Source organism: Eublepharis macularius, chromosome 16 (genome assembly GCF_028583425.1).
Source record: "Eublepharis macularius isolate TG4126 chromosome 16, MPM_Emac_v1.0, whole genome shotgun sequence".
NCBI classification, from domain to species: domain Eukaryota; kingdom Metazoa; phylum Chordata; class Lepidosauria; order Squamata; family Eublepharidae; genus Eublepharis; species Eublepharis macularius.
Genome location: NC_072805.1, coordinates 49,425,071 through 49,486,178, shown reverse-complemented (window position 1 = coordinate 49,486,178; position 61,108 = coordinate 49,425,071). Strand labels below are relative to the sequence as shown.

The 61,108-nt window shown below is 45.9% G+C and overlaps 1 long non-coding RNA gene across 1 annotated transcript; it reads left to right on the top strand.

The window, feature by feature from the left end:
• Positions 1–1,068: 1,068 nt before the first annotated feature.
• On the top strand, positions 1,069–17,775 carry LOC129344099 (uncharacterized). The gene is made up of 4 exons (XR_008598363.1): positions 1,069–1,150; positions 3,046–3,165; positions 14,911–15,025; positions 16,436–17,775. It is a non-coding gene; the product is annotated as an uncharacterized LOC129344099 (long non-coding RNA).
• Positions 17,776–61,108: the final 43,333 nt, after the last annotated feature.

Below are 61,108 nucleotides of genomic sequence, written 5' to 3'. Positions count from 1 at the left end.
TCAGTGTGTCCTTGCACACTAAAACTGTCCCTCCTACAATCCTGCCTGCAACAAGTTTGTAGTATGTCCAAAGCTCCTGTGTGTGTGGGGGGGAGATTTGCAGCCTGGCAGAACTGAGGGAAGGACACTAACCACTGTACAACACTACCTTTCTGTTATGCCATGGGTGGAAAAGTTTTTTTGCATGCAGAATGCTAGTAGAACTGTGAGAGAATTTTCAACGTTTCCTTGGACAATAACCACTATACAACCCTGCCTCTTCATTAAGCCATGAGTGGAGGGAGAATTTATTAATGCAATAAGTTTTTATTATGTCCAAAGCCCCTGTGGGGGGGGGCGATTTGCAGCCTGGCAGAACTGAGGAATGGACACTAACTACTGTACCACACTGCCTCTCTGTCATGCCTTGAGTGGGAGAAGTCTTTTTGCAATGCTCTTTTTCATGCAGAATGCTAGTAGAGCAGTGAGAAAATGTTCAGTGTGTCCTATGACACTAACCACTATACCACCCTGCCTGTCCTCCATTGTCCCCGCCCCAACCTTGTCAGGTAGGTTAGGCTGAGATGGTGTGGCTGGCCCAGGAATTCCGCTTGGGAGTCCCAGATCCTAGCCTGACATGCTATTTAATGCCTCTTTGGAGTGTAAAGAAACATGATCAAAATGATGGACGTGACAGGGCTCCTTCAAAACATAGCAAATCTATTCCAGCATTCCCCCTTCCAGGGGAGGAAGGCACAGCACATACTCACACCCTCCACAGGCTTCTGAAAGTTTTTTCTAGGGTAAAATTGGGCTTGTCTAAAAATGCCAGCGATGATCTCTGGAAGTTGAGGGCAGCAGTTCCTTCAGTCTTTTGAAACAGGGCTGTGGCAAGAAGCTAAAGAGCTTTCCCAGCCCCGCACCGCACTAAACTGTCCCTTTAATTCCTGAAGCAGCAGCTGCACGTGGTTTGAGCTTTTCTCTCTCCCTGCTAGTTGGTGGGCTTAGCAGGCCCCGCCCACATCTGGAGGCAGTTTGGTTCCTCTCAGGCTCCGTAGGAGAGGAGAGGCGGGGCCTGGGCTTTCTCTGGGACGTTTGTCTCCCTGCCTTAGAGCCGTTTGCCTTTTGAATGCGGTTTGAATTGCTGGGCTACATGTGAGCCTGTCTGGAGGTAGGAGCTCAAGCACAGGGTGTGCAGGGGCAGGGCTGGAGAGGGCAGGGGTCACTTGGGACCAGGAAGAGGGGCAATGGCAGACGGATCAGTGCTGGCTCTGCAGGCTTGGGGCATCTGAAAACTCACCCCCTGGCATGGGAAGCTTTTCTCCTGCCTTTGCCTCTCTCTCATCTGGAGTGGCTACAACAGGATGGGCACTGCTCTCTCGGCAGGCTTTGGGCATCTGAAAGCTCAGCCTCCCCCTGGCATGAGAAGCTGCTCCTTACATTTCTCATAGTAAGAGGGAGAAAGGCATGTTAAGATCCTCATGCCTGCTTTCTCCTGCTCAGTTTCTCTTTTTGTGGGGCTTTACATTGTAATGTTTTCATAATCTAATACTAACTGTGTCCAATGGAGGGGGGGTGTCTCCTATTGCAGGCTGGTTTTTGCTGAAAATTGAAAAGGGGCTGATTTAAGTACATGTTCAGAGGTTGCCATGTGCACAGATTGTAATGGCTTTGTTTATTATATCTCCTAGCCACCCCCACCCCAGGTCCTTTTCCTTTGAAAAAACCTTTTGTTGTGCAGCCAAGATCTTTATTTCTGAACCAGAGGAAAATAGTGTTGGAAACTTATCATGCGGCATGGCATGGTGGCAACTCACCTCCTTGCATTTTTCTCAGGAATGAATCTCTCCCTCCCTCCCTCCCTCCCTCCCTCTCTCTCGGCACCTCCCCATACCTCATACCGGCAGTTTCAAAGGTATTAATTTTGAAGCCAGAGACAGGCCCCCTGCAAAGAGTCTTTCGTTTTCTACACAACTCTATTCCTTTGCCTTCTTTTGTCTCCCCACTCTCACAGTCTCAGATGCCATTTCTACATGTACCTTTTTAAGCAGATTGTCCCATTTCGCTTACATTGGCAGAGAATCTATAGGAGGATATGACTCTGTCTTTAAAGGTCCTGCTTATTTTAAAATAAGCTTTACACTTGAGATCATTCCGAAGGCATTGGGGGAACATGTGAATATCACATGGGGTCACAATATTTAATAGTAAAGTGGCCGAGCCATGCGGGTAGCTTTGAGATCAGCCTGTGACTGTCCTCATGCACAGTCAACTCCTCATGCACAGTCAACTAGCCTGCAGTCCTTGTACAGCAATCCTTATAGCTTTATTTCATTTATACCCTGCCTTCCTCCCCAAGGTGTTCTCGTTGACTCTTGTTTTATCCTCACAGCAACCCTGTGAGGCAGGTTAAGCTGAGAGTGTGCCAGGCCCAAAGTCATTCAGAAAGCTTCCATGGTAGAGAGAAGATTCAAACTTGGGTCTCTCAGATCCTGTAAACGCTCTACCCCACTGGGTCTCCCGTTCTCCTGGCTTTCCACAAACTGTACGAAAGTGAATTATCTAGGAGGAGGGTTTTTCTGTGGCTATGAAGGCTGTAATGTACCCAAACGGTTCTGAGAGATACTTTGGAAAAAGGATAGGGACCGTAGACTAAAGTGCTATCCCTTGCTCTCTCTCAGAGTTGAATGGGTGTTATAAGGGATGACAGGGAAAGCAAGGAAGCCGGGAGGCATAGAAAAGAATGTCTGTTCCTTCCCTTTTTAGTTTTAAGGTCATTTCTAGAGCCTTGGTGCTACTAAGGTCCAGTCTTTACTCTCAATCCCTCCACCCTCGAGTGAGGTCAAGATCTGGGCGGGACAGGCCATTTGTCTCCTATTTCCACCTCCTCCCCAGTTTCTCTTGCTAGATAATTGAAAGGATGCTGGAGTTACTCAGTCTCTCAAGAACAGGCCTTTCTCCGTGAAATACAGATGATGTTCTTCTTTCTGTTTCCACTTTTTTGCTTGGAAGTGAACTTTGAAACTGTCTACTGCCACATAAATATTTTCATTTTAAAACTTCCAGATGGATCAGAAGAAAGAAGCTCTTGCTGTACAAGAAAAGCCTGACCTTGAAAAGAAGAGAAGAGAAGGGAAGCGGAAGCCTTGCTTCAAAGCATGGCTTTAACTCCTGCTGCTCCTACGGGTAAGAATTACAATGAACACATATCCCATAAACGTCCCTCACCCATGCACAAGTGAACCTTGAAAGTTGGGTTGTTAATTCATGCTTATTTGATATTTGTTCATAATTGATTCAACTTATCCAGCATAACTTTTCAGAATGTACTTCTAAGTTGTGCTTTAAATTTGCAGTAGATGAAATGCAGATTGTACCGTTGATCTGTAATGTTTGTTTTATTTGAGTTATCGTGTGCTCGTTTTCATGCAGAATGCTCGTAGAACAGGGAGAAAATTTTCAGTGTATCCTTGGACACTAAGCACTATAACCACTAGCCAGTTTACGACACTGCCTCTCTGTTATGCCATGAGCAGGAGAAGCCTTTTTGCAATGCTCTTTTTCATGCAGAATGCTAGTAGAGCAGTGAGAGCATGTTCAGTGTGTCCTTGGACACTATCCGTTATACCACCCAGCCTCTTCATTAAGCCATGAGTGGAGGGACCGTTTGTTAATGCTGCTTTTTTTGAATGGTCATAGATGCAGTTAGCCGTGTTAGTCTGTGGTGGCAAAATCAAAAAGAGTCCAGTAGCACCTTTAAGACTAATCAATTTTATTGTGGCATAAGCTACAATATACCTGACACCTGACGAAGAAAACTTGATATTCGAAAGCTTATGCTACAATAAAATTGGTTAGTCTTAAAGGTGCTACTGGACTCTTTTTGATTTTGCTTTTCTTGAAGAATGCCTGAACAGCATTGAGAAGTTCCCATGTGTCTTTACACACCAAAACTGTCCCTCCTACAATCCTGCCTGTAATTTTGTGTGTGTGTGGGGGGGGAGACTGGCAGCCTTGCAGAAATGAGGGAAGGACAGTAACCACTTGCAACACTGCCTCTCTGTTATGCCGTGAGTGGGGAAAGACTTTTTGCAGCACTCTTTTTCATGCAGAATCCTAGGACAACAGTGAGATAGTTTTCAGTGTGTACTTGGACACTAACCACTGTACCATCCTGCCCCTTCATTAATCTATGACTGGAGGGAGCATTTAATTATGCTTCTCTTGGAGAATTCTAGAGCAACAGTGAGTTAAGTTTCAGTTTGTCTTTGGACACTAACCATTATACCACCTGGACTTTTCATTAAGCCATGAGTGGAGGGAGCGTTTATTGATGCTGCTTTTCTTACTGAATGCTAGAACATCAGTGAGTTAAGTTTCCGTGTGTCCTTGCACGCTAAAACTGTCCCTCCTACAATCCTGCCTGCAATAAGTTTTTAGTGCATCCACTTCCCCTATTGGTGGTGGTGGGGGGAGATTTGTAGCCTGGCAGTACTGAGGGAAGGGCACTAACCACTGTACCACACTGCCTCTCTGTTATGCCATGAGTGGGAGAAGCCTTTTTGCAATGCTTCTTTTTCAAGCAGAATGCTGGTAGAGCAGTGAGAATATGTTCAGTGTGTCCTTGGGCACTAACCACTATACCGCCCTGCCTCTTCTTTAAGCCATGAGTGGAGGGAGGATTTATTAATGCTGCTTTTCTTGCAGATTGCTAGAGCAGCAGCGAGTTAACTTTAAGTTCACCGACGTTCAAGATCTTTTTCCACCTGCAGCACCTCTAGTGTCATCTATCTCCTGATATGTGACTGCGACCAATTTTATGTTGGCTGCACCACATGCCCCCTGCGATTACGCATCCAGGAACATACCTCTAGATGTAGAGCTCAGAATATGGCATAACAGGGGCAGTGTGGCTCATTGGTTAGTGTCCTTTCCTCAGTTCTGCAAGGGTGTGAATCTCTGCGGCCCCACACAGGGGCTTTGGACATGCTGAAAACTTACTGCAGGCAGGATTGTGGGAGGGACAGTGAGGGAAGGACACTAACCACTGTACCACACTGCCTGTCTCTTATGCCATGAGCGGGAGAAGCCTTTTTGCAATGCTTCTTTTTCATGCTGAATGCTAGTAGAGCAGTGAGAGACAGTTTTAGTGTGCAGGGGCACACTGAAACTTATCTCACTGCTGCTCTAGCAATCTGTAAGAGAGGCAGCATTAATCAGTGCTCCCTCCACTCATGAGTATGCCTTTGGACACCCTCCGAACTTATTGCAGGCCCAACTTTGTGAAGAGGCAGGGTGGTATATTGGTTAGTGTCCAAGGAGACACTGAACACTCTCTCACTGCTCTACTAGCATTCTGCATTAGTGTCTGTCCTGGGACACTAATATACCACACTTCTTCTTCATGCAGCCATGAGTGGAGGGAGCATTTACTAATGCTGCTTTTCTTCATCCCCTACTGGATGGGTAATTGCAGCCTGGCAGGACTGAGGAAGGACACCAACCACTGTACTACACTGCCTCTCTGTCATGCTATGAGCAGGAGAAGTCTATTTGGAAAGCTTTTTCATTAAGAATGCTAGTAGAAAAGTGAGAAATTTTGAAAGTGTCCTTGAACACCAACCATTATACCACCCTGCCTCTTCATTAAGCCATAAATGGAGGAAGCATTTATTAGTGTTGCTTTTCTTGCAGAATGTTAGAGCAGCAGTGAGTTAAGGTTCTGTGTGTTCTTGCGCACTAAAACTGTCCCTCCTACAATCCTGCCTGCAACAAGTTCTGAGTATATTCAAAGCCACTGTGTGTGGGGGGGCGGGCAGAGATTTACACCCTTGCAGAACTGAGGGAAGGACACTAACCAATGTAGCGCACTGGCTCTCTGTTATGCTATGCGTGGAAGAAGCCCTTTTGCAATGCTTCCTTTTCATGCAGAATGCTAGTAGAACAGTGAGAATTTTCAGCGTGTCCTTGGGCACTAACCACTAGACCACCCTGCCTCGTCTTTAAGCCATGAGTGGAGGGAGCATTTATAAATGCTGCTTTTCTTTCAGAATGCTAGAGCAGCAGTGAGTTAAGGTTCCTTGTGTCCTTGCAAACTAAAACTTTCCCCCCTAAAATCCTGCCTTCAGTATGTTTTTAGTGTGTGCAAATCCCCTATGTGTGTGGGGGGGGGGGATAATTGCAGCCTGGCAGGACTGAGGGAAGGACACTAACCACTGTAGCACAGTGCCTCTCTGTTACACCACGCGTGGGGGAAGCCCTTTTGCAGTGATCTTTTTCATGCTGAATGCTAGTAGAGCAGTGAGAAAATTTTGAATGCGTCTTTGGACGCTAACCATTATACAAACCTGCCTCCTCATTAAGCCATGAGTGGAGGGAGCGTTTATTGATGCTGCTTTTCTTCCAGAATGCTAGAACAGCAGAGAGTTAAGTTCCCGTGTGTCCTTGCACACTAAAACTGTCCCTCCTACAATCCTGCCTGCAACAAGTTTGTAGTATGTCCACTTCCCCTATTGGTGGTGGTGGGGGGCGATTTGTAGCCTGGCAGTACTGAGGGAAGGACACTAACCACTGTACCACACTGCCTCTCTGTTATGCCATGAGTGGGAGAAGCCTTTGTGCAATGTTCTTTTTCAAGCAGAATGCTGGTAGAACAGTGAGAATTTTCAGTGTGTCCTTGGACACTAACCACTATACCGCCCTGCCTCTTCTTTAAGCCATGAGTGGAGGGAGCATTTATAAATGCTGCTTTTTTGGCAGATTGTTAGAGCAGCAGTGAGTAAAGTTTAAGTTCACCAATGTTCTAGAATTCTGCAAGAAAAGCAGCATTAATAAATGCTCCCTCCACTCAGGGCTCCATGAAGAGGCAGTGTGGTATAGTGGTTAGTGTCCAAGGTGACACTGAACATTTTCTCACTGCTCTACTAGCATTCTGCATGAAAAAGAGCATCGCAAAAAGGCTTTTCGCGCTCAGGGCATAACAGAGAGGCAGTGTAGTACAGTGGTTAGTGTCCTTCCCTCAGTTCTGCCACGGTGCAATTCTCTCCCCCTCCATAGGGGCTTTGGAGATACTCACTGCAGCTCTAGCATTCTGCAAGCAAAGTAGTATTAATAAATGCTCACTCTACTGATGGCTTGGTGAAGAGGCAGGGTGGTATAATGGTTAGTGTCCAAGGACAGAGTGAAAATTTTCTCACTCCTCTACTAGCTTTCTGCATGAAAAAGAACATTGCAAAAAGGCTTCTCCTGCTCATAGTATAACAGGGGCAGTGTGGTTCATTGGTTAGTGTCCTTTCCTCAGTTCTGCAAGGGTGTGAATCTCTACGGCCCCACACAGGGGCTTTGGATATACTGAAAACTTACTGCAGGCAGGATTGTAGGAGGGACAGTGAGGGAAGGACACTAACCACTGTACCACACTGCCTCTCTCTCATGCCATGAGCGGGAGAAGCCTTTTTGCAATGCTTCTTTTTCATGCTGAATGCTAGTAGAGCCGTGAGAGACAGTTTTAGTGTGCAGGGGCACACTGAAACTTATCTCACTGCTGCTCTAGCAATCTGTAAGAGAGGCAGCATTAATTAATGCTCCCTCCACTCATGAGTATGCCTTTGGACACCCTCCGAACTTATTGCAGGCAAAACTTTGTGAAAAGGCAGGGTGGTATATTGGTTAGTGTCCAAGGAGACACTGAACACTCTCTCACTGCTCTACTAGCATTCTGCATTAGTGTCTGTCCTGGGACACTAATATACCACACTTCTTCTTCACGCAGGCATGAGTGGAGGGAGCATTTACTAATGCTGCTTTTCTTCATCCCCTACTGGATGGGTAATTGCAGCCTGGCAGGACTGAGGAAGGACACTAACCACTGTACTACACTGCCTCTCTGTCATGCTATGAGCAGGAGAAGTCTATTTGGAAAGCTTTTTCATTAAGAATGCTAGTAGAGGGGGGCGTGGCGTCGCTGACTCCGGGATGGACGCGTGCTGAAAGATCTCCGCTCCTCCCAGCCCCCAATTCTCCATATAAAGCTACACAACATTACTTTTGATTGCTATATTATGAAAAATAACAACGCTAAGAAGAGAAAGAACATAGTGAAAGCAGCTAAAAACTTACAGCCGCTTTTTTCGGCGCCTAAGGAGAGAATGCAGAGCGAGGAAGTAAAAATGGAGAGATCCAAAATGGCGGACGGACTACCTTCTCATGCGAGCGAAAAGGTACACAATGCTAATATAACCCTAGATCCTCAGCTCAATAAACTAAAGAATGAAATCCTAGAACAAATCGCTAAACTGATTGCCCCACTAACGGCACAACTGGCTGAAATAAAAGTGGACTTGCAAGCAACAAGTCTAAAAGCAGATAAAGCTTTAGATGCAAGTTCCTCGACACAGAGAGAAGTGAGCTTACTGCGTGAGGCTTTTGAAAACCAGCAAGAAAGACTGATTAACCTAGAAGTTAATATGAGACAGAATCACTTGAAGCTGAGGGGAATTGATGAACTTTTGTTACCAAAGGAAGATTTAATACCTGTAATCTCAAGATGGCTTGTAAAGCATCTGGAACTAGAAGAAGGGGTAAACACCCTAATTACAAAAGCCTACCGAATCGGAACTCCTAAGCAATATAAGAACAGACCTGTGCCAAGAGACATAATCATAGAGATACCTGATCAAAAAATAAAGATGAAAACAGCTAAAATATCAGGCTCAATATTGTTCAATGGAACCCCAGTGCAAATATATACTGATTTACCGAGAGAAGCATTATTAATAAGGAAAGAACTGAAACCTATCACAGACGCGCTGAGGAAAGCTAACATCAGATATAAGTGGATAAATCATGTCAAGATATTAGTGATTTTGAACGGGAAACATCATGTTGCTACGAACTTAAGGAATGGAACAGAACTCTTGAATAACATCGGCGTGGAGATACCCATGGAGACAAGCAAGCAAAATCAGAAGAGAAAATCGACGGACATGTTTTCTCCACAGAAGGGAAGTAAGATCCCGATAAGAAATGCCTAGCAGTCCTTGGAGGACAAGAACTTTTAATTGAATTAATCAGCTATTGTTGTGTCTTATATATTATAATTAAGACAAATGGAGATTGGGGGTGGGGGGGGAGAGGGAGGGCTTCAACACAGCTCCGTGGTATTAGAACTTTTCATTTGGAAAATTACTTTCCAAAACTGTGGCGTGCAGTCAACGACCCAGTTTGAAAGTTCTACGAAATAGCTGGTAGCATGTAACTTGATTGTTAAAAGATTATTGAGTTAAGAGAGTTTATAAAGATATTTGATATCCTAGGGGTAAAGGGAGGGGAGGGTGGGGGAGATTTAGGGATTTAAGCTTATTAATAACACAAATCTCAAGAACTAGGGGAAGGAAGGGAAAGGTTGTATAGTTTAGTATAGTACAGGAGGTAACAAGTTTATAAGGAAGCTCACAAAATTCATATATTTACTTAATTATATCTTTAAAAAAAATAAAATTAATAAAAAAAAATTAAAAAAAATATTAAAATAGGGAAAACCATAAGGAAAAACTTCAGAAAAACAAAACAAAACAAATAAACAAAAAAAAATACCCATAGTTAGGATATAGGGATTAGTTATGTGTTTGTGAAAGAAGAGAGTGGAATTAAAATAGAGTGCTAAATTGTATGTCTTTTACTGTTTGATATTATTGTAGTAGATTGGTACTTGTGTTATATAAGAGAAGCAGTATTATATATACCAAATCATGGCTTCTAAATTTAAAATGACCACTCTAAATGTAAGAGGTTTGGGAAATCCTATAAAGCGGAGAAGAGTTATTTCATTGTTGGCCAAAACTAAATCTCAGGTAATTTTTCTACAGGAAACTCATGCTAAAAATAATGATACAGATATTTTAAAGGCAAGCTGGATTCATTCACAATACTATGCAGCAGGTAACTCCAAATCGAGGGGGGTGGCAATACTATTTACAAAGGATCTTCTATTTCAACATAAAAAAACCCTCAAAGATCCTAAAGGAAGATTCATCTTTGTTAAAGGTTTAATTCAAGAACAAATCTACACCTTCGCATCCATTTATGCCCCTAATAATCAACAATTAAATTTCATTGAAGAAACACTAGGAAAACTGGAGAAATTTCAGGAAGGTCATCTCATAGTAGGGGGGGACCTAAACTACATAATGGATTACAAATGGGACAGATCACACTTTGAGAAAAGAACCACTCAAAAAGATAGAAAGACAAAGTTGCCACCCATCTTACAAAGACACAACCTTATTGACATATGGAGACATCTACATGTAGGGGGAAAGGATTATACTTATTACTCTCAAAGGCACAACTCATATACTAGGATTGACTTTATTTTAGTCTCTGATTCAATGCTTGAGCAAGCGATTGATTCCCAAATAGGATCGTGTCTAATCTCTGATCACTCTTGGGTCAATGTTTTAATAGCTTCAGAAATACCAAAACAGTGCTCCAAACAATGGTGTTTACCGAAACATTTACTTTATAATCACCAAGCAGCTAAAGAAATAGAAAGAATCCTAGAAAGAGCCATAGCTGATAATAACTCTGAAGAAATAAAGGCTAATATACTCTGGGATACGATTAAGACAGTATCAAGAGGACATATTATAGCGCTTTCAGCGAATATAAACAAAGAAAAATTAAAATATAGACAGGATTTAGCAGAATCCATTAAAAGTTTGGAGGAAGAACATAAAATGACAGGGAGCAAAAAAACGTACCAAACATTAACTGCCCAACGTAAAATTTTAGAAACGCTTGACAGTAACAGTGTACATAGAAGTTTAATTAAGTCTAAGCAAAGATATTGGTTTAATACCCCAAAAGCCCTAAGAACTCTATCGAATAAAATAAAACAAAAAAATTTGAAAAATAACATTCACCTACTCCAAGACGAAAACAAAGTAAATCGCCATGATTCCAAATCAATTTTGCAAGTATTTAGAGAATTTTACACGAATTTGTATTCATCAATAAACCCCAAACAAACTAAGATTATGGATTTTCTACACTCACTTAAAAATGTAAAGAAATTGGAAGAGAACCATAGATTAATTTTAGAAAAACCTATCTCCTTACAGGAAACCCTAGAAGCAATTAAGTTAGCCAGAAATAACAAAGCCACGGGACCTGATGGATACCCATCAGAGTTCTATAAAAAATATGCTACATTGCTAGCTCAATATCTAACTAATACTTGCAATTTAGTTTTGGATGAATGTAAATTACCCCCTACCTGGAATATGGCCGATATAGTAGTTATACATAAACAAGGAAAAGACCCAACAAAAGCTGATTCATATAGACCAATATCACTTCTCAATCATGATTATAAATTATTTACATCTATATTGGTCCGACGTTTAAACTCATTCATAAGCAATTATATCCATAATAATCAGGCAGGTTTTATACCCAAAAGAGAAATTACAGACAATATTTATAAAACTTTAAATTTGATTGAGTATTGCAAAAATAACAGGACTGAAGCATTGTTTCTTTCTTTAGATATCCAAAAAGCATTTGATTCGGTTGAGAAAAAATACTTATGTAGCACCCTTCAATTTCTAGGCTTTGGTGAGAAATTCCTAAACACTATTGGAGCAATATATTCGCAACCTACAGCTAATATTAGACTTAATGGTCTACATTCAGAAAAAATTGTAATTAATAGAGGCACTAGACAGGGCTGTCCGCTATCTCCCATGCTCTTTGCTATAGCTTTGGAACTCTTCGCAGTAGCTTTAAGGGAAAATGAAAATATACTTGGAATCCCTATTAAAGATAGTTCCTTTAAAATCTCACTTTTCGCTGATGACATGCTAATTTATTTAACTAACCCAACAACCTCAATGACATATCTCCACCCCTTGTTAACTGAATTTGGTGCTATATCTGGCCTGATTGTTAATCAATCAAAATCACAAATCCTTCCTATCAATCTCTCTAAAAGTACTGAAAACATAATTTGTAAACAGTATAAATATCAATGGGCCTCAAATCATTTAACTTACCTCGGCATTAATATTACTTCCAAATTAAACGACCTTATCAAATTGAATCACCAAAGAATAGCTAACCAAATTAAAGCAGAAATCGTCAATTGGAATAAACTAAAACTTAGCTGGTTCGATAGATTTCATCTAATAAAATCATTTATATTACCTAAGTTTCTTTTCGTTTTCAGAGCAATCCCAATAACAATTCCCATAACGCTAATTACTCAATGGCAAACAATGATCAATAGTTTCTTATGGCAAAACAAACACCCAAGAATTTCTTATTCCACATTGAGACGAAAATCTAGAGACGGAGGTTTTAATTACCCAGATCTCAATTTATACCAAGCAGCAATTAGACTTCTAAACTTACTCCAACTCATCTCTGTGGAAACTACAGCAGAATGGATTACCCTTTTCAATACTCAATTGGACAAATCCTCCTTCAATGATTTAATATGGAACAAACAAATAAATAGACCCAAAAGCATTAACAAAAATACGTTTTTATTAGCAATTTTGCAGACATGGGACAAATTTAAAGCTAAACTTATTCCAGAAAAATCCAGATTCTCCTCATTTGTTAGTCTTGGTTCCCTCCAGGTCAAGAATCAGATTTCATAAATATATTTCAACAGGCTAAGATGACAAGATTAATTGATATAGCTACAAATTCAGGCCTGATGGAGAAATCAGAAATAGAAGACAAATTAATGCAAAAACTGTTATGGTTTAGATACTTACAGATTAAAAATATGATGGAACAAATAGGCATAAAATCAATAATGAAAACTCCCCTGACGGAATTTGAAATGATAATACGATCTTATACAGTTCAAAAAAAAGGAATGATCTCCATACTTTACACTACATTACTGAACACACTGAACAAAAAGCAAATTCTTTGCCAATCCAGCTGGGCCAAAGATTGTAATATAGATCAATCTCTTGAGACATGGAATAAGATTTGGACTTCAACTATATTTAGATCAAACGTTACCCTAACTAAGCTGCAAACATTTAAGATTATTCACAGGTGGTATTTTACGCCTAAGAGACTATCCTATATATATCCATCAGCTTCCCCAAAATGCTGGAAAAACTGTGGAGAGACGGGCACGTTTGCCCATTGTTGGTGGGGCTGCCCTTTTATTAAAAGCTATTGGGAGAAAGTGACTGAATCAATCAGAACAATTACAGGATATGAAGTCCCTTTGGATCCCAAAATCATTTTTTTAGATCAATGGGATGACTTAGCTATACCTATGATTAGAAAAGAATTGTTTGCAACCCTTTTCGTAGTAGCAAAGAATGAGATAGCGTTGGTCTGGAAGAAAGATCATGCACCCTCTGTAGATTCATGGCTTGAAAAAGTGTGGAATCACTTCATAATGGAAAAAACCCATAATGACCTTTACATAGCTGAACAGTTTCCTGTGAATTCCAAGTTCATGGAAAAATGGCTTCCATTCTTTGAATATGTTGATAAAAATAATATCCAGCCTAGATCAAAAATACTTCAATTACTCTCTCTAGAACCTTTACATTATAGCTTATATGTTTTGTTGAACTATATAGCTCTTAACTGTATGTACTTAACTCCCTCCTGTATCACAATAGTTCTGTACTGGTTAATGTTTTGATTTATATGTGTACGTTTGTATGTTGTAATGGTTTATCTGCAATAAAAGTTTAAAAAATCAAAAAAAAAAAAGAATGCTAGTAGAAAAGTGAGAAATTTTGAAAGTGTCCTTGAACACCAACCATTATACCACCCTGCCTCTTCATTAAGCCATAAATGGAGGAAGCATTTATTAGTGTTGCTTTTCTTGCAGAATGTTAGAGCAGCAGTGAGTTAAGGTTCTGTGTGTTCTTGCGCACTAAAACTGTCCCTCCTACAATCCTGCCTGCAACAAGTTCTGAGTATATTCAAAGCCACTGTGTGTGGGGGGGCGGGCAGAGATTTACACCCTTGCAGAACTGAGGGAAGGACACTAACCAATGTAGCGCACTGGCTCTCTGTTATGCTATGCGTGGAAGAAGCCCTTTTGCAATGCTTCCTTTTCATGCAGAATGCTAGTAGAACAGTGAGAATTTTCAGCGTGTCCTTGGGCACTAACCACTAGACCACCCTGCCTCGTCTTTAAGCCATGAGTGGAGGGAGCATTTATAAATGCTGCTTTTCTTTCAGAATGCTAGAGCAGCAGTGAGTTAAGGTTCCTTGTGTCCTTGCAAACTAAAACTTTCCCCCCTAAAATCCTGCCTTCAGTATGTTTTTAGTGTGTGCAAATCCCCTATGTGTGTGTGGGGGGGGGGATAATTGCAGCCTGGCAGGACTGAGGGAAGGACACTAACCACTGTACTACACTGCCTCTCTGTTATGCCATGAGCAGGAAAATTCTTTTTGTAATGCTCTTTTTCATGCAGAACACTGAGAATATTTTCAATGTGTCCTTGGACGCTAACCATTATATCAAGCTGCCTCCTCATTCAGCCATTAATGGAGGAAGAATTTCTTAGTGCTGCTTTTCTTCCAGAATGCTAGAACAGCAGAGAGTTTAAGTTTCAGTGTGTCCTTGCACACTAAAACTGTCCCTCCTACAATCCTGCCTGCAACAAGTTTTTAGTATGTCCAAAGCTCCTGTGTGTGTGTGGGGGGGGAAGATTTGCAGCCTGGCAGAACTGAGGGAAAGACACTAACAACTGTACAACACTACCTTGCTGTTATGCCATGGGTGGAAATTGTCCCCACACCAACCTTGTCAGGTAGGTTAGGTTTTCGCGAATCACAGTTCTCGTCAGATGCATCTAACATGGCTGGATCTATTTTTACTCAGGAGAGAGATTGAAACTATCTGCTGCCACATAAATATTTTCATTTTAAAACTTGCAGATGGATCAGAGGAAAGAAGCTCTTGCTGTACAAGAAAAGCCTGACCTTGAAAAGAAGAGAAGGGAAGCAGAAGCCTTGCTTCAAAGCATGGCTTTAACTCCTGCTGCTCCTATGGGTAAGAATAACAATACACACACATCCCGTAGATGTCCCTCCCCCGTGCACAAGTGTACCTTGAAAGTTCATGCTTGTATTTGTTATTTGTTCATAATTGCTGCAACTTATCCCACATAACTTTTCAGAATGTACTGCTATGTTGGAGTTTAAATTTGCAATAGATTAATAACAGATTGTGCAGTTGATGCATAATGTTTGTTTTATTTGAGTTATCATCTGGTCAGTGTTTAAAGGTTTATCTATGGAAAACTTCATGCACTTCAGTATTACATGTGTTAAGCAAATAAAAGCAGGAATCTTTAAGGTAAAATTGCAAGAGAATCTCATGGTTAGCAGCTAACTGTTGCCATTCTTTTTCTTTACTAAGCGTCTTCTAGACAAGTAATTGAATACCTTAAAAGGGTAATCGAGCAGATGTAACCTAGACGTAGGAACGCTTCAGTTCTTCCTGAACTGAAAATATATTTTAGCTGAAATTTAGACATTAATGTTCTGTATGCTATAAGGCATCGAAGGTAATATTTCCAAAACACCTGGAGTAACTTTTGCATTGACATACAGTTAAGCTCCTGAAAATTCAGACTGTTTCTTGCCAAGGCCTATAGCCAGCCTTATTTTTAAAGGGGGAGTCGCCCAAGAGGGGCATCACAGAATTGTGAGTGACTCCCTAAAGGCTTGTTTCAGGTGGATGGATACCTGCGTTGGTCTGTAGCAGAAGAGCAAGATGTGGGAACTTGTGAGTCTTTTTCTGATTTTTCAGGCTTGGCCAACTTTTTAACTACCCAAAATAAAGGTGTGCCTTAAAGTGGACAACGAAAAAGACAACTTACTTTACTGCTTTAAGAAAATAATAATACCAGACAGAGGGTACCATAATTAGAAGACTGGTGAAGAGTAAACAGCATAAAGAGAATTCAACAGTTACATCTTTTACTAAAAATAAAGCTGAATTGTTCTTGATCATGAGATCCTTTATTGGCATGTAAAAAAATTTAAATACAGAGACTCCATACAAAATGAAATTAAAATACAGATAAGAGCAGGGCAACAGTGCAGCAAAAGCAGTGCAGAATATCACTTGTCTGGGCGTATAGCCATGGCACTGTAGAGGAACTTAGGTACCATTTCCGTTATTTTCCCATCTGGATTATCAAGCAGGAACCGAATATTAAAATCATCAGAAAACTCTGAAAGTTGCGCTAATAAAGGATGTAGAAGATCCCGGTGTAGGATCTTCTGATTGAACATGAGAAAGGCTTCTGTTTTTCTCAGAAGCTTGCACACAATGTGGTATCTTTTTTAGTTATAAAAAGATAAATACGAAACACTCTTTGGTGTTTGATCGCGATCCTGGTCTAGTATAGGTATAAGCAAGTTTTGTTTTCTTTCCTTGAAACTTCTCTGTCAGGATCCTGCAGGTGAGAAGAGGACTGTGTACGGCAGTGCATCTTCTTTGTGTCACCAGCTTGTTTGACACCAGAGCGTGTGGCATTTGAAGTCTGAACTCAGCTACCCCCTGGAAACCGTGCCGTGAGATGTTTTCCACTCACCCCAATCCATTTTTTCAGCTACAGGAGGGTTGAAAGGACGCACGTTATGTAGTCCTTTTCATTGTTTCCAAGCCTACCAATTCTCGATACACTTCACTAAATTTTGCATTGGGCACCATTTCCAAGGAGCAAGGCAGCATGTAGACACTGTAAAGAAATAAAATGTTTCGTAGAGTGCCAGTGTAGTGTGGTGCTCAGAATATTGAGGAAGGCCCTGTGAAAGCAGGCTTAAATTTCTGCCCTGGCTGGCCTTGGACTCTCTCAGCCTAACCTTCCTCACAGGGATGTTTAGGTGACTAAAATATATTGTGCTTCCCTGCATTCCTTGGCCTTATGCTCACATATCAGTACATTTATGTAGTACTCTATGTTTAATTACAATTCTCAGAAACCCAAAATTTCTGTGACGCCCTGACATCTACAACCTGACAAAGACTTCTGTTTTGTTTTTAAGAAATATAATAAATCATAGAGTGCCAGTGTAGTGCAGTGGTCAGAATACTGAGGAAGAATCTGGGAAAACAGGCTTAAATTCCTGCTCTGCCCTGGCTGATCTTGGACAGATCCCACTCTCTCGGCCTAACTTACCTCACAGGAATGATGTGATGATAAAAATATACTGTACTTCCCTGCATTTCCTGGCCTTACGCTAACATGTTTGTACATACGTGGTGCTCTTGTCATGTTGCTGTTCTCTGTTTTTTGTAAAATCTGTTCAATTGAATTCTAAGAATCAGCTTTCCTCTTTAAAGAGTGAGCTGGCCTTGACACGAAATGTGAACGAGTATGGAACGAGTATGTGAACAAGTCTCGCTACTGGCCTCAAACCCAGACTTTGCACGCTGGGTTTATAGTGGTCTTTCAGAGCACTAATTGAGTGATGTTGGCCTTTAAAACCAGGTTTCTCCTTGAGAAACAAGCATGTCTTGATAACGGTCAGCGGGATTGATTTGATGAAGAAAGCGCTTATTAAACGCTAAACATTTTGGCTTTAACTTAATCTCTTTCTCCACATAGAAACCACATCTGAGGGTGTGATATGCTCCAGAGCGACAGCAGCCTCGTCGTGTGATGCAGATTAGTCCAAGGCTTCACTTTATGCTTTCCACCGGCACAACATCTCCCGAGTGAAACAGGCGCAAGTAGCGTATAATGTGGATGGTGATCCTTCAGGCATTTCATCCTTGTCATTAGGACATCGAGCTCTAGTTACAGGGAGAAATTTAATGATGTTACTGTGCCACCGCAAATAAAACATACTCTCTATTGACACTCATGCTTCCTGTGTCCTTGACAGCAATGTCATGTGCAGAGATTGAGGAACACGCCACTTCTTTACCTCCTGGAAGGAAACTCTTCAGATCTTTTCTCTTCCTGTGGTAAAGAAGCACCAGCGCAAGAGAACGTATCCTATGGTGAAAGAAAGCCAGTTTGGTGTAGCGGTTAAGAGGGCACGACTCTAATCTGGAGAACTGGGTTGGATTTTCCCACTTCTCCACTTGAAGCCAGTCGGGTGACTTTGGGTCAGTCAGTTAACAGGCACTCTCTCAGCCCAATCCACCTCATAGGGTGATCATTGTGGGGATAAAGATAGCGTACTTTGTAAACCATTCCGAGTGGGCGATAAGGCATCCTAAAGGCAGTATATAAATCAAATGTTATTATTAAAGGGGACTGTACTTATGCAGGCAATGCTGAAGCACAATGCCAAGAAGATTCCAAACATAGAAGGCTGAGCTCGGTAAACTTTTCCGCTCTGAGAGCAAGGCTGAGCTGATCAGCAAACTACAAATCTTGGGCCTGCATTCAGTTCCTGCCACTGTTCAAGATCCCTCGATCAAAGTGGAAAGAGGAAGGGTGTTAAAGACCACAATGACTAGGCAGTATCCATTTAAATCTTATCTGCAATTGTGAGCATCGTAACATAATTACTGAATAGTTTAAAAAACCAAATCCTGCTTTAGAATCCTACTTGACTTAGGGCGACCCCTTGTAGGGTTTTTGTGGCAAGAGGCTAACGGAGGCGGCTTGCCATCTCCTCCCTCTGTAACTCTGGTCTCCCATCCGATGACTTAACAAGATCAGCCCTGCTGAAGAGTTGATATCTGACAAGATCAGATCTCAGAAGATAAACAGGGCTGACCTTATTTAGTCATGGGATAGGAAACCTCTTGTACTACATAAGTTTCAGAATTGACAGCAGTCCACTTTGGGTTCAGTAGATTGAAAGGATAGTGAGCGAACTAAAGATGACCGAGTGAAAAGCCTGCACTTCTCAAGCACCGCCACATCGGATTCGGTATTTATGCCAAACATTTCTCCTCAGATAGCATCCAAAGGAATGTATTCTCCACTTCTAGCCTCCTTTTTATTCTCAAACATACCCTGTTGATGAGGTGGCCTGCTAGAGGGTGGCCAGAGGTCAACTAGCGAGCTTCTGGACAAAGCATGGATGCAAATCCTGGTTTTTCAGATTCTACTTCAACCACTGGCTTTTCTGAAAGGGATCGTTAAACCACCACGGTCAAGTGTTTTTGCCGCTGCTCCCTTAAAAAGCAGACTGTGCTGTGTATAATTGTCAAAGTAACCTGTGGGAAAGTGACTCTGAAAGAGGATCTGCAAGACATAAAATTATCTCCTAAGCAAACAGGCCTCTAGTCTTAAAAAATGAGAAATCTCTACAAGGAAGCTTCACAGAGAGAAAACAAATCGGAAACCAAAGGTAGATCCCTATTGATACCACTATTGAGAGAGAACAGTATCAATACAATTAAATATTGAAGGAAAAAATTTTAGAGCCAATATTGTAAAACATACTTCACCTACGGATGAAAAGTTCTGTCAGTTCAAAAGGATTTTCTGCTTTGCAGCCAGGACCTACAAAATAACCCCCATGTGTGTGATCTGCATGGCAATTCAGAAAAAACAGAAGCATAAAGACAAAAGCGGAAAAAGTCGACACTGGTAAGGAGCTCCGGCTCGTTTTCGATTCTATGCACCACACCGTTCTGTAACGATTCAAACTCCGGCAGCTGTCCAATCTGTACCGCAAAGGTCGACTGTGAGAGGAGCTGCAGGGCCAGTCTCTTACGGAGGATAGACAGTTGTGCCTGTTCGACTGGGGAGAGAGTCTGGGAGTGGCTCCGCTGTGTTCCGCAAAGGACCTAGCCCACTGATGTCCTGGTCGCAGTAGGGAGTTGAAAGCTAGCTCTTCATCTCTAAGGGTGCCCAAGATGATCGTAACCGGAAGCAGGAGCAAGATGAGTTCAGAACGGCTAATCAACAAGTCACTCTTGTTGATTAGAGGGGGGACACAGGAAAGTAGCTGCAGCCCACCCACAGGAAACCTGAGCATAACCAAAAATCCAGGAAAGGGACATCCCGTAAATCATCCCCAGACCATTACGAAAAGACAAACACTGAAGACGAGACCCTGTCTGCATCTCACCCTAGGTATGGAACTCTTTTAAATTCTAAACTACAGCCCCACGCCTCCTCCAAAGACTGGATAGAACCCTATATCAAACCCTCAATGCCGGGCAGGGAGGGGAGGGGAGGAACTCTCACTCCCTCGCTCGCCCGCCCTAAGGGCGGCTCATTCGCTGTTTGGAGACATCCAGCCAAGGGACATCACGTAAATCATCCCCAGACCATTACGAAAAAGACAAAAACTGAATACGGAACACTGTCTGCATCTCACCCTAGGTATAGAAGTCTTTTAAACTCTAAACCACAGCCCCACCCCTCCTCCAAAGACTGGATAGAACCCTATATCAAACCCTCAATGCCGGGCAGGGAGGGGAGGGGATATGCTCTCACTCCCTCGCTTGCCCACCCTCAATCGACTCGTTCTCTGTTTGGAGACATCCAGCCGAGGGACATCACGTAAATCATCCCCAGACCATTACGAAAAAGACAAACACTGAATACAGAACCCTGTCTGCATCTCACCCTTGGTATAGAACACTTCCAAACTCTAAACTCCAGCCACACCCCTCCTCCAAAGACTGGATAGAACCCTATATCAAACGCTCAATGCCGGGCAGGGAGGTAATGGGAGGAACTCTAACTCCCTCGCTCGCCCGCCCTCAGGGCGACTCGTTCTCTGTTTGGAGACATCCAGCAAAGGGACATCCCGTAAATCATCCCCAGACCATTACGAAAAAGACAAACACTGAATACGGAACCCTGTCTGCATCTCACACTAGGTATAGAACTCTTTTAAACTCTAAACTACAGCCTTACCCCTCCTCCTAAGACTGGATAGAACCCTATATCAAACGCTCAATGTTGGGCAGGGAGGTAATGGGAGGAACTCTAACTCCCTCGCTCACCCGCCCTAAGGGCGACTCGTTCGCTGTTTGGAGACATCCAGCCAAGGGACATCACGTAAATCATCCCCAGACCATTACGAAAAAGACAAAAACTGAATAGGGAACCCTGTCTGCATCTCACCCTAGGTATGGAACTCTTTTAAATTCTAAACTACAGCCCCACGCCTCCTCCAAAGACTGGATAGAACCCTATATCAAACCCTCAATGCCGGGCAGGGAGGGGAGGGGAGGAACTCTCACTCCCTCGCTCGCCCACCCTAAGGGCGATTCGTTCACTGTTTGGAGACATCCAGCCAAGTGACATCCCGTAAATCATCCCCAGACCATTACGAAAAAGACAAACACTGAATACAGAACCCTGTCTGCATCTCACCCTAGGTATAGAACTATTTTAAACTCTAATCTACATCCTTACCCCTCCTCCGAAGACTGGATAGAACCCTATATCAAACCCTCAATGCCGGGCAGGGAGGGGAGGGGATATGCTCTCACTCCCTCGCTTGCCCGCCCTCAGGCGACTCTTTCTCTGTTTGGAGACATCCAGCCAAGGGACATCCCGTAAATCATCCCCAGAACATTACGAAAAAGACAAAAACTGAATACAGAACCCTGTCTGCATCTCACCCTTGGTATAGAACACTTCCAAACTCTAAACTCCAGCCACACCCCTCCTCCAAAGACTGGATAGAACCCTATATCAAACGCTCAATGCCGGGCAGGGAGGTAATGGGAGGAACTCTAACTCCCTCGCTCGCCCGCCCTCAGGGCGACTCGTTCTCTGTTTGGAGACATCCAGCAAAGGGACATCCCGTAAATCATCCCCAGACCATTACGAAAAAGACAAACACTGAATACGGAACCCTGTCTGCATCTCACCCTAGGTATAGAACTCTTTTAAACTCCAAACTACAGCCCCACGCCTCCTCCAAAGACTGGATAGAACCCTATATCAAACCCTCAATGCCGGGCAGGGAGGGGAGGGGATGAACTCTCACTCCCTCGCTCGCCCACCCTAAGGGCGACTCGTTCGCTGTTTGGAGACATCCAGCCAAGGGACATCCCGTAAATCATCCCCAGAACATTACGAAAAAGACAAACACTGAATACGGAACCCTGTCTGCATCTCACCTTAGGTATAGAATTCTTCCAAACTCGAAACTACAGCCCCACCTTTTCTCCAAAGACAGGATAGAACCCTATATCAAACTCTCAATGCCGGGCAGGGAGGTAATTGGAGAAACTCTAATTCCCTCGCTCGCTCGCCCTCTGGGTGATTCGTTCTCCATTTGGAGACATCCAGCAAAGGGACATCCCGTAAATCATCCCCAGACCATTACGAAAAAGACAAACACTGAATACAGAACCCTCTCTGCATCTCACCCTAGGTATAGAACTCTTTTAAACTCTAATCTACATCCTTACCCCTCCTCCGAAGACTGGATAGAACCCTTTATCAAACCCTAAATGCTGGGCAGAGAGGTAATGGGAGGAACTCTAACTCCCTCGCTCGCCCACCCTAAGGGCGGCTCATTCGCTGTTTGGAGACATCCAGCCAAGGGACATCACATAAATCATCCCCAGACCCTAACCCTAACCCTAACCCTAACCCTAACCCTAACCCTAACCCTAACCCTAACCCTAACCCTAACCCTAACCCTAACCCTAACCCTAACCCTAACCCTAACCCTAACCCTAACCCTAACCCTAACCCTAACCCTAACCCTAACCCTAACCCTAACCCTAACCCTAACCCTAACCCTAACCCTAACCCTAACCCTAACCCTAACCCTAACCCTAACCCTAACCCTAACCCTAACCCTAACCCTCGCTCGTTCGCCCTCTGGGTGATTCGCTCTCCATTGGAGACATCCATCAACGGGACATCCCGTAAATTATCCCCAGACCATTACGAAAAAGACAAACACTGAATACAGAACCCTGTCTGCATCTCACCCTAGGTATAGAACTCTTTTAAACTCTAATCTACATCCTTACCCCTCCTCCGAAGACTGGATAGAACCCTTTATCAAACCCTAAATGCTGGGCAGGGAGGTAATGGGAGGAACTCTAACTCCCTCGCTCGCCCACCCTAAGGGCGGCTCATTCGCTGTTTGGAGACATCCAGCCAAGGGACATCACGTAAATCATCCCCAGACCATTACGAAAAAGACAAAAACTGAATACGGAACACTGTCTGCATCTCACCCTAGGTATAGAACTCTTTTAAACTCTAAACCACAACCCCACCCCTCCTCCAAAGACTGGATAGAAGCCTATATCAAACCCTCAATGCCGGGCAGGGAGGGGAGGGGATATGCTCTCACTCCCTCGCTTGCCCGCCCTCAGTCGACTCGTTCTCTGTTTGGAGACATCCAGCCGAGGGACATCACGTAAATCATCCCCAGACCATTACGAAAAAGACAAACACTGAATACAGAACCCTGTCTGCATCTCACCCTAGGTATAGAACACTTCCAAACTCTAAACTCCAGCCACACCCCTCCTCCAAAGACTGGATAGAACCCTATATCAAACGCTCAATGCCGGGCAGGGAGGTAATGGGAGGAACTCTCACTCCCTCGCTCGCCCACCCTCAGGGCGATTTGTTCTCCGTTTGGAGACATTCAGCAAAGGGACATCCCGTAAATCATCCCCAGACCATTACGAAAAAGACAAAAACTGAATACGGAACCCTGTTTGCATCTCACCCTAGGTATAGAACTCTTTAAAACTCTAAACTACAGCCTTACCCCTCCTCCGAAGACTGGATAGAACCCTATATCAAACCCTCAATGCCGGGCAGGGAGGTAATGGGAGAATCTCTAATTCCCTCGCTCGCTCGCCCTCTGGGTGCTTCGTTCTCCATTTGGAGACATCCAGCAAAGGGACATCCCGTAAATCATCCCCAGACCATTACGAAAAAGACAAACACTGAATACAGAACCCTGTCTGCATCTCGCCCTAGGTATAGAATTCTTTTAAACTCTAATCTACATCCTTACCCCTCCTCCGAAGACTGGATAGAACCCTTATCAAACCCTAAATGCTGGGCAGGGAGGTAATGGGAGGAACTCTAACTCCCTCGCTCGCCCACCCTAAGGGCGGCTCGTTCGCTGTTTGGAGACATCCAGCCAAGGGACATCACGTAAATCATCCCCAGACCATTACGAAAAAGACAAAAACTGAATACGGAACACTGTCTGCATCTCACCCTAGGTATAGAACTCTTTTAAACTCTAAACTACAGCCCCACCCCTCCTCCAAAGACTGGATAGAACCCTATATCAAACCCTCAATGCCGGGCAGGGAGGGGAGGGGATATGCTCTCACTCCCTCGCTTGCCCGCCCTCAGGCAACTCGTTCTCTGTTTGGAGACATCCAGCCGAGGGACATCACGTAAATCATCCCCAGACCATTACGAAAAAGATAAACACTGAATACAGAACCCTGTCTGCATCTCACCCTTGGTATAGAACACTTCCAAACTCTAAACTACAGCCCCACGCCTCCTCCAAAGACTGGATAGAACCCTATATCAAACCCTCAATGCCGGGCAGGGAGGGGAGGGGAGGAACTCTCACTCCCTCGCTCGCCCACCCTAAGGGCGACTCGTTCGCTGTTTGGAGACATCCAGCCAAGGGACATCCCGAAAATCATCCCCAGAACATTACGAAAAAAACAAACACTGAATACGGAACCCTGTCTGCATCTCACCTTAGGTATAGAACTCTTCCAAACTCGAAACTACAGCCCCACCCCTTCTCCAAAGACAGGATAGAACCCTATATCAAACCCTCAATGCCGGGAAGGAAGGGGAGGGGAGGAACTCTCCCCCCCTTGCTCGCCCACCCTCAGGGCAACTCGTTCTCTGTTTGGAGACATCCAGCCGAGGGACATCACGTAAATCATCCCCAGACCGTTACGAAAAAGACAAAAACTGAATACAGAACCCTGTCTGCATCTCACCCTAGATATAGAACACTTCCAAACTCTAAACTCCAGCCACACCCCTCCTCCAAAGACTGGATAGAACCCTATATCAAACTCTCAATGCCGGGCAGGGAGGGGAGGGGACGAGCTCTCACTCCCTCGCTCGCCCACCCTCAGGGCGATTTGTTCTCCGATTGGAGACATTCAGCAAAGGGACATCCCGTAAATCATCCCCAGACCATTACGAAAAAGACAAAAACTGAATACGGAACCCTGTTTGCATCTCACCCTAGGTATAGAACTCTTTAAAACTCTAAATTACAGCCTTAACCCTCCTCCGAAGACTGGATAGAACCCTATATCAAACCCTCAATGCCGGGCAGGGAGGGGAGGGGATATGCTCTCACTCCCTCGCTTGCCCGCCCTCAGTCGACTCGTTCTCTGTTTGGAGACATCCAGCCGAGGGACATCACGTAAATCATCCCCAGACCATTACGAAAAAGACAAACACTGAATACAGAACCCTGTCTGCATCTCTCCCTAGGTATAGAACTCTTTAAAACTCTAAACTACAGCCTTACCCCTCCTCCGAAGACTGGATAGAACCCTATATCAAACCCTCAATGCCGGGCAGGGAGGTAATGGGAGAAACTCTAATTCCCTCGCTCGCTCGCCCTCTGGGTGATTCGTTCTCCATTTGGAGACATCCAGGAAAGGGACATCCCGTAAATCATCCCCAGACCATTACGAAAAAGACAAACACTGAATACAGAACCCTGTCTGCATCTCACCCTAGGTATAGAACTCTTTTAAACTCTAATCTACATCCTTACCCCTCCTCCGAAGACTGGATAGAACCCTTTATCAAACCCTAAATGCTGGGCAGGGAGGTAATGGGAGGAACTCTAACTCCCTCGCTCGCCCACCCTAAGGGCGGCTCATTCGCTGTTTAGAGACATCCAGCCAAGGGACATCACGTAAATCATCCCCAGACCATTACGAAAAAGACAAAAACTAAATACGGAACACTGTCTGCATCTCACCCTAGGTATAGAACTCTTTTAAACTCTAAACCACAGCCCCACCCCTCCTCCAAAGACTGGATAGAAGCCTATATCAAACCCTCAATGCCGGGCAGGGAGGGGAGGGGATATGCTCTCACTCCCTCGCTTGCCCACCCTCAATCAACTCGTTCTCTGTTTGGAGACATCCAGCTGAGGGACATCACGTAAATCATCCCCAGACCATTACGAAAAAGACAAACACTGAATACAGAACCCTGTCTGCATCTCACCCTTGGTATAGAACACTTCCAAACTCTAAACTCCAGCCACACCCCTCCTCCAAAGACTGGATAGAACCCTATATCAAACGCTCAATGCCGGGCAGGGAGGTAATGGGAGGAACTCTAACTCCCTCGCTCGCCCGCCGTCAGGGCGACTCGTTCTCTGTTTGGAGACATCCAGCAAAGGGACATCCCGTAAATCATCCCCAGACCATTACGAAAAAGACAAACACTGAATACAGAACCCTGTCTGCATCTCACACTAGGTATAGAACTCTTTTAAACTCTAAACTACAGCCTTACCCCTCCTCCGAAGACTGGATAGAACCCTATATCAAATGCTCAATGCTGGGCAGGGAGGTAATGGGAGGAACTCTAACTCCCTCACTCACCCGCCCTAAGGGCGACTCGTTCGCTGTTTGGAGACATCCAGCCAAGGGACATCACGTAAATCATCCCCAGACCATTACGAAAAAGACAAAAACTGAATACGGAACCCTGTCTGCATCTCACCCTAGGTATAGAACTCTTTTAAACTCTAAACTACAGCCCCACGCCTCCTCCAAAGACTGGATAGAACCCTATATCAAACCCTCAATGCCGGGCAGGGAGGGGAGGGGATATGCTCTCACTCCCTCGCTTGCCCACCCTCAGTCGACTCGTTCTCTGTTTGGAGACATCCAGCCGAGGGACATCACGTAAATCATCCCCAGACCATTACGAAAAAGACAAACACTGAATACGGAACCCTGTCTGCATCTCACACTAGGTATAGAACTCTTTTAAACTCTAAACTACAGCCTTACCCCTCCTCCTAAGACTGGATAGAACCCTATATCAAACGCTCAATGTTGGGCAGGGAGGTAATGGGAGGAACTCTAACTCCCTCGCTCGCCCGCCCTCAGGGCGACTCGTTCTCTGTTTGGAGACATCCAGCAAAGGGACATCCCGTAAATCATCCCCAGACCATTACGAAAAAGACAAACACTGAATACAGAACCCTGTCTGCATCTCACCCTAGGTATAGAACACTTCCAAACTCTAAACTCCAGCCACACCCCTCCTCCAAAGACTGGATAGAACCCTATATCAAACGCTCAATGCCGGGCAGGGAGGTAATGGGAGGAACTCTCACTCCCTCGCTCGCCCACCCTCAGGGCGATTTGTTCTCCGTTTGGAGACATTCAGCAAAGGGACATCCCGTAAATCATCCCCAGACCATTACGAAAAAGACAAAAACTGAATACGGAACCCTGTTTGCATCTCACCCTAGGTATAGAACTCTTTAAAACTCTAAACTACAGCCTTACCCCTCCTCCGAAGACTGGATAGAACCCTATATCAAACCCTCAATGCCGGGCAGGGAGGGGAGGGGATATGCTCTCACTCCCTCGCTTGCCCGCCCTCAGGCAACTCGTTCTCTGTTTGGAGACATCCAGCCGAGGGACATCACGTAAATCATCCCCAGACCATTACGAAAAAGATAAACACTGAATACAGAACCCTGTCTGCATCTCACCCTTGGTATAGAACACTTCCAAACTCTAAACTACAGCCCCACGCCTCCTCCAAAGACTGGATAGAACCCTATATCAAACCCTCAATGCCGGGCAGGGAGGGGAGGGGAGGAACTCTCACTCCCTCGCTCGCCCACCCTAAGGGCGACTCGTTCGCTGTTTGGAGACATCCAGCCAAGGGACATCCCGAAAATCATCCCCAGAACATTACGAAAAAGACAAACACTGAATACGGAACCCTGTCTGCATCTCACCTTAGGTATAGAACTCTTCCAAACTCGAAACTACAGCCCCACCCCTTCTCCAAAGACAGGATAGAACCCTATATCAAACCCTCAATGCCGGGAAGGAAGGGGAGGGGAGGAACTCTCCCCCCCTTGCTCGCCCACCCTCAGGGCGACTCGTTCTCTGTTTGGAGACATCCAGCCGAGGGACATCACGTAAATCATCCCCAGACCGTTACGAAAAAGACAAAAACTGAATACAGAACCCTGTCTGCATCTCACCCTAGATATAGAACACTTCCAAACTCTAAACTCCAGCCACACCCCTCCTCCAAAGACTGGATAGAACCCTATATCAAACTCTCAATGCCGGGCAGGGAGGGGAGGGGACGAGCTCTCACTCCCTCGCTTGCCCACCCTCAGTCGACTCGTTCTCTGTTTGGAGACATCCAGCCGAGGGACATCACGTAAATCATCCCCAGACCCTAACCCTAACCCTAACCCTAACCCTAACCCTAACCCTAACCCTAACCCTAACCCTAACCCTAACCCTAACCCTAACCCTAACCCTAACCCTAACCCTAACCCTAACCCTAACCCTAACCCTAACCCTAACCCTAACCCTAACCCTAACCCTAACCCTAACCCTAACCCTAACCCTAACCCTAACCCTAACCCTAACCCTAACCCTAACCCTAACCCTAACCCTAACCCTAAATCTTTATTTTCCTAAAAAAAAAAATCTTTATTTTCCTAACCCTAACCCTAACCCTAACCCTAACCCCACCCACCTTGAATAGCAGACGTGCGATCAAGGAGCTCTCACTTCCTGGTTTGGATTTTCGCTTTTTTTACCTATTATATCTCTTGGAAAAATTTCAATTTTGGTCAGACTTTGTTCCTAAGGGTACCCCCATCAGGGGGTCCGAATATGGAGGCCCCCCCTCCTGGGGGGGACCCCCAAATTGAGATCGAATTTTTGCCTATAGAAGACAATGGAGACAATGGAGACCATGCTTCCCAGCATGGCCTACAAGAAAAAGGCTTCCAACTTCATCTGCTGCCATCCGCTTTGGGAGTCGTGCCTTCGGACGTCACAGACAGTAAGGATGTTCGAGGGCCCCTGGGGAATATAGACCAGACCCCCAGTTTGGGTTTTGACCCCTCCCAGAAGACCCCTGCCGCTTTAAAGGAGGATTCCTTTTCCCTATTGCTTTCAATGGAACAAGCAACAGGAGAGGCCGCTGTAACCTTAGAGGGGTCTGGGGATGACCTGGCCCTGGACGTGGTGGCTGAGAGTTTGAATGACACCTTTACTCCTGAGGAGACCCGGAGCATTCGGAAACCCGTTGCACGTGGCCCTACTCTTGAGGAGACCTTTTCTTCTAAGAACGCCCTGGACTCTGGGAAGGCTGTTACACGTGTACTTACTCGTGAGGAGACCTTTCCTCCTATGCAAGGCCTGAATGTGGGGGAGACTGTTACATGTGTCCTTACTCGCGAGGAGACCTCTGCGCCTAAGCAAAACTTGAATGCTGGGGGGGCCGTTACACTTGCCCTTACTCACGAGGAGACCTTCACTCCTATTCAAATCCTGAATGCTGGGGAGACCGTTACACGTGTCCTTACTCGCGAGGAGACCTCTGCTCCTATGCAAAAATTGAATGCTGGGGAAGCTGTTACACCTGTCCTTACTCATGAGGAGACCTCTGCTCCTAAGCAAGACCTGAATATTGGGGAGGCTGTTACACGTCTCCTTACTCACGAGGAGACCTTTGCTCCTATGCAAATCCTGAATGCTAGGGAGGTGCTTACACGTGTCCTTACTCACGAGGAGACCTTTACTCCTATGCAAATCCTGAATGCTGGGAAGGCTGTTACACGTGTCCTTACTCACGAGGAGACCTTTGCTCCTACGAAAACCCTGAATGCTGGGAAGGCTGTTACACATGTACTTACTCATGAGGAGACCTTTATAACTCAGGAGGCCCAGAAGACTGAGAACTTTATTACACAGGTCCTTACTCCCGAGGAGACCTCTACTCCCATTCCTCATTCTGACACACCAGTGTGTTGTGATGTGATGGACCCGCTTGCTGACCCAGATGTTGACACGGCTGAACCAGATATGCAATCTATTAAAAGCCGAGATAGACTTCCGATAACAGCTGCTGTGCAAATGGAGAAACAAGGACAGGCCCTTAAACAGACAGGGGGCCCCTCCCACAGCACCAAATTTCAGGAAGACATACGGCGGTCAAGACTCTGCCCCGACCAAGGGAGTGAAGTTGAATTTATTCTTACCTCTGACTCCGACCTTGATCTTAGCCGTGTTTCCCGGGTTGACTCTATTGATGTCGCTGTTATCCAATGCCAAAGAGCAGCTTATAAACAATCGAAGGATTCCTTTGTCCTGGGAAAGGGGGATGATTTTTCTCAGCGGCGTATGGACCGTTATCTTGACGAGGTGATGGATTTAGCTAAGTCCCCTATAGCTTGTAGAGCAAAATCGGAACCTGTTCCTTCGGAGATCCCCGTGGAGAAAGACATCGTCTCCTCTAACACAGACTTACCCCGAGAGCCCGAAGAGGAAAGGCAAAGATGGGCCGAGGGACTACGTAAAGCTCGTTACCAGCTAAAAGAAACGGAAATTTCCATTCAAAATGTGGATAAACACCTAGTGGATTGTCTGGACCTTGAACGGCGTGCTAAACTCCTTAAACAGAAGGACAGATTTCTTGATATAATACTGAAAGAGACACACAAGGTCCACGTTTATGAGGACTTATTCAAACTGGCACAAGTCGATGAAGACTCTTCAAACATCGTCCCTTCCTCCCGAACGAAATGTTCTAAGGGTGTCATTGACCACAGTTCGTCCCCGGAGGAACAACCGGCTAAAAAGAAGCAGAAGCAAGGGCAAGAATCTCACTCGGCCCGAACTTCACAGGGTGCCCGAGAACATGCAGACCGACAGTCTTCCCAGAGTCTTGAACAAGAAGATTGTTCTACACATATTTATGGACAGCTCTCAGAGGAGCAAAATACGAGTATAGCAAAACAGGGGGTTGGAATCGGGGACTTGTCTCCGGCCCTGTCTATGGAATGTGGAACCCCAGGGATAGAATCTAATGCTGTCCGGAATGTTAGAGAGATCCAATTGACTAATGCCTGGGAGAAGATAAAGTTTGGTCCCATATCTAAGGGTCTGGACCTTTTGGTTCCAGAACAAATGAATAAGCTCGATTTGGCAAAGTTCTGGGGTTTTCTGTTGACTCATGTGGGATGGGTGATGGTACCCACGCCTTCGTTAACTAAGAGAAGCAAGGACTCGATGATAGACTTGCTTGATAAACAAAAGGAGGTGTTGTTTACCTATCTTACTGATGGAGAGGAAACCGGACAAGAGCCGCCGCCGCAAAATCTTCTTTATGCCAGATCCCTATCGATCAACATCGTTGATAGGCTTGTCATAGGACGTCGGAGTCGTACTTCGACGGAGACCTATCCCTCCTGGTTGACGGAGGAGGGACTTACGAAACTTCTCAAAGGTATCTGTCGTCGTGCTGAAGAAAGACCGCCAGCGGAAGGCACGGGATTTCTTGACGAACCTGGCAAGAGAGCGACAGAAATGACACAAAAAGATATGATACACTGGTGCGTCCAAGTGTTGCATGTTTTCAAAGTCCGTGTTCAACGACTAAAGGGAGAGGCGGAGACGTCGACTGGAAGGAGTGTCGCGCCCAGGAAAGGAAGGCTTGAACGGAAAACTGTGTCTAAGATGATGACGGATACGACTCAGCTGGCTAATCCTGTGACGATTCCATCGCATGCTGAATTATCTGCCATGATAGCAGCACAAGATGCCCGAATGTGTCGCCAGGGAGACTCTGCTTCGCAGAGTCTCCCGCAAACGGGTGAGGGTCACGGTCGTTTCTGTTCTGTGGATAAGAGGCTCTTTCTAGAAGATGAAGAGGGACGTAGGAAGAAAGGAGAGAGAGGGATGAAAGATGAAAAGGGGACTGAAAAGGAAGGAGAGGGAGGAGATGAGGACAGCGGGGGGTTATCTGGCTTATCTGGCATAGAATCTCTCTCTAGTTCCGAAAGGGAAGAGGAGGAAGAAGAGGAGATGGAGTTAGCCCCTACTAAGGAAGGTGGATGTATATCAGATAGGGATATTAAGAGAAAGGAAGTAGTTTCTTCGGAGAGATGTGGAGGGAAGCCGCAGAGGGAGGGGAGAAGGGAGGGGAGAAGGAAGGAGAGCAGGGAATTAAACTTTAGGGACAAGGCACCCCTGCGGGGGAATGTTTCGCAAGTGGATACTGGGTCTTCGGGTGTTCTTTCTCTTCCCGATACAGCACAGACCAGCCTGTCATCTGAAGGGAAGGGAGAAGCTGTTAGCTTGACCTCAATGACTAGGACTATGAACGAGACAGTTCTACCGATGCAGACAGACATGCAATCAGAACAGGACTCCCTTCTGATCACCGTGCAAGGAAACTTACCTGTGACGACTGAAGATATCTCGATAGGGAACTTCGTCATGGACACGGATTCGGAATTGATTGAACTGCGACTTAATACAGGACCTGTGAGTAAAGAAAACATACATGAGACATTTGAGACATATGTAAATCCTTCTGCAGGAACTTCAGTGATCTTGCAGGAGGATCCTTCCAATCATGTAACATCAGAGACAAACGGAAAGCGGGAACGTGATACACAAATATCGGTATGCACGGTTAGGGTTGAAAAGGGAGCCCAAGGTTTGGGAATTGGAGTAGGAGATGCTGATGTGTCACAAGGTACGCCAGTGGGGATAGCATTGGGAAACCAAGGAGAACCTAAGAGGGATGTGGTCCTACCGGTTCCTAGAAACCCGGGAGTAACTGTAACAACACCTAGGTTACCTACGAGTAATACTCTTCCTGACGCAATGCCTAAGGTTTCAGCAGCAAGTTTTAGAGAATCTTTAACAACAGATTCTAGGGAACCTCTAACAACGGGTTCTAGCGAATCCTTACCAGCCCACACACCTTCCGTTGGGAGTGCAGGAACGTCTTATGCAGACATGTTGAGGGGAACCGGTAGGAGGCCAAGGGACCCGGGATCACGGAGGGAGGGGGAAACGGATGGAGAACCCCCCCGCCGTCGGACGGATTTTGAAAAGGAGAGACTGGAGGATGAAGAATTCTTAGAGGATTTCTTCAATATGAGAGAAGATGAAGGAGAATTTGATCCGAGGCAAAGATTTGTTATTCGGTTCAGGTATAAAGGCTCAGATCCACAAAAGCTCACAGAAGAATACATGATAGAGGAGGTGCTTTTAGGGATAATGGGAATTCCACGAGGCGACATACTGGCAGTTATCATGCCGCCGGGGCTTAGGGAAACCGATGTTTGTTTTGTGTCAGAACGAGGATACCAGAAGGGTTGGGGGAGGTTGAGAGAAATCATGAGGTCGACCCCGAATCCCTTTGGTGACTATGACATTATTCCCCTCTTCCGAGGAGAATCGAGGGTTCTGACGGTGGCGTTCAGAACGACAAATATTCCAGCAGAGGATGTGGAACAATGGCTGGGCAGATTTTGCAAGGTGTTGTTACCCCCCCAAAAGGCCCTCAATTCGTGGGGCATTTGGAAAGGAGAATATAAGACTGTCGTCTCTTTGCAAAGAGACTTCAGGAGTAAACTACAACATATTCCTAAATATTTTTTTCTGGGAGGAGATAGAGGGATCACCAGGTACAGTGGGCAACCCCCAGCATGCTTCCAATGTGGGGGGTTTGACCATATTAGGCAACACTGTGCCACACCTTTGTGTTCTGTCTGTGGGAGGAGGGGCCATAACTCCACACAATGTACAACTGGAGTGGTCTGTAACCTTTGTGGCCGCCAAGGCCACACGTACCTTCTGTGTCCCGACGCGCATTATAACAAGTGGTATCCAAACTCGTACTCAAAACTCGTTCGCTGTCACCCTCATTTAAATCGAACAGATGAGGATTCATCGACTAGCCAATTTTCAGAGGGTGCTACTGCAAAACACGGGGAGAAGGACAGTAACGAATGTTTACATGAAGGGGGTTGGCAGGAGGTAAAGAGGACTTCGCACGATGTCCTTAGAGGCAGGGTAAGACGGGGAGTGTATAACCCGATACGAACGATGGTCAGCAACCGATTTGAAGCCTTGAATGTGACAGAAGAGGAAGGTACGCAAGATACGCCTCTGGCCTCCTTTACTACCGGATCATGTATCAACCCGGAACAAAAACAAAGAGATGACATGCAGACTGATAGAAAGGCGGGATCGGAGAAACCTAAGATGAGGAAAGAGTCAAGGAAAGAGTCAAGGAAAGAGTCGAAGAAAGCCATATTCCGTACATACGAAAACCTTACAGAAAAGGAACTCCAGGTAATTTCTGAAGAACTCAACGAAAAGATCCAAAAGGTGACCCAAGCACTTTCCGCTGCAGAAGGTGCATCTGAGGAGGTACAACTACGTTTAAGTCAAAAGGAGCATTATTGGAGAGACGAGGTTACCTGCATACAACGTGAACTGGCTAGAAGAAGGGACCGAGACCCAAACCTTACCGAGGAACCGTTAAGTGACTCCCAGATGATGATGGTGGAAGAAGCGCCAGAACAGGAGGCGATGCTGAACCAGGGAGACACACAGAACCAGGAACAGATACCTATGTATACAGATGGACAAAGACATGAACAAATTAGAGAGCGAATTGCAGAGATAAGCGAGGACCTTGAAGGAGGGAAGACAGAATCGATGGAGTGGATAAGTGGAATATCATTGGTGGAAAAGAACCCTGTGACAGACGACCCGTCTGACTCTCCTCCTGACCAGGAAAAGGTTCCTCAACAGCACGAGTATCCTCCTCCTGTTAGCTTACCCGACTCAAGGGGAAACATTTTGACGCCGTGCGCGTCATTTCCATGTAAGGCCACGCCTCCTGATCCGCAGGAGGAGGTGGAGACGATGAGTTTAGAAACTGTAGTGGAAGGCACGGAGGAAGACCGGCGAGGTTTGTAGGAAAAGAATAGGAAGAGGAAAGATAAAATGACAGTCGATAAGTTCAATGGAACTGGATTTAAGATGGCTTATGGTTTTATTGCTATTGCTGCTATCTTATATTCATTAACAATACCAATGGAGTTGAACATACTTACCTGGAATTGTAGAGGGCTACGGCAGTCGGTGAGGAGAGAAGATGTTTATTACCACATTAGGAGGCTAAAGGCTGATGTTTTTGTCCTGCAAGAAACTAATATTAGTACTCCTAGGGAGAGGAGTGCAGCGCAGAATTCCTGGACTTGGGGGCCTTCAATTTGGTCTTTGAAAGAAGAGGAAGGAACGGGAGGTGTCGCGGTTCTCTTCTTATGCAATCCTGATCTTAAAGTTGTGAGGACCATCGATGCTATGCCGGGTCATCTTATAATACTGGACTTCAATCTTAAAAACCCGGCAAAAGCGTTAGACAGCAAGTTTAGGTTGTGTGCCCTCTATGCTCCTGTGAAGGCAATTCATAGACGACAACTGTGGCAAACATTGGAGGATCATATTGGTACAAAGAGGGCTCTACTCGTGGCGGGAGATTTCAATGTTCGCTCCGAGCGAGAGGATAGAATTAATTTGAGAGCGGGTGCTCAAATGGGAACGTCTGCCCCTGTATTTAAACAGCTGACAATGGAGGAAAAAAGACTGAAAGCCCTTCTTAAAGATCGCCTTGGCTTGATGGATGCGGGGCTACAGAATGATGGGGAATTAGATTTTCTCCCTACGCATCACCGGGCAACGTTCCGACGTAAATTCACAGCAACCTTAGGGTGTAAGATGACTTATTATCACCCTCTGTCGACAAGCAGGCTGGACAGAATATGGGCCCCAGCGGCTCTCCCCCTTACGGGATGTAAGATTATTTTGACGCCGTGGTCAGACCACGCTATTCTTCAAGTATTATTTGCAGGACAACCCAATAGGAGGAAACACAAACCAGCTTGGCGACTCAGTGAAGCGGACCTCAGGACCTTTCGGATGGAACCGGAAATTGTTCTGACGCTTGAATGCCAGAAGCGTATAAAGTCTGGGATGGATGTCCTCGATTGGTGGGAAAGGACGAAAGATGCCATACGATATGCTTCGGTTCGGGCCAGGAGAGTGCAGGGCAGTTATGAACTGTCACAATATCACAGAGCGATCCAGAACGTACTTGCATGCAGATGGAGAATGAACAAGGGCCTTGACGTTGACAATGAACGGCTTCGACGCAATCAAGAAGTTATTAAAACTTACCGCCTTACCCAACGTCGACGGCGTCATATGGCACGGGTGGCTAGAGCATCGGGGCCGTTAATTGAGAAGGGAGAATGGCAAAAAGATCGCCTGCCTCGATACAACCAGACTCTGTCCGCGTTAAAAGGAGGTCCGTCAGATGGACTACTTCAAGAACCGGTCGAGATAGCAGAAGAGGTCTCTAGATTTTATAGAGATTTTTACGCGGTTTCGGAAACCTCTCCTGATGAAGTACGCATTCAGTCCTATCTAGAAAGTGCCTTTGGGCAGAAACCGTTACCGCCAAACGAAGAAGATCTTTGCGAACTCTCTCGGCCCTTCGAGCAAGAAGAAATCCAGCGAGCCATTCAGGCGGGTAAACGTAACTCTAAGCCGGGACCGGATGGGTTACCGTATGGGTTCTATAAGAACTTTAAAGATCACTTAGTTCCCATCTTGACGGAGGTTTTTAATGAGATGCTGCAGAGGGCGAGGGTGGGACGGAGTTTTTTACACGGATCAATGAGTCTATTGTACAAAGGAGGAGATCCGACTCTGATAGGCAACTGGAGACCCATCACGGTTAACAACACCGATTACAGGATACTAGCAAGGGTCCTCAATAATAGGTTGAAAAAACTGGCTAATGCACTAGTGCAGGTTGGACAAACCAGCTCTGTACCCGGAAGGAGAATGGGGCATACCACCTGTGTTTTCAGACAGATTTTTGACCGGTTACAGCAAGAAAAGGAACATCTATGCATATTGCAGCTGGACCAGAGTAAAGCGTTTGACCGGGTTGACAGAGGCTACATGTGGGCTGTTTTAAAATTCCATGAATTGCCAGAACAGCTGATCAAGCTCCTACAGGCACTTTACATGAACGCGCAGGTTACACCAAACGTCGGAGGGTGTCGAGGGTCGCCATTTCCAGTACCCACGGGGGTTAGACAAGGATGCCCTCTCAGTCCTCTCCTGTACGTCTTGACACTAGATCCTCTTCTTAGGGCGTTGCAGAGAGATCGGTTCATCAGAGGAATTTTTCCCCACGGTTGTCCGGAGTATCGCATCACCAGTCTAGCCCACGCTGACGATTGTTACGTCATCCTCCGGAACACAGAGGAACTGCTAAAGGTGCGAGAACATTTACGGCGCTACGAAATTGTTTCCGGAGCAAAGGTGAACGAGCTTAAAAGTCAGATTTACGATCTCGACGGGCGGACGGGAAGAATGGAAGTGACTCCCATGGTGCCTACGGAGAAGGATCATAGAGACCGTGAGGAGCTGGAAGGACAGGTAGAAGGAAAGGAGAACAGACAGCATGACGACGAAGGAGCGAGCGGGACAGGAACGGGGATGCTGTCTCTGAAGATCCTGGGAGTCACCTTTTCTTTGAGAGCTGATGGCTGGAGGGATAATTGGATTGTATGGCAACAGCGAGTGTTGGAAAGACTGGACAGGTGGAAGACATGGAGATTATCCACAGCCCAAAAAGTTCAATATTTTGCCATATATTGCATTCCAGCTGGCAATTACCTAGCGACAGTTTACCCTCCGCCGGAATCTACAGTAACCATCATCACCAGAGCGGTTTTTAAGTGGATTTTCGGGACGCTCCACTTACCGCTTGCGAGAGTAGTCGTTCAGAGAGGACACGGAGAAGGAGGTCTTGGGTTACCGGAGATTGGACTGTGGTTCCTATCCATCTTTCTAGTTTTTAACTGTGGAACTTGGCAGCAGAATGCGACTGGCTTGATTACGCAAGAAATGTACACCAGACAGTTCTTTATGGACAGTTGGGTAGACACCAGATGGGCAAAACGATGGTGGAAAGAAGGCTCTCTGCCGACCCGCTTGACGGCTTCGATGAAAGTACAGCTTCCTGACTTTATGGTTGAGGTAGCAAAGGGGATACAGAAACATGGCATCGAAGCCTCAGAAGTCAAGGGAACTAGCCCGGGAACTAAAGGAGTTACTGGAAAGTTGTACTGGACTGTTATGCACCGAAGTCGGTTGGTACCCTATGATGAAGAGAGACGGAAGAAGGAGACGCTTTCTTCGTATTTGAGGAACCAGATCTTTCCTATCCCCACCTTCGGTGACCGGACCATACCTTATGCCCTACGGGATCTTCGTTGGAGGACTTACCATCAGATATTATATGTGGGAAGTAAAAAGTTTGGGGCGACAGAAGATCAACAGCGTTGCCCCAGGGTGCTTTGTAGGTCTTTGAATCCACATACCAACATTCCTGAGACCATCCCCCATGTTGTGAAGGAGTGTGTAGCTGTAAGGAGGTCGTGGGCAGGAGTAGCCAGAGCATTGCAATGGCCTTTTCTGATATCACAACACTGGGAAACGATTGTCTCGGGATTGGAGCCGACAGAAGGGTTTGGGAATCCCAGGGAGCAGGGGGGCTGTCCGGGTGAGAAGGCTGGTATTAAGGTTCCTTGGGCACTGGTTAGGTTAGTGAATCTCATCCTTGTTAGTACTGTGATGAAAAACAGAAGGGAGGAGGTGTATACCAAAAAGGCAGTACCCCTAGTTGAAACGGTACATACTGTAACAGATTATTTGGCGAAAATTAAAAGGTGGGAAGAAAAGAGGATGAAGGGCGTGAAGTGGCTGAGCAGGTGGAGGTGGTTTCATGAGATCAACCCGCCAGTTCCTTGAAGTCAGATATAATTGCTTCCTACCTTGACTTCTCTCAAGTTGGATAGACATCTGTTGTATAACTTAATTCTTCTTTTTCTTTTTCTTTTTCTTTTATTTCCTTAATTAGTAAAAAGTGAAAAGTTGATAGTTAATAGTTGATAGTTCATAGTTCATAGTTCATAGTTAATAATGAATAAAGTTAATAAAGTTAATACAGTTAATAAAGTTAATAAAGTTAATAAAGTTTGAAACATGAACAGCCTGAATGTTGATGGCTTACATTTATGTCGATGCTTGATGCTTAATGCTTTATGCTTAATGTTAATATTTGATGGTGATATTTAATGCTAGAAATATTTAGATGCCTATATTAATATGTAATATGTACGTATGTAGGTATGTATGTATGTATTAACTGTATTTATTGTTTCAATCGTAATTATGCATCTTGGAATTTGTTGCTTACAGTTTGTTGTAGAATGGTTATTATTAAATAAAAAATCTATTTTCCTAAAAAAAAAAAAAAAAATCTATTTTCCTAACCCTAACCCTAACCCTAACCCTAACCCTAACCCCACCCACCTTGAATAGCAGACGTGCGATCAAGGAGCTCTCACTTCCTGGTTTGGATTTTCGCTTTTTTTACCTATTATATCTCTCAGAAAAATTTCAATTTTGGTCAGACTTTGTTCCTAAGGGTACCCCCATCAGGGGGTGCGAATATGGAGGCCCCCCCTCCTGGGGGGGACCCCCAAATTGAGATCGAATTTTTGCCTATAGAAGACAATGGAGACAATGGAGACCATGCTTCCCAGCATGGCCTACAAGAAAAAGGCTTCCAACTTCATCTGCTGCCATCCGCTTTGGGAGTCGTGCCTTCTGACGTCACGGACAGTAAGGATGTTCGAGGGCCCCTGGGGAATATAGACCAGACCCCCAGTTTGGGTTTTGACCCCTCCCAGAAGACCCCTGCCGCTTTAAAGGAGGATTCCTTTTCCCTATTGCTTTCAATGGAACAAGCAACAGGAGAGGCCGCTGTAACCTTAGAGGGGTCTGGGGATGACCTGGCCCTGGACGTGGTGGGTGAGAGTTTGAAGGACACCTTTACTCCTGAGGAGACCCGGAGCATTCGGAAACCCGTTGCACGTGGCCCTACTCTTGAGGAGACCTTTTCTTCTAAGAACGCCCTGGACTCTGGGAAGGCTGTTACACGTGTACTTACTCGTGAGGAGACCTTTCCTCCTATGCAAGGCCTGAATCTGGGGGAGACTGTTACATGTGTCCTTACTCGCGAGGAGACCTCTGCGCCTAAGCAAAACTTGAATGCTGGGGAGGCCGTTACACTTGCCCTTACTCACGAGGAGACCTTCACTCCTATTCAAATCCTGAATGCTGGGGAGACCGTTACACGTGTCCTTACTCGCGAGGAGACCTCTGCTCCTATGCAAAAATTGAATGCTGGGGAAGCTGTTACACCTGTCCTTACTCATGAGGAGACCTCTGCTCCTAAGCGAGACCTGAATATTGGGGAGGCTGTTACACGTGTCCTTACTCACGAGGAGACCTTTGCTCCTATGCAAATCCTGAATGCTAGGGAGGTGCTTACACGTGTCCTTACTCACGAGGAGACCTTTACTCCTATGCAAATCCTGAATGCTGGGAAGGCTTTTACACGTGTCCTTACTCACGAGGAGACCTTTGCTCCTACGAAAACCCTGAATGCTGGGGACGCTGTTACACATGTACTTACTCTTGAGGAGACCTTTATAACTCAGGAGGCCCAGAAGACTGAGAACTTTATTACACAGGTCCTTACTCCCGAAGAGACCTCTACTCCCATTCCTCATTCTGACGCACCAGTGTGTTGTGATGTGATGGACCCGCTTGCTGACCCAGATGTTGACACGGCTGAACCAGATATGCAATCTATTAAAAGCCGAGATCGACTTCCGATAACAGCTGCTGTGCAAATGGAGAAACAAGGACAGGCCCTTAAACAGACAGGGGGCCCCTCCCACAGCACCAAATTTCAGGAAGACATACAGCGGTCAAGACTCTGCCCCGACCAAGGGAGTGAAGTTGAATTTATTCTTACCTCTGACTCCGACCTTGATCTTCGCCGTGTTTCCCGGGTTGACTCTATTGATGTCGCTGTTATCCAACGCCAAAGAGCAGCTTATAAACAATCGAAGGATTCCTTTGTCCTGGGAAAGGGGGATGATTTTTCTCAGCGGCGTATGGACCGTTATCTTGACGAGGTGATGGATTTAGCTAAGTCCCCTATAGCTTGTAGAGCAAAATCGGAACCTGTTCCTTCGGAGATCCCCGTGGAGAAAGACATCGTCTCCTCTAACACAGACTTACCCCGAGAGCCCGAAGAGGAAAGGCAAAGATGGGCCGAGGGACTACGTAAAGCTCGTTACCAGCTAAAAGAAACGGAAATTTCCATTCAAAATGTGGATAAACACCTAGTGGATTGTCTGGACCTTGAACGGCGTGCTAAACTCCTTAAACAGAAGGACAGATTTCTTGATATAATACTGAAAGAGACACACAAGGTCCACGTTTATGAGGACTTATTCAAACTGGCACAAGTCGATGAAGACTCTTCAAACATCGTCCCTTCCTCCCGAACAAAATGTTCTAAGGGTGTCATTGACCACAGTTCGTCCCCGGAGGAACAACCGGCTAAAAAGAAGCAGAAGCAAGGGCAAGAATCTCACTCGGCCCGAACTTCACAGGGTGCCCGAGAACATGCAGACCGACAGTCTTCCCAGAGTCTTGAACAAGAAGATTGTTCTACACATATTTATGGACAGCTCTCAGAGGAGCAAAATACGAGTATAGCAAAACAGGGGGTTGGAATCGGGGACTTGTCTCCGGCCCTGTCTATGGAATGTGGAACCCCAGGGATAGAATCTAATGCTGTCCGGAATGTTAGAGAGATCCAATTGACTAATGCCTGGGAGAAGATAAAGTTTGGTCCCATGTCTAAGGGTCTGGACCTTTTGGTTCCAGAACAAATGAATAAGCTCGATTTGGCAAAGTTCTGGGGTTTTCTGTTGACTCATGTGGGATGGGTGATGGTACCCACGCCTTCGTTAACTAAGAGAAGCAAGGACTCGATGATAGACTTGCTTGATAAACAAAAGGAGGTGTTGTTTACCTATCTTACTGATGGAGAGGAAACCGGACAAGAGCCGCCGCCGCAAAATCTTCTTTATGCCAGATCCCTATCGATCAACATCGTTGATAGGCTTGTCATAGGACGTCGGAGTCGTACTTCGACGGAGACCTATCCCTCCTGGTTGACGGAGGAGGGACTTACGAAACTTCTCAAAGGTATCTGTCGTCGTGCTGAAGAAAGACCGCCGGCGGAAGGCACGGGATTTCTTGACGAACCTGGCAAGAGAGCGACAGAAATGACACAAAAAGATTTGATACACTGGTGCGTCCAAGTGTTGCATGTTTTCAAAGTCCGTGTTCAACGACTAAAGGGAGAGGCGGAGACGTTGACTGGAAGGAGTGTCGCGCCCAGGAAAGGAAGGCTTGAACGGAAAACTGTGTCTAAGATGATGACGGATACGACTCAGCTGGCTAATCCTGTGACGATTCCATCGCATGCTGAATTATCTGCCATGATAGCAGCACAAGATGCCCGAATGTGTCGCCAGGGAGACTCTGCTTCGCAGAGTCTCCCGCAAACGGGTGAGGGTCACGGTCGTTTCTGTTCTGTGGATAAGAGGCTCTTTCTAGAAGATGAAGAGGGACGTAGGAAGAAAGGAGAGAGAGGGATGAAAGATGAAAAGGGGACTGAAAAGGAAGGAGAGGGAGGAGATGAGGACAGCGGGGGGTTATCTGGCTTATCTGGCATAGAATCTCTCTCTAGTTCCGAAAGGGAAGAGGAGGAAGAAGAGGAGATGGAGTTAGCCCCGAATAAGGAAGGGGGATGTATATCAGATAGGGATATTAAGAGAAAGGAAGTAGTTTCTTCGGAGAGATGTGAAGGGAAGCCGCAGAGGGAGGGGAGAAGGGAGGGGAGAAGGAAGGAGAGCAGGGAATTAAACTTTAGGGACAAGGCACCCCTGCGGGGGAATGTTTTGCAAGTGGATACTGGGTCTTCGGGTGTTCTTTCTCTTCCCGATACAGCACAGACCAGCCTGTCATCTGAAGGGAAGGGAGAAGCTGTTAGCTTGACCTCAATGACTAGGACTATGAACGAGACAGTTCTACCGATGCAGACAGACATGCAATCAGAACAGGACTCCCTTCTGATCACCGTGCAAGGAAACTTACCTGTGACGACTGAAGATATCTCAATAGGGAACTTCGTCATGGACACGGATTCGGAATTGATTGAACTGCGACTTAATACAGGACCTGTGAGTAAAGAAAACATACATGAGACATTTGAGACATATGTAAATCCTTCTGCAGGAAGTTCAGTGATCTTGCAGGAGGATCCTTCCAATCATGTAACATCAGAGACAAACGGAAAGCGGGAACGTGATACACAAATATCGGTATGCACGGTTAGGGTTGAAAAGGGAGCCCAAGGTTTGGGAATTGGAGTAGGAGATGCTGACGTGTCACAAGGTACGCCAGTGGGGATAGCATTGGGAAACCAAGGAGAACCTAAGAGGGATGTGGTCCTACCGGTTCCTAGGAACCCGGGAGTAACTGTAACAACACCTAGGTTACCTACGAGTAATACTCTTCCTGACGCAATGCCTAAGGTTTCAGCAGCAAGTTTTAGAGAATCTTTAACAACAGATTCTAGGGAACCTCTAACAACGGGTTCTAGCGAATCCTTACCAGCCCACACACCTTCCGTTGGGAGCGCAGGAACGTCTTATGCAGACATGTTGAGGGGAACCGGTAGGAGGCCAAGGGACCCGGGATCACGGAGGGAGGGGGAAACGGATGGAGAACCCCCCCGCCGTCGGACGGATTTTGAAAAGGAGAGACTGGAGGATGAAGAATTCTTAGAGGATTTCTTCAATATGAGAGAAGATGAAGGAGAATTTGATCCGAGGCAAAGATTTGTTATTCGGTTCAGGTATAAAGGCTCAGATCCACAAAAGCTCACAGAAGAATACATGATAGAGGAGGTGCTTTTAGGGATAATGGGAATTCCACGAGGCGACATACTGGCAGTTATCATGCCGCCAGGGCTTAGGGAAACCGATGTTTGTTTTGTGTCAGAACGAGGATACCAGAAGGGTTGGGGGAGGTTGAGAGAAATCATGAGGTCGACCCCGAATCCCTTTGGTGACTATGACATTATTCCCCTCTTCCGAGGAGAATCGAGGGTTCTGACGGTGGCGTTCAGAACGACAAATATTCCAGCAGAGGATGTGGAACAATGGCTGGGCAGATTTTGCAAGGTGTTGTTACCCCCCCAAAAGGCCCTCAATTCGTGGGGCATTTGGAAAGGAGAATATAAGACTGTCGTCTCTTTGCAAAGAGATTTCAGGAGTAAACTACAACATATTCCTAAATATTTTTTTCTGGGAGGAGATAGAGGGATCACCAGGTACAGTGGGCAACCCCCAGCATGCTTCCAATGTGGGGGGTTTGACCATATTAGGCAACACTGTGCCACACCTTTGTGTTCTGTCTGTGGGAGGAGGGGCCATAACTCCACACAATGTACAACTGGAGTGGTCTGTAACCTTTGTGGCCGCCAAGGCCACACGTACCTTCTGTGTCCCGACGCGCATTATAACAAGTGGTATCCAAACTCGTACTCAAAACTCGTTCGCTGTCACCCTCATTTAAATCGAACAGATGAGGATTCATCGACTAGCCAATTTTCAGAGGGTGCTACTGCAAAACACGGGGAGAAGGACAGTAACGAATGTTTACATGAAGGGGGTTGGCAGGAGGTAAAGAGGACTTCGCACGATGTCCTTAGAGGCAGGGTAAGACGGGGAGTGTATAACCCGATACGAACGATGGTCAGCAACCGATTTGAAGCCTTGAATGTGACAGAAGAGGAAGGTACGCAAGATACGCCTCTGGCCTCCTTTACTACCGGATCATGTATCAACCCGGAACAAAAACAAAGAGATGACATGCAGACTGATAGAAAGGCGGGATCGGAGAAACCTAAGATGAGGAAAGAGTCAAGGAAAGAGTCAAGGAAAGAGTCGAAGAAAGCCATATTCCGTACATACGAAAACCTTACAGAAAAGGAACTCCAGGTAATTTCTGAAGAACTCAACGAAAAGATCCAAAAGGTGACCCAAGCACTTTCCGCTGCAGAAGGTGCATCTGAGGAGGTACAACTACGTTTAAGTCAAAAGGAGCATTATTGGAGAGACGAGGTTACCTGCATACAACGTGAACTGGCTAGAAGAAGGGACCGAGACCCAAACCTTACCGAGGAACCGTTAAGTGACTCCCAGATGATGATGGTGGAAGAAGCGCCAGAACAGGAGGCGATGCTGAACCAGGGAGACACACAGAACCAGGAACAGATACCTATGTATACAGATGGACAAAGACATGAACAAATTAGAGAGCGAATTGCAGAGATAAGCGAGGACCTTGAAGGAGGGAAGACAGAATCGATGGAGTGGATAAGTGGAATATCATTGGTGGAAAAGAACCCTGTGACAGACGACCAGTCTGACTCTCCTCCTGACCAGGAAAAGGTTCCTCAACAGCACGAGTATCCTCCTCCTGTTAGCTTACCCGACTCAAGGGGAAACATTTTGACGCCGTGCGCGTCATTTCCATGTAAGGCCACGCCTCCTGATCCGCAGGAGGAGGTGGAGACGATGAGTTTAGAAACTGTAGTGGAAGGCACGGAGGAAGACCGGCGAGGTTTGTAGGAAAAGAATAGGAAGAGGAAAGATAAAATGACAGTCGATAAGTTCAATGGAACTGGATTTAAGATGGCTTATGGTTTTATTGCTATTGCTGCTATCTTATATTCATTAACAATACCAATGGAGTTGAACATACTTACCTGGAATTGTAGAGGGCTACGGCAGTCGGTGAGGAGAGAAGATGTTTATTACCACATTAGGAGGCTAAAGGCTGATGTTTTTGTCCTGCAAGAAACTAATATTAGTACTCCTAGGGAGAGGAGTGCAGCGCAGAATTCCTGGACTTGGGGGCCTTCAATTTGGTCTTTGAAAGAAGAGGAAGGAACGGGAGGTGTCGCGGTTCTCTTCTTATGCAATCCTGATCTTAAAGTTGTGAGGACCATCGATGCTATGCCGGGTCATCTTATAATAGTGGACTTCAATCTTAAAAACCCGGCAAAAGCGTTAGACAGCAAGTTTAGGTTGTGTGCCCTCTATGCTCCTGTGAAGGCAATTCATAGACGACAACTGTGGCAAACATTGGAGGATCATATTGGTACAAAGAGGGCTCTACTCGTGGCGGGAGATTTCAATGTTCGCTCCGAGCGAGAGGATAGAATTAATTTGAGAGCCGGTGCTCAAATGGGAACGTCTGCCCCTGTATTTAAACAGCTGACAATGGAGGAAAAAAGACTGAAAGCCCTTCTTAAAGATCGCCTTGGCTTGATGGATGCGGGGCTACAGAATGATGGGGAATTAGATTTTCTCCCTACGCATCACCGGGCAACGTTCCGACGTAAATTCACAGCAACCTTAGGGTGTAAGATGACTTATTATCACCCTCTGTCGACAAGCAGGCTGGACAGAATATGGGCCCCAGTGGCTCTCCCCCTTACGGGATGTAAGATTATTTTGACGCCGTGGTCAGACCACGCTATTCTTCAAGTATTATTTGCAGGACAACCCAATAGGAGGAATCACAAACCAGCTTGGCGACTCAGTGAAGCGGACCTCAGGACCTTTCGGATGGAACCGGAAATTGTTCTGACGCTTGAATGCCAGAAGCGTATAAAGTCTGGGATGGATGTCCTCGATTGGTGGGAAAGGATGAAAGATGCCATACGATATGCTTTGGTTCGGGCCAGGAGAGTGCAGGGCAGTTATGAACTGTCACAATATCACAGAGCGATCCAGAACGTACTTGCATGCAGATGGAGAATGAACAAGGGCCTTGACGTTGACAATGAACGGCTTCGACGCAATCAAGAAGTTATTAAAACTTACCGCCTTACCCAACGTCGACGGCGTCATATGGCACGGGTGGCTAGAGCATCGGGGCCGTTAATTGAGAAGGGAGAATGGCAAAAAGATCGCCTGCCTCGATACAACCAGACTCTGTCCGCGTTAAAAGGAGGTCCGTCAGATGGACTACTTCAAGAACCGGTCGAGATAGCAGAAGAGGTCTCTAGATTTTATAGAGAATTTTACGCGGTTTCGGAAACCTCTCCTGATGAAGTACGCATTCAGTCCTATCTAGAAAGTGCCTTTGGGCAGAAACCGTTACCGCCAAACGAAGAAGATCTTTGCGAACTCTCTCGGCCCTTCGAGCAAGAAGAAATCCAGCGAGCCATTCAGGCGGGTAAACGTAACTCTAAGCCGGGACCGGATGGGTTACCGTATGGGTTCTATAAGAACTTTAAAGATCACTTAGTTCCCATCTTGACGGAGGTTTTTAATGAGATGCTGCAGAGGGCGAGGGTGGGACGGAGTTTTTTACACGGATCAATGAGTCTATTGTACAAAGGAGGAGATCCGACTCTGATAGGCAACTGGAGACCCATCACGGTTAACAACACCGATTACAGGATACTAGCAAGGGTCCTCAATAATAGGTTGAAAAAACTGGCTAATGCACTAGTGCAGGTTGGACAAACCAGCTCTGTACCCGGAAGGAGAATGGCGCATACCACCTGTGTTTTCAGACAGATTTTTGACCGGTTACAGCAAGAAAAGGAACATCTATGCATATTGCAGCTGGACCAGAGTAAAGCGTTTGACCGGGTTGACAGAGGCTACATGTGGGCTGTTTTAAAATTCCATGGATTGCCAGAACAGCTGATCAAGCTCCTACAGGCACTTTACATGAACGCGCAGGTTACACCAAACGTCGGAGGGTGTCGAGGGTCGCCATTTCCAGTACCCACGGGGGTTAGACAAGGATGCCCTCTCAGTCCTCTCCTGTACATCTTGACACTAGATCCTCTTCTTAGGGCGTTGCAGAGAGATCGGTTCATCAGAGGAATTTTTCCCCACGGTTGTCCGGAGTATCGCATCACCAGTCTAGCCCACGCTGACGATTGTTACGTCATCCTCCGGAACACAGAGGAACTGCTAAAGGTGCGAGAACATTTACGGCGCTACGAAATTGTTTCCGGAGCAAAGGTGAACGAGCTTAAAAGTCAGATTTACGATCTCGACGGGCGGACGGGAAGAATGGAAGTGACTCCCATGGTGCCTACGGAGAAGGATCATAGAGACCGTGAGGAGCTGGAAGGACAGGTAGAAGGAAAGGAGAACAGACAGCATGACGACGAAGGAGCGAGCGGGACAGGAACGGGGATGCTGTCTCTGAAGATCCTGGGAGTCACCTTTTCTTTGAGAGCTGATGGCTGGAGGGATAATTGGATTGTATGGCAACAGCGAGTGTTGGAAAGACTGGACAAGTGGAAGACATGGAGATTATCCACAGCACAAAAAGTTCAATATTTTGCCATATATTGCATTCCAGCTGGCAATTACCTAGCGACAGTTTACCCTCCGCCGGAATCTACAGTAACCATCATCACCAGAGCGGTTTTTAAGTGGATTTTCGGGACGCTCCACTTACCGCTTGCGAGAGTAGTCGTTCAGAGAGGACACGGAGAAGGAGGTCTTGGGTTACCGGAGATTGGACTGTGGTTCCTATCCATCTTTCTAGTTTTTAACTGTGGAACTTGGCAGCAGAATGCGACGGGCTTGATTACGCAAGAAATGTACACCAGACAGTTCTTTATGGACAGTTGGGTAGACACCAGATGGGCAAAACGATGGTGGAAAGAAGGCTCTCTGCCGACCCGCTTGACGGCTTCGATGAAAGTACAGCTTCCTGACTTTATGGTTGAGGTAGCAAAGGGGATACAGAAACATGGCATCGAAGCCTCAGAAGTCAAGGGAACTAGCCCGGGAACTAAAGGAGTTACCGGAAAGTTGTACTGGACTGTTATGCACCGAAGTCGGTTGGTACCCTATGATGAAGAGAGACGGAAGAAGGAGACGCTTTCTTCGTATTTGAGGAACCAGATCTTTCCTATCCCCACCTTCGGTGACCGGACCATACCTTATGCCCTACGGGATCTTCGTTGGAGGACTTACCATCAGATATTATATGTGGGAAGTAAAAAGTTTGGGGCGACAGAAGATCAACAGCGTTGCCCCAGGGTGCTTTGTAGGTCTTTGAATCCACATACCAACATTCCTGAGACCATCCCCCATGTTGTGAAGGAGTGTGTAGCTGTAAGGAGGTCGTGGGCAGGAGTAGCCAGAGCATTGCAATGGCCTTTTCTGATATCACAACACTGGGAAACGATTGTCTCGGGATTGGAGCCGACAGAAGGGTTTGGGAATCCCAGGGAGCAGGGGGGCTGTCCGGGTGAGAAGGCTGGTATTAAGGTTCCTTGGGCACTGGTTAGGTTAGTGAATCTCATCTTTGTTAGTACTGTGATGAAAAACAGAAGGGAGGAGGTGTATACCAAAAAGGCAGTACCCTTAGTTGAAACGGTACATACTGTAACAGATTATTTGGCGAAAATTAAAAGGTGGGAAGAAAAGAGGATGAAGGGCATGAAGTGGCTGAGCAGGTGGAGGTGGTTTCAAGAGATCAACCCGCCAGTTCCTTGAAGTCAGATATAATTGCTTCCTACCTTGACTTCTCTCAAGTTGGATAGACATCTGTTGTATAACTTAATTCTTCTTTTTCTTTTTCTTTTATTTCCTTAATTAGTAAAAAGTGAAAAGTTGATAGTTAATAGTTGATAGTTCATAGTTCATAGTTAATAGTTAATAATGAATAAAGTTAATAAAGTTAATACAGTTAATAAAGTTAATAAAGTTAATAAAGTTTGAAACATGAACAGCCTGAATGTTGATGGCTTACATTTATGTCGATGCTTGATGCTTAATGCTTTATGCTTAATGTTAATATTTAATGGTGATATTTAATGCTAAAAATATTTAGATGCCTATATTAATATGTAATATGTACGTATGTAGGTATGTATGTATGTATTAACTGTATTTATTGTTTTCAATCGTAATTATGCATCTTGGAATTTGTTGCTTACAGTTTGTTGTAGAATGGTTATTATTAAATAAAAAATCTATTTTCCTTAAAAAAAAAAAAAAATCTATTTTCCTAACCCTAACCCTAACCCTAACCCTAACCCCACCCACCTTGAATAGCAGACGTGCGATCAAGGAGCTCTCACTTCCTGGTTTGGATTTTCGCTTTTTTTAACTATTATATCTCTCAGAAAAATTTCAATTTTGGTCAGAGTTTGTTCCTAAGGGTACCCCCATCAGGGGGTCCGAATATGGAGGCCCCCCCTCCTGGGGGGGACCCCCAAATTGAGATCGAATTTTTGCCTATAGAAGACAATGGAGACAATGGAGACCATGCTTCCCAGCATGGCCTACAAGAAAAAGGCTTCCAACTTCATCTGCTGCCATCCGCTTTGGGAGTCGTGCCTTCTGACGTCACAGACAGTAAGGATGTTCGAGGGCCCCTGGGGAATATAGACCAGACCCCCAGTTTGGGTTTTGACCCCTCCCAGAAGACCCCTGCCGCTTTAAAGGAGGATTCCTTTTCCCTATTGCTTTCAATGGAACAAGCAACAGGACAGGCAGCTGTAACCTTAGAGGGGTCTGGGGATGACCTGGCCCTGGACGTGGTGGGTGAGAGTTTGAATGACACCTTTACTCCTGAGGAGACCCGGAGCATTCGGAAACCCGTTACACGTGGCCCTACTCTTGAGGAGACCTTTTCTTCTAAGAACGCCCTGGACTCTGGGAAGGCTGTTACACGTGTACTTACTCGTGAGGAGACCTTTCCTCCTATGCAAGGCCTGAATGTGGGGGAGACTGTTACATGTGTCCTTACTCGCGAGGAGACCTCTGCGCCTAAGCAAAACTTGAATGCTGGGGAGGCCGTTACACTTGCCCTTACTCACGAGGAGACCTTCACTCCTATTCAAATCCTGAATGCTGGGGAGGCCGTTACACGTGTCCTTACTCGCGAGGAGACCTCTGCTCCTATGCAAAAATTGAATGCTGGGGAAGCTGTTACACCTGTCCTTACTCATGAGGAGACCTCTGCTCCTAAGCAAGACCTGAATATTGGGGAGGCTGTTACACGTGTCCTTACTCACGAGGAGACCTTTGCTCCTATGCAAACCCTGAATGCTAGGGAGGTGCTTACACGTGTCCTTACTCACGAGGAGACCTTTACTCCTATGCAAATCCTGAATGCTGGAAAGGCTGTTACACGTGTCCTTACTCACGAGGAGACCGTTGCTCCTACGAAAACCCTGAATGCTGGGGACGCTGTTACACATGTACTTACTCATGAGGAGACCTTTATAACTCAGGAGGCCCAGAAGACTGAGAACTTTATTACACAGGTCCTTACTCCCGAGGAGACCTCTACTCCCATTCCTCATTCTGACACACCAGTGTGTTGTGATGTGATGGACCCGCTTGCTGACCCAGATGTTGACACGGCTGAACCAGATATGCAATCTATTAAAAGCCGAGATAGACTTCCGATAACAGCTGCTGTGCAAATGGAGAAACAAGGACAGGCCCTTAAACAGACAGGGGGCCCCTCCCACAGCACCGAATTTCAGGAAGACATACGGCGGTCAAGACTCTGCCCCGACCAAGGGAGTGAAGTTGAATTTATTCTTACCTCTGACTCCGACCTTGATCTTGGCCGTGTTTCCCGGGTTGACTCTATTGATGTCGCTGTTATCCAACGCCAAAGAGCAGCTTATAAACAATCGAAGGATTCCTTTGTCCTGGGAAAGGGGGATGATTTTTCTCAGCGGCGTATGGACCGTTACCTTGACGAGGTGATGGATTTAGCTAAGTCCCCTATAGCTTGTAGAGCAAAATCGGAACCTGTTCCTTCGGAGATCCCCGTGGAGAAAGACATCATCTCCTCTAACACAGACTTACCCCGAGAGCCCGAAGAGGAAAGGCAAAGATGGGCCGAGGGACTACGTAAAGCTCGTTACCAGCTAAAAGAAACGGAAATTTCCATTCAAAATGTGGATAAACACCTAGTGGATTGTCTGGACCTTGAACGGCGTGCTAAACTCCTTAAACAGAAGGACAGATTTCTTGATATAATACGGAAAGAGACACACAAGGTCCACGTTTATGAGGACTTATTCAAACTGGCACAAGTCGATGAAGACTCTTCAAACATCGTCCCTTCCTCCCGAACGAAATGTTCTAAGGGTGTCATTGACCACAGTTCGTCCCCGGAGGAACAACCGGCTAAAAAGAAGCAGAAGCAAGGGCGAGAATCTCACTCGGCCCGAACTTCACAGGGTGCCCGAGAACATGCAGACCGACAGTCTTCCCAGAGTCTTGAACAAGAAGATTGTTCTACACATATTTATGGACAGCTCTCAGAGGAGCAAAATACGAGTATAGCAAAACAGGGGGTTGGAATCGGGGACTTGTCTCCGGCCCTGTCTCTGGAATGTGGAACCCCAGGGATAGAATCTAATGCTGTCCGGAATGTTAGAGAGATCCAATTAACTAATGCCTGGGAGAAGATAAAGTTTGGTCCCATGTCTAAGGGTCTGGACCTTTTGGTTCCAGAACAAATCAATAAGCTCGATTTGGCAAAGTTCTGGGGTTTTCTGTTGACTCATGTGGGATGGGTGATGGTACCCACACCTTCGTTAACTAAGAGAAGCAAGGACTCGATGATAGACTTGCTTGATAAACAAAAGGAGGTGTTGTTTACCTATCTTACTGATGGAGAGGAAACCGGACAAGAGCCGCCGCCGCAAAATCTTCTTTATGCCAGATCCCTATCGATCAACATCGTTGATAGGCTTGTCATAGGACGTCGGAGTCGTACTTCGACGGAGACCTATCCCTCCTGGTTGACGGAGGAGGGACTTACGAAACTTCTCAAAGGTATCTGTCGTCGTGCTGAAGAAAGACCGCCGGCGGAAGGCACGGGATTTCTTGACGAACCTGGCAAGAGAGCGACAGAAATGACACAAAAAGATTTGATACACTGGTGCATCCAAGTGTTGCATGTTTTCAAAGTCCGTGTTCAACGACTAAAGGGAGAGGCGGAGACGTCGACTGGAAGGAGTGTCGCGCCCAGGAAAGGAAGGCTTGAACGGAAAACTGTGTCTAAGATGATGACGGATACGACTCAGCTGGCTAATCCTGTGACGATTCCATCGCATGCTGAATTATCTGCCATGATAGCAGCACAAGATGTCCGAATGTGTCGCCAGGGAGACTCTGCTTCGCAGAGTCTCCCGCAAACGGGTGAGGGTCACGGTCGTTTCTGTTCTGTGGATAAGAGGCTCTTTCTAGAAGATGAAGAGGGACGTAGGAAGAAAGGAGAGAGAGGGATGAAAGATGAAAAGGGGACTGAAAAGGAAGGAGAGGGAGGAGATGAGGACAGCGGGGGGTTATCTGGCTTATCTGGCATAGAATCTCTCTCTAGTTCCGAAAGGGAAGAGGAGGAAGAAGAGGAGATGGAGTTAGCCCCTACTAAGGAAGGTGGATGTATATCAGATAGGGATATTAAGAGAAAGGAAGTAGTTTCTTCGGAGAGATGTGGAGGGAAGCCGCAGAGGGAGGGGAGAAGGGAGGGGAGAAGGAAGGAGAGCAGGGAATTAAACTTTAGGGACAAGGCACCCCTGCGGGGGAATGGTTTGCAAGTGGATACTGGGTCTTCGGGTGTTCTTTCTCTTCCCGATACAGCACAGACCAGCCTGTCATCTGAAGGGAAGGGAGAAGCTGTTAGCTTGACCTCAATGACTAGGACTATGAACGAGACAGTTCTACCGATGCAGACAGACATGCAATCAGAACAGGACTCCCTTCTGATCACCGTGCAAGGAAACTTACCTGTGACGACTGAAGATATCTCGATAGGGAACTTCGTCATGGACACGGATTCGGAATTGATTGAACTGCGACTTAATACAGGACCTGTGAGTAAAGAAAACATACATGAGACATTTGAGACATATGTAAATCCTTCTGCAGGAACTTCAGTGATCTTGCAGGAGGATCCTTCCAATCATGTAACATCAGAGACAAACGGAAAGCGGGAACGTGATACACAAATATCGGTATGCACGGTTAGGGTTGAAAAGGGAGCCCAAGGTTTGGGAATTGGAGTAGGAGATGCTGATGTGTCACAAGGTACGCCAGTGGGGATAGCATTGGGAAACCAAGGAGAACCTAAGAGGGATGTGGTCCTACCGGTTCCTAGAAACCCGGGAGTAACTGTAACAACACCTAGGTTACCTACGAGTAATACTCTTCCTGACGCAATGCCTAAGGTTTCAGCAGCAAGTTTTAGAGAATCTTTAACAACAGATTCTAGGGAACCTCTAACAACGGGTTCTAGCGAATCCTTACCAGCCCACACACCTTCCGTTGGGAGCGCAGGAACGTCTTATGCAGACATGTTGAGGGGAACCGGTAGGAGGCCAAGGGACCCGGGATCACGGAGGGAGGGGGAAACGGATGGAGAACCCCCCCGCCGTCGGACGGATTTTGAAAAGGAGAGACTGGAGGATGAAGAATTCTTAGAGGATTTCTTCAATATGAGAGAAGATGAAGGAGAATTTGATCCGAGGCAAAGATTTGTTATTCGGTTCAGGTATAAAGGCTCAGATCCACAAAAGCTCACAGAAGAATACATGATAGAGGAGGTGCTTTTAGGGATAATGGGAATTCCACGAGGCGACATACTGGCAGTTATCATGCCGCCGGGGCTTAGGGAAACCGATGTTTGTTTTGTGTCAGAACGAGGATACCAGAAGGGTTGGGGGAGGTTGAGAGAAATCATGAGGTCGACCCCGAATCCCTTTGGTGACTATGACATTATTCCCCTCTTCCGAGGAGAATCGAGGGTTCTGACGGTGGTGTTCAGAACGACAAATATTCCAGCAGAGGATGTGGAACAATGGCTGGGCAGATTTTGCAAGGTGTTGTTACCCCCCCAAAAGGCCCTCAATTCGTGGGGCATTTGGAAAGGAGAATATAAGACTGTCGTCTCTTTGCAAAGAGATTTCAGGAGTAAACTACAACATATTCCTAAATATTTTTTTCTGGGAGGAGATAGAGGGATCACCAGGTACAGTGGGCAACCCCCAGCATGCTTCCAATGTGGGGGGTTTGACCATATTAGGCAACACTGTGCCACACCTTTGTGTTCTGTCTGTGGGAGGAGGGGCCATAACTCCACACAATGTACAACTGGAGTGGTCTGTAACCTTTGTGGCCGCCAAGGCCACACGTACCTTCTGTGTCCCGACGCGCATTATAACAAGTGGTATCCAAACTCGTACTCAAAACTCGTTCGCTGTCACCCTCATTTAAATCGAACAGATGAGGATTCATCGACTAGCCAATTTTCAGAGGGTGCTACTGCAAAACACGGGGAGAAGGACAGTAACGAATGTTTACATGAAGGGGGTTGGCAGGAGGTAAAGAGGACTTCGCACGATGTCCTTAGAGGCAGGGTAAGACGGGGAGTGTATAACCCGATACGAACGATGGTCAGCAACCGATTTGAAGCCTTGAATGTGACAGAAGAGGAAGGTACGCAAGATACGCCTCTGGCCTCCCTTACTACCGGATCATGTATCAACCCGGAACAAAAACAAAGAGATGACATGCAGACTGATAGAAAGGCGGGATCGGAGAAACCTAAGATGAGGAAAGAGATGAGGAAAGAGTCAAGGAAAGAGTCAAGGAAAGAGTCGAAGAAAGCCATATTCCGTACATACGAAAACCTTACAGAAAAGGAACTCCAGGTAATTTCTGAAGAACTCAACGAAAAGATCCAAAAGGTGACCCAAGCGCTTTCCGCTGCAGAAGGTGCATCTGAGGAGGTACAACTACGTTTAAGTCAAAAGGAGCATTATTGGAGAGATGCGGTTACCTGCATACAACGTGAACTGGCTAGAAGAAGGGACCGAGACCCAAACCTTACCGAGGAACCGTTAAGTGACTCCCAGATGATGATGGTGGAAGAAGCGCCAGAACAGGAGGCGATGCTGAACCAGGGAGACACACAGAACCAGGAACAGATACCTATGTATACAGATGGACAAAGACAAGAACGAATTAGAGAGCGAATTGCAGAGATAAGCGAGGACCTTGAAGGAGGGAAGACGGAATCGATGGAGTGGATAAGTGGAATATCTTTGGTGGAAAAGAACCCTGTGACAGGCGACCAGTCTGACTCTCCTCCTGACCAGGAAAAGGTTCCTCAACAGCACGAGTATCCTCCTCCTGTTAGCTTACCTGACTCAAGTGGAAACATTTTGACGCCGTGCGCGTCATTTCCGTGTAAGGCCACGCCTCCTGATCCGCAGGAGGAGGTGGAGACGATGAGTTTAGAAACTGTAGTGGAAGGCACGGAGGAAGACCGGCGAGGTTTGTAGGAAAAGAATAGGAAGAGGAAAGATAAAATGACAGTCGATAAGTTCAATGGAACTGGATTTAAGATGGCTTATGGTTTTATTGCTATTGCTGCTATCTTATATTCATTAACAATACCAATGGAGTTGAACATACTTACCTGGAATTGTAGAGGGCTACGGCAGTCGGTGAGGAGAGAAGATGTTTATTACCACATTAGGAGGCTAAAGGCTGATGTTTTTGTCCTGCAAGAAACTAATATTAGTACTCCTAGGGAGAGGAGTGCAGCGCAGAATTCCTGGACTTGGGGGCCTTCAATTTGGTCTTTGAAAGAAGAGGAAGGAACGGGAGGTGTCGCGGTTCTCTTCTTATGCAATCCTGATCTTAAAGTTGTGAGGACCATCGATGCTATGCCGGGTCATCTTATAATAGTGGACTTCAATCTTAAAAACCCGGCAAAAGCGTTAGACAGCAAGTTTAGGTTGTGTGCCCTCTATGCTCCTGTGAAGGCAATTCATAGACGACAACTGTGGCAAACATTGGAGGATCATATTGGTACAAAGAGGGCTCTACTCGTGGCGGGAGATTTCAATGTTCGCTCCGAGCGAGAGGATAGAATTAATTTGAGAGTGGGTGCTCAAATGGGAACGTCTGCCCCTGTATTTAAACAGCTGACAATGGAGGAAAAAAGACTGAAAGCCCTTCTTAAAGATCGCCTTGGCTTGATGGATGCGGGGCTACAGAATGATGGGGAATTAGATTTTCTCCCTACGCATCACCGGGCAACGTTCCGACGTAAATTCACAGCAACCTTAGGGTGTAAGATGACTTATTATCACCCTCTGTCGACAAGCAGGCTGGACAGAATATGGGCCCCAGCGGCTCTCCCCCTTACGGGATGTAAGATTATTTTGACGCCGTGGTCAGACCACGCTATTCTTCAAGTATTATTTGCAGGACAACCCAATAGGAGGAAACACAAACCAGCTTGGCGACTCAGTGAAGCGGACCTCAGGACCTTTCGGATGGAACCGGAAATTGTTCTGACGCTTGAATGCCAGAAGCGTATAAAGTCTGGGATGGATGTCCTCGATTGGTGGGAAAGGACGAAAGATGCCATACGATATGCTTCGGTTCGGGCCAGGAGAGTGCAGGGCAGTTATGAACTGTCACAATATCACAGAGCGATCCAGAACGTACTTGCATGCAGATGGAGAATGAACAAGGGCCTTGACGTTGACAATGAACGGCTTCGACGCAATCAAGAAGTTATTAAAACTTACCGCCTTACCCAACGTCGACGGCGTCATATGGCACGGGTGGCTAGAGCATCGGGGCCGTTAATTGAGAAGGGAGAATGGCAAAAAGACCGCCTGCCTCGATACAACCAGACTCTGTCCGCGTTAAAAGGAGGTCCGTCAGATGGACTACTTCAAGAACCGGTCGAGATAGCAGAAGAGGTCTCTAGATTTTATAGAGAATTTTACGCGGTTTCGGAAACCTCTCCTGATGAAGTACGCATTCAGTCCTATCTAGAAAGTGCTTTTGGGCAGAAACCGTTACCGCCAAACGAAGAAGATCTTTGCGAACTCTCTCGGCCCTTCGAGCAAGAAGAAATCCAGCGAGCCATTCAGGCGGGTAAACGTAACTCTAAGCCGGGACCGGATGGGTTACCGTATGGGTTCTATAAGAACTTTAAAGATCACTTAGTTCCCATCTTGACGGAGGTTTTTAATGAGATGCTGCAGAGGGCGAGGGTGGGACGGAGTTTTTTACACGGATCAATGAGTCTATTGTACAAAGGAGGAGATCCGACTCTGATAGGCAACTGGAGACCCATCACGGTTAACAACACCGATTATAGGATACTAGCAAGGGTCCTCAATAATAGGTTGAAAAAACTGGCTAATGCACTAGTGCAGGTTGGACAAACCAGCTCTGTACCCGGAAGGAGAATGGCGCATACCACCTGTGTTTTCAGACAGATTTTTGACCGGTTACAGCAAGAAAAGGAACATCTATGCATATTGCAGCTGGACCAGAGTAAAGCGTTTGACCGGGTTGACAGAGGCTACATGTGGGCTGTTTTAAAATTCCATGGATTGCCAGAACAGCTGATCAAGCTCCTACAGGCACTTTACATGAACGCGCAGGTTACCCCAAACGTCGGAGGGTGTCGAGGGTCGCCATTTCCAGTACCCACGGGGGTTAGACAAGGATGCCCTCTCAGTCCTCTCCTGTACGTCTTGACACTAGATCCTCTTCTTAGGGCGTTGCAGAGAGATCGGTTCATCAGAGGAATTTTTCCCCACGGTTGTCCGGAGTATCGCATCACCAGTCTAGCCCACGCTGACGATTGTTACGTCATCCTCCGGAACACAGAGGAACTGCTAAAGGTGCGAGAACATTTACGGCGCTACGAAATTGTTTCCGGAGCAAAGGTGAACGAGCTTAAAAGTCAGATTTACGATCTCGACGGGCGGACGGGAAGAATGGAAGTGACTCCCATGGTGCCTACGGAGAAGGATCATAGAGACCGTGAGGAGCTGGAAGGACAGGTAGAAGGAAAGGAGAACAGACAGCATGACGACGAAGGAGCGAGCGGGACAGGAACGGGGATGCTGTCTCTGAAGATCCTGGGAGTCACCTTTTCTTTGAGAGCTGATGGCTGGAGGGATAATTGGATTGTATGGCAACAGCGAGTGTTGGAAAGACTGGACAAGTGGAAGACATGGAGATTATCCACAGCACAAAAAGTTCAATATTTTGCCATATATTGCATTCCAGCTGGCAATTACCTAGCGACAGTTTACCCTCCGCCGGAATCTACAGTAACCATCATCACCAGAGCGGTTTTTAAGTGGATTTTCGGGACGCTCCACTTACCGCTTGCGAGAGTAGTCGTTCAGAGAGGACACGGAGAAGGAGGTCTTGGGTTACCGGAGATTGGACTGTGGTTCCTATCCATCTTTCTAGTTTTTAACTGTGGAACTTGGCAGCAGAATGCGACGGGCTTGATTACGCAAGAAATGTACACCAGACAGTTCTTTATGGACAGTTGGGTAGACACCAGATGGGCAAAACGATGGTGGAAAGAAGGCTCTCTGCCGACCCGCTTGACGGCTTCGATGAAAGTACAGCTTCCTGACTTTATGGTTGAGGTAGCAAAGGGGATACAGAAACATGGCATCGAAGCCTCAGAAGTCAAGGGAACTAGCCCGGGAACTAAAGGAGTTACCGGAAAGTTGTACTGGACTGTTATGCACCGAAGTCGGTTGGTACCCTATGATGAAGAGAGACGGAAGAAGGAGACGCTTTCTTCGTATTTGAGGAACCAGATCTTTCCTATCCCCACCTTCGGTGACCGGACCATACCTTATGCCCTACGGGATCTTCGTTGGAGGACTTACCATCAGATATTATATGTGGGAAGTAAAAAGTTTGGGGCGACAGAAGATCAACAGCGTTGCCCCAGGGTGCTTTGTAGGTCTTTGAATCCACATACCAACATTCCTGAGACCATCCCCCATGTTGTGAAGGAGTGTGTAGCTGTAAGGAGGTCGTGGGCAGGAGTAGCCAGAGCATTGCAATGGCCTTTTCTGATATCACAACACTGGGAAACGATTGTCTCGGGATTGGAGCCGACAGAAGGGTTTGGGAATCCCAGGGAGCAGGGGGACTGTCCGGGTGAGAAGGCTGGTATTAAGGTTCCTTGGGCACTGGTTAGGTTAGTGAATCTCATCTTTGTTAGTACTGTGATGAAAAACAGAAGGGAGGAGGTGTATACCAAAAAGGCAGTACCCTTAGTTGAAACGGTACATACTGTAACAGATTATTTGGCGAAAATTAAAAGGTGGGAAGAAAAGAGGATGAAGGGCGTGAAGTGGCTGAGCAGGTGGAGGTGGTTTCATGAGATCAACCCGCCAGTTCCTTGAAGTCAGATATAATTGCTTCCTACCTTGACTTCTCTCAAGTTGGGTAGACATCTGTTGTATAACTTAATTTTTCTTTTTCTTTTATTTCCTTAATTAGTAAAAAGTGAAAAGTTGATAGTTAATAGTTGATAGTTCATAGTTCATAGTTAATAGTTAATAATGAATAAAGTTAATAAAGTTAATACAGTTAATAAAGTTAATAAAGTTTTGAAATATGAACAGCCTGAATGTTGATGGCTTACATTTATGTCGATGCTTGATGCTTAATGCTTTATGCTTAATGTTAATATTTGATGGTGATATTTAATGCTAGAAATATTTAGATGCCTATATTAATATGTAATATGTACGTATGTAGGTATGTATGTATGTATTAACTGTATTTATTGTTTCAATCGTAATTATGCATCTTGGAATTTGTTGCTTACAGTTTGTTGTAGAATGGTTATTATTAAATAAAAAAATCTATTTTCCTAAAAAAATCTATTTTCCTAACCCTAACCCTAACCCTAACCCTAACCCTAACCCTAACCCTAACCCCACCCACCTTGAATAGCAGACGTGCGATCAAGGAGCTCTCACTTCCTGGTTTGGATTTTCGCTTTTTTTACCTGTTATATCTCTGACAAAAATTTCAATTTTGGTCAGACTTTGTTCCTAAGGGTACCCCCATCAGGGGGTGCGAATATGGAGCCCCCCCCTCCTGGGGGGGACCCCCAAATTGAGATCGAATTTTTGCCTATACAAGACAATGGAGACAATGGAGAGCATGCTTCTCAGCATGGCCTACAAGAAAAAGGCTTCCAACTTCATCT